The sequence below is a fragment of the Festucalex cinctus genome, chromosome 4, assembly GCF_051991245.1.
Source record: "Festucalex cinctus isolate MCC-2025b chromosome 4, RoL_Fcin_1.0, whole genome shotgun sequence".
NCBI classification, from domain to species: domain Eukaryota; kingdom Metazoa; phylum Chordata; class Actinopteri; order Syngnathiformes; family Syngnathidae; genus Festucalex; species Festucalex cinctus.
In genome coordinates, this window is record NC_135414.1 from 14496849 (window position 1) to 14568937 (window position 72089).

General features: G+C 38.8%; 1 protein-coding gene across 2 annotated transcripts; it reads right to left on the reverse strand.

Annotated features, from left to right (window-relative positions):
- Positions 1 to 6975: 6975 nt before the first annotated feature.
- mettl15 (methyltransferase 15, mitochondrial 12S rRNA N4-cytidine) lies at positions 6976 to 56494 on the reverse strand. 2 transcript variants are annotated; one of them, XM_077519095.1, is made up of 6 exons: positions 56352 to 56494; positions 54805 to 55053; positions 27699 to 27835; positions 18292 to 18483; positions 17348 to 17526; positions 6976 to 10479 (listed from the first exon to the last, which is right to left on the reverse strand). In XM_077519095.1, the coding sequence occupies exons 2-6, from the start codon at positions 55039 to 55041 to the stop codon at positions 10052 to 10054; spliced, it is 1173 nt and encodes a 390-aa protein (XP_077375221.1). In that variant the 5' UTR covers positions 55042 to 55053; positions 56352 to 56494; the 3' UTR covers positions 6976 to 10051. The 2 variants fall into 2 exon arrangements, with proteins under 2 accessions (XP_077375221.1, XP_077375222.1); XM_077519096.1 differs by lacking the exon at positions 56352 to 56494 and adding an exon at positions 55351 to 55483.
- Positions 56495 to 72089: the final 15595 nt, after the last annotated feature.

A 72089-nucleotide genomic window follows, 5' to 3' on the forward strand; every position in this document is an offset into this window, starting at 1 on the left:
TCTCCTGTTTTTCTAGTGAGTTATTTTTTTTTCCCCAATTTTTTTTCAATTTCAATTAATTTATTTCACTCTTTAAAGTAAAAGAAATGAAAGGGGACAGAAAGACGTAAAACCTAAGTCTGCCCCTGATCAACACACAAAAAAATAACAATCAACAAAAATGACAGTAAGTAGAAAAATTACTTTCTAAAGGTATTAATTGTACATGAAAAATAATGAAGTTACCAAATTCATTATGTACAAAATATGAACTTTTCACTGCTGAAATGGTTCAATGAGTCAAGTATTCCTTTAAGCCTTAAAGGATACATCAAGTGGAAAAAATAGTAAGGTATTAATTGACCATGAAAAATAATGATGTTAACTTCATTCTGGACACAATATTGAAACATGAACAAACACAATTAAATGAATGAATGAAACATGAAACAGATTGCAACCTGTTTGTTAAATACGATGTTGAAGTTTAAATTAAATACATTATCATACAAATCTTACAGTGTACATGTAAAAGTTTACTGATTAGTATTTTGTAAATTTGAGTTAGGAAAATCGTAAAACTAGGCAAAGATTCGTATCGGAATTAATCGGTATCAAATCAAATTGTGACCTAAAATCAGGAAAAAGAGACTCATTTAGTGATAGCAAATTTCTACCATCATATTTACGTAGCATCTAGTAACACTACTGTAGATATTTGTGGGAATCCCTATTAGTGTGAAACTTGGCTTTGTCAAGATTTGTTCAGCAGACCAAAAAAAGCAGGTGCTTTAAAGGGAAGTCAACCTTCAACATTTCTTGACAATAACATTTAATATGTGACCTTCGCTACCCTAAACATGACTTTAAGATTAATATTACATTTGTAGAGTATGAGCAGCCATCCCAGGGGGCGGCCATTTTACCACTTGCTGTCGAGTGAAGATGACATCACAGTTGCTCAGGCGTCAGGCAACGGCCAATCACAGCTCACCTATCTTCTGAAGCCTTCTGATACTGGAAAAAACAACAAAAAAAAACTGCTGGAGTTTGCTGCTTAAGCCATATTCCACTAACTTGCAATATTATAATACAGCATTTAGACTAGTGGGGCTGCATAGAACATATTTTCAATAATTTTTGGGTTGGTTGACTTCCTCTTTAATGCTCTGTGGCTATTTTACTAGCCAATGTTGCGTCTCCTCCAGCTTGATTCCCTTGGAAGAGAGCTGACATCAGGTCAGGTCGCATACAGCATCTGACACAGCAAGCGCCACTCGACTGGTGAAGAGGCGGCGATCAGCTTAATCTCCAGGATACAATAAACACTGAACACATTTTGTCAGCTTATGTGTGGTCGTTTTCAATGTAGGAATTAATAAAGTGAATGTCTTTTAATCCCTCAACATGAGCGATTAGTGAAAGTCACCCCTTGTAAACGCATCATTAGCCAATTATCAAACATTGGTGGTCTCCGTTAATGGTTGGATCTTCTTCCCATGATACCTCAATCACGCAAAATTACTCCAATAGGTTTGACCTGGGTGATTTTTCCTTGACAACAGTTGCAGCAGACAGAAGCCGAATAAGGGGAAAGAAGTGAAGATGTTAATAGAAAGCGCCTTTCTGTGTCAGCCTGTTCTCTAACACTGTGAAATTCATACATTCTTCAGGTTGTCAAGAAGAAGCCACAGTCTCTTCTCCTCACACAGAAAGTTAATAGTCACAGTCCCTGACTCGCTTCTTTGTCAGAAACGGCGAAATAACAAAAACCTGCAGTCAGGTGTAAATGAATATTCGTTTCCCGAGGGGAAGATTTATTGTTTCATGCTCGAGGTTACAGCCTATTCTTCTTGCATTTCCCCCCCTGACTTGTTGAAGTATTCGTTCGCCTTGTAGAATTCGCCTCACAACTTAGTTTATTCTGCAGTTGGCTCGCAAGCTAACTTGCTCAAAGTTAGCTTGGATTAGCTAGTAGCATAGAGTATGTTGTCAGCGTTTGTCACGAGGGTGGCCAATCGTCCTGATTTAGGCAGGACAGTCCTAATTTTCAGTGATGTGTCCTGCGTCTTGTGCAATGCTAAGCAGGGCGCCACTTTGTCTTCCTTTTTAAAGAAAATGAACTGCGGTTGAGTTTATGTGACCCAACATCAGCCCCAACACCCCACGTTTGTCACAACTGGTCTGTGATTGGCCAAGAGTGGCTTCAGTTAAAATCTCGTATGTCATTGGTTCAATAAATGTAAACAAAGCTCCACGTGACGATCTGACTGTCATTTCCTTGCCGCCTTCTTTGACAGCAGCACTAGCAAGGGGGAAAAAAAAAAAAGAAAAAAGAAAAGGCAGTGCTAGCAAAAATGCCAAAACGCCGGACATCTTTAAATATTGAATGGATAAAAAAGCCCAATTTTCTTTCACAGTATCCTGCACGCTTTGCCGGTGTGATGTGGAGCAGTCATAGAATGTCACGCGGGGACGCAGAAGCATAAAAGCAAGAGGCGAGCAGCAGGTGCGTGCGTCATCATTGCAGACATGTTTTCCTTATTTGCTTTTCAAAATAAGTTGTGTTTCGTGGCACGTTTCACTGTTACAGAAGCATGTCACTGCTTAGTGGTTCAAACTAGTGTTGTTCCGTTACAGTTTTTTGGCTCCCGATACCGTTATCCAGCTTTGCATTATCGGCCGATACCGATACCATACCGATACTTAAGGTTTTTTTTCCTCAACATGAAAAAGCTGTCCTACCATTGGTTCAGAGCATTCAAGGGCCAATAGGATATCTTAGATCGGCATGCAGTGAACATTTCACATATAAGTGAATGTCGTGCATGAGCAAGACACAAGATGCTGCATCCAAAATCCTATATTAGCGTTGGAATTAATGGTATCGGCATGTTACTTGTGAGTAGTCACCAATACCGATACCACTGCCGATACCAGTATCGGTATCGGAACAACACTAGTTCAAACACATGGTACTCTAAAATAAATAAAATGTCAAAAAGAGGTTTGACTTTTTATTGATATTTTTTTTACAATTTAGTTCCACAAACATGATCTATAAACCAATGCAAAACTTTATTGTTGATGAAAATACATTGTGAGTCTGATGTATTAAGTTTTTAAAATATGTCCTCCTTTTTGACCTGATGGAAATGGCCGCCCTATCTGTCACATTAATCACATTCGATATTGTGTCAAACATTCTGATTTCATGATCATTAAAAAGATCAATTTGAAGTGACACAGTCACAGTTATTCAACTCATGTCTCTCATGTTGCGTTTATGTCGGTCGCGGTGCTTGTCAGTTGCATTGGCCAATAAAAGTTTGCCTTGCACTAAAATATCTCCCAATGTTTATTTTGAAGACATGATGTCTTCATAGTTATGTTAGCTCTGTTTGTATCCAGCACTTAAAGCTCCAAACAGAATCCAGAAGAGGACAAGTTGTTTCAAGTGCTTCGAGCAGATAGAAGGATGAAATTTTCCTTGGTCACACGACCAACAAGTGTATGTTTTCTGCTTCTTTGCGTGACAGTGGCTCTAAAGTAAATTCCATTTTCCCAAGAGTAAGAAAGATTTCAAGGTTGCCTTTGTATTGCCATTCAGAATGACAATGTTAATATAACATGTATTACCACCAACACGACACTCCAGGAACTCACTCAGCGTTAGTATACATTTTGCACAGATTCAGCCAATGGGACGCTCAGGGCTGTCGAACCCTTCGATGCCCCTCGAGTGCCATCGTCACAGTTTGGTTCAGCTGAGGAGGGGAAGTGACTGGGGAGTTGGATCTCATCATGAGCACTGGGGGAGACCCCCGCTCTTACATTTGAAGTGTCAACCTCAACAACAACAAGCTGTTGAAACAGTTGAGACAAATTGTGCACTCAATCAGCAGGTACGCATGGCGATTTGAATTGGTGCAAATTTATTGTACTGCTTCATTACTCAAACAAGAAAGCACATCTCAGCTTGTGTTTATATTCTCTGCTGCTGTGTATCAGTGGAAGAAGACACCACGGCTTTTATTACAGTAGGAGAGACAAATAGAGTTTACCTGTATATATTTGTACAAACAACAATTTTCAAAAAAAATTTTTTTTTTTTAACCAGACATTTTCAATTTCTGGTGAAATTGTGTGTGAAGGCTAAAATGTTGAACGAAAAATTATTTTAAAGTGTAATCATGTAAAATGGTGTGGAATGATTTTTGAAAAATATGGAACAGTATGGAAATATATGGAATGATGTGAAATGATATTGGATGAAATGAATAATTTTACGAAGGTGTCATTGGGAAAGAATGCGGATTTTTTGTGGGAACTGTATGCAGGAAAAAAAATGTTGGATTTTGCTAAATTGAAATTTTTGCTATGTGAATTGAATCATCTGAATGTTTTGAATTTTAAATAAAAGTGTCATTGGGAATAAATAATGATAAATATGAATAATAATAATGAATAAAAAAGAGAGCAATGATGATGTTGAATCGGTAAGACTGCCGAATGAACAATTCTGAGCTCTCTCTTAAAAAATAAATAAATTAATTAAATTAAATAAAAAAAATAAATAAATAAAAAAAAACAATGAATAATGAATGTTTGTGGGCATTTTAATGTAAAATTGTGGCAAGAAAATCATTCTCAACGTACACTGAATGAGCCGAATAATTTCAATTTCGAATTGAAATGATATGATCGTGCAATGTTAAATATGCCATTGGGAATTAATGATAAAACTTGAGAGGGAAAGTCAGCCTTCACACAATTTTTAAATAAAGCATAATAATGTAAACTCTTGATATTAGAAGTTGCTAAGTTTTATCATCAATTAATCATGTTCGGTCATCTTCAACCTTTTTCATTAAAGACAGCACATTAAAAAAATGCATTACAGTGATTAGGTTGTTTGACAAGAGACTAGGAGTCAAAAAAGCAATAAGTCTAAGCAAATAGCATAAATGTAACCAGGTTTTAAAGTTTTAAACAGAAGTTGCATGCCAATTGTAAGATTAGTGATTCCGACGCAGCGCTTGTCAAATGAGAAAGCTGATCATTTGTTTGCTGAATTGAAGAGGCGATTCAAATATCCGAATACAAATTGCTATTTAGAATCATACATACATACTTACACTTATCCTCATTCGGGCCTTTCCCAGATGACAACCCGCATACTCAGATTAATAAGTCAATTAGATAAACAATACAAGTCAGTAAAAGACTTGAAATGGCTCGTGATATTTCTAGATAGAGAGAACAGCAAATACAGTAGTCAAATGCAGCCTATGTTATTCAGCAGTCTTTCTCACAAGCACTTTAAGTGACATACAGAAGAAGCATGAAAAAACATTTTCGAAGTCCATTTTCTGTGACCAAATCTGAAAGTGAAAACTGAATGCTGTCGTTTTGCCATCAATACAAGCCTAAGTTGTGTCCAGTTAGCTGCTAAGAGTTAAAGCATTCTTGTATATGCACTGCAGTATGTGCCGTATTAAATTCGTTGTTTTTGTTTTTAACCCATATTCAAAAGTCCACCACAGCGCTGGAAAAATAAATACAAAATCTTCTGTGATTTTGAGGTCTGAAGGTTGGCAAGTGTACAGTTGTACTACTTATTGTCTTCTGTTCTCCTGCCATCAGACTAAAAGTAATCCACAGTATCAACAGTGTGCTTCAAATGTGTGTAAATAAAAGCACTGGGGCCTCGCAGAGGACTACAGTAAACACAGGCTTTTGTATGACTAGTTTGAGTGAAGACATTCATCCTGTGTTTGCTTAGCAGCAGGTGAGGTGCTGCTCAGCACGTCGACTTGCAACTTCAGACAAGTGATTCGATAACAGAGGCTATTAGTTACATACCTGCTTGTCAATTTATGGATCAATCCAAGCTTGCAATAACATCATTGTCCTGCAGCGTTTTTTACTGTTGTCTCAGGTTACAGTTTCCATGGCGATTCAGAAGTTGCAGTCTTTGATAACATAAATGTTATTGTCTTGTGCTCACTTCCTGCATTGAGGAACAATTTCGCAATCTTTATTTCTTCCTTGAACAAGTCTATTCTTAATTACCGAGCATGGATTAATACATTTTCTGGTGGTGGACAACTAATATGTAGATACAGTATGTAAGCTATTAGCTGCCATATAGAAACAGATTTATACTGCAAGTTGCTCCCTGGCCATGTTCTTTTGAGCAAGTTATTTTCCTGAACCGTTATGTTAGGGAACAGCCTCTGACTGTGATTTCCACTGAAGGACCACAAATGGGCTATAATGGAATGACACAGCATTAAGGTGTCTACAAAATCCTAGAACAAGAAAAGTCACAGAAAGCCCACAAACATCACAAAGACAAACTTTATACTCGTATAGTACTAACGCAACATTAAATACTTAATAGAACACTATATTGTGCAAGAAATAAAGAGTTTTCTAAAATAATTAAAAGGAAAATCATAATTTAAAAATGTTTATTTGCCAAATGTATAGTGAAAAAAAAGCTATTTTTAACCTGGATTTAAAAGCATTTACATTCGGGGCTGACTTCAATTCTGGCAGCTTATTCCATTTATGTGCAGCATAACAGCTAAATGCAGCGTCACCATGTTTACTTTGAACTCTGTGTTCCACTAATTGACCCAAGTCTGCAGATCTCAAAGCACTACTGGGTTCATATTCAATCAGTATTTTTTTAAGGTAGTCAGGAACCAAACCATTCAGTGATTTATTAACCAGTATCAGAATTTTGAAATCTAATCTACAGCTGAATAGGAGCCAGTGTAAAGCCTTAAGGACTGGAGTGGTGTGTTCTGATCTCTTTGTTTTGGTCAGAACTCCAGCTGCAGCGTTCTGGACGCGCTGCAATTGTCTGATGTTCTTTTGAGTCCAGTCAGAAGACCGTTACAGTAATCGAGTCTGCTGGAGATTGACACAATACAGTGACACAATTCGTTAACTGAATTGCTGTCATTTATTTGGGGACATTGATACAGTTGTGTCATCTGCATAACCATGATAGTCAACATTGGTGTTCTGAAGCATTTGGCGCAAACACAACATCCAGACTGAACAAAAGGGGTCTAAGGACTGACCCTTGAGGGACACCACGGCCATTCGATCAGATTCTAAATGTCTAATGGTCACATAGTTGCTGCTTTCCTCCAAGTCGCCTAAACTACTGTATTTCAAGGACTGTTCCATTTAACCCCACCCAGTTTCCAGCCTGTTCAACAGCAGTAATTTCACTCATATTTACAAATCAATTTTATTCAACCTGGTTACCTTCAGTTTACAGTATTTTTAACAGTTTACATGACATATTTTTTTTCTATTTTATTCTATAAGTCAATAATACCTGATAATACAGTTCACTATTACATGCACCAGGTAAAAATAATTGTGTAACCAACGGACACAGGAATAGCATTGATGGAAAATGCTCAGTTAGTTAATAGTAAAAATCCAAAGGTGTGAGAATGCTCAAGAACAACCTTCCAGCTCATTCAGCAGCACATTTAACACTTGCGTCATTCAGTATTTAGTGGCATTACTTATCTATGAGGCATGGTTTGGGTTTCACTTGAGCACTTAAGATAAATACAGACGTCAATACAGGGAGTGCAAAAGTAGGTAAACAAGTAGTATCACATCAGAAGTTAACATGATTAATGTTAAAAAATATATGAAAATAATTTTTGTATGTTCTTTCTTTCCCTCCCTCTATTATAACGTCCCTCCGTATATATGTAACTGGCACTGGCAAAAGGGTACAAATATGTCAACTGAGATACTCACATATTCTAATTCTGCATTTATTTCTGTTTGAAATGATATATAATACATGGATGTGCCTCAAAAAGTTGACAGGAAGATCAATGTTGCAAGGTTGAAATCCCTTGTTTTGAAAAAAAATGCATTGCAAGTTTTGCATATACATCTTTCAAAGATCCATGCGTGACAGCGAGTGGGTGTGTACCAAACATGACGTGGACAGGTTGTGAATCCGTAGCAGTAATACGTCACATCAACACCGTTTTACTGCCTTTTGACTTTGATCGGATATTGCATACAATCAGCAAACTGCATATGACAAGTGTAAACCGTCAGACTTATTTTGCTCTGTTATGCATAAAATTTGGGTGGAAAATTGGATTTTGATGGCATGTGACCTTTAAAGAATGCAATACAGGCACTTTTCCTAACTTTTTTTGAAATTCGAACAACCTTTCTTACCAAGTACTTCTGGCTCATCTCACTTGGATGGGAAAGTTCTGAAGCAAAAACCAGAATTCAAAGCAGTCCAATGGGTAAAGATTTGTGCACCCCAGACAGGATACATATCTTATTACCCTGCTCATCTAAAAAATATAATATACATATTTTTATTGTATATCCATCCATTACTATCACATTAATTTATTTATTTAGATTTTTGTGTTATCAAGGGTAAGTTGACAGCATTATCTGCAGCATGACGGCAGATTTTAGGAATGATAAAATGAAGTGCTGTATTTTGATGATATAGAATTAATTACATGTAAATATCTTATATGTGACCAATGAGATAATGATTCATACAGCTAACTATTAACAGCCAAAATATGATTAATCTTTGCTCCGTTTGTGTGGACGAGAGAAGGAATGTCTTTCGGCCTTCGTCAATTCTTAGAGGGATACTTGACTCAGAAGATAAAGTAAAAAGATATTTTGTCCATAATTAATGTGATAACTGCATTATTTTTCATGAACAATTAATACATTTAAAGATGAATTTTGCCACTTGCTGTCGACTGAAGATGACAATGAGGAAACAAGTAAGGACCAATCCTGGCTCAGTTTGCTGACCAAACCCAGAAAAATAGGTGAGCCGTGATTGGCCATTACCTAACTTCCTCAGCACAGGTGATGTCATCTTCAGTCAACAGCAAGTAGAAAAATGTGTATTTAAAGGTATTAATTGTACATGACAAATAAAGAAGATACCAAATTCATTGTGGGCAAAAAAAATACACTTTCTAACTGCTGAAAACGGCAATGAGTCAAGCATCCGTTTAAAGACAATGACTGAATGGATATTTTTCTGTTTGGTGAATTTACAAGGTTTATAATCGAAGGAAAAACGTGAGCAGCTATATTTATTTAACACAAACAGATACAGGTGCTAAAAGGCTCAGTAAACTTAAAATCTCAGGAAGTCAAGTTGGTTGTTTTTGTGCTTTGGAAAAATAAAATAAAAAAGCAAAATACATAAAAAGAAAATCAATATTTAAGATTTAAATTTATATTCCAGAAAAATGGGGAGTCAGACATTTCCTTTGGAAAAGTGCATTGGTTGCACAAAGTCAAATTGATGAACTGACTTCCCTGCTTGTGTGGGTGACTGACTGGCGACCGGTCCAGGGTATAGACATTGCTTCTCGTCCAAAGTCAGCTAGGATAGGCTGCAACTTACAATGAAGTCCTTCCATACAACCCGTCCTTTGTCTCGATGATCTTAATTTATATTATTTATTTAAGAAATTTGACATCAAACTGCCCCATGATCCAAGTGTTTTTGTTTCATTATCCTGGCCCAATAATTGTTTATGTATGGCATCCAATTACATTGCAAAATAGCTACCAGCACATCAGCTACTGTATTTTAATTTATTTATTTACGGTGGTGCAAAAAAAAAAAAAAGCAAAATCAAACAAACAAAAAACCACTTATCACAACAGCAAATCAAAAATCACAAAAACAACTAAACAAAAAGATGATCACACTGGTTGCCAGCCAATCACAGGGCACACAGAGACAAACAACAATCCACACTTACAAGCACACCTAGGGACAATTTGGAGTGCCCAATTAACCTGCCATGCAAGTCTTTCGGAAAGTGGGAGGAGACCGGCGTACCCGGAGGGACGACTTCATTGAACATCTTCACTCTTCATGTTTGACGACGTTATTTCGTGACCATCAAAGAAATTTTGATTCTGTTGTGTGGTGAAAAAATATGTTCAGGTCTCATAATGTCATTCAAATAAATATGTTAAGTATTATAACAAGTACAAAACAAAAACACGATTAACACCTGAATGCTACCCGAAGTTTTGCAGAGCGTGCTCGAGCGTTCTCTTTGACATCAGCCTTTTGCGGCGTGACCACTTTTTTTTGCAAACGATACCAATAAGAACTTGCTCCATCCTTGTTTGTCTCTGACTTGTCCTTCTTTGTGCCTTGCTTCTCCAGGCCAAAGTGATACTTCTCAAAATGAGACAAATCATCCCCCTGAAGGAAGCGTTTGACCAGTCTGTCTTCTAGAGAGTGAAACGTGATGACGCAGAGACGTCCTCCAGATCTCAGTGCTGTCTGGGCAGCGCGTAAACCAGCATGAAGTTGGTTCAACTCATCATTCACAAAGATGCGCAGAGCCTGAAACGTCTTGGTGGCCACATGCGCAGGTCGGTTGAGTTTGTCCTTTCGAGCATAGAGAGCAGCCGCAGGAAACGATCCTAGACACGGACACAGAACATATTGTAATGTCTGCAGTTTTTCGGTGTTTATGAAAAACAAACAACAGCTTCTTTCCATTTAATAGTGTGCCTAAACCTTGGACTCAAATTATTGTTTACCACATTTCTTTGAGTTGAGTTGGGTATGTCTTGGTCGTTCTAATTTTCTGGAAAGTAGCACAACCTTAGCACAATGAGTGGAAACATGAGGAGCCAAGCCACCTCAACCTGTGAGAAGCTCCTCACCTGCCTCTCTAGAGGTTAGTCAAGTCACTCTGCAGCAAAAACTCATTTCTGATGCTTGTACCCATGACCTTGTATTTTCTGTTGGTTCCCAAAGCTCATGAGCAGAGATGAGTGTGGTAGATGATGGCAAACCGGCGTGACATTGTGACAGCAACTTTTCTTTTTAAAGATGTTGCCGCAATTCACCTGTTGATCCCCTTCGTCTGTCGTTCCCTCACTTGTGAACGTCTTTCAGATACTTAAAAACTCCACCTGTGGCATGACTTCGTCTCAGCCGATCCTCCATTTTCCATCCTGGTAGCTTCGTCCACATCTGAAAAGCCTTCCAGTAAACAGTGACGGTTGATGAAGCCCATCAAGACCATCTCATCCCTAGGCCACCAAACTGGACTCCCTCCATGCCCTGATTCAATCTAATCTCTCCATAAAGACAATGAGCAGAACCAGCAACAGAGGGAAACCTTGGTGGAGTTCAATGTCCTCCAAGAACAAATCAGACTTAAGAGTGCCAGTCAAAAAAAAAAAAAAATGCAATAAAATTTGAGCATTCTAATTTTACAATAACCATACTGACCAAATGACCAGCAGTAGTGAGTCCCGGATCCTGTACTCCTAGCACCCTCCACAGAACAATACAAGGCACGTGATAGAATGTCTTTCAAATGCACAAAGCACATGTGGACTGGCTGGGCAATTTCCCATACACATTCTAGTAGAGTTAATAGTATAATATGCCCTGGAATATAACTTTTCCAGATAGTTGACGAAGGTGGTACCTCTACCATTCAAGCACACGTTCTGCACCCCCCCCCCCCCCCCCAACACACCCCCGAACACCCCATCCCCAACCCCAATCCAAAGTACTGTCCCCAAAATCAACATAAATCCAGAAAGATAAGAGTCCAAAGACAGTCTGATTCATTGAAGGCCCTTATGAAGACGGCAGTTCAGTTAAATAAATACTTGGCTGTGGGAAATGGCACTTGTACAGCGCTAATATATTTATATCATGAATGCAGCATGAGTCAACAATTGACGGCAACAAAAATGAGACTATTGAATATGTACAGGCCACTGTATGCAGGGAAGTGAGAGAAGAGCAGCAGGAGTGAGCTGCGGGTCCATTCAGGCCACCAGAGCCCCAACGCAGAGCAGATGGACGGCGGACATGGTGTTGACTGACGAATGTGTCACTAAAATACTTAAGGCAAAGGAACCAAATGTTTCTAAGTCATGAACACCATGTTCATATTTCAAATGTTTTTGTTGTCTGGCTGTTCAGACTCAGCTGTCAGCACGTGTAACCCGCCTATTCAGTACTTTGGGCAAACGTTAGTTTGCAGTCGATAATAGGAACATTTTTGATACATTCATATTTCTACTAAAAATGACAGTGAGCCGTGCTAAATTGCACATGAAATAGATAGAATTAAAGACGAGAGAAGATGGTTTATGAAAACTACATTTTCCAGTATGTACACCTCTCTAACCAAAAGCCCAAGGAAGATTTAGCCAGTCGTTGTCGATATACATCCGGTATCGGGATTTAGGCCCTTGTGTCGGAGTTGGATACCGATTCCAATAGATTGATGGGACGATGGGCGACCGGTGGGTGTGGGATAGGCGCATACAAGAGTAATATCTTGGTCGGCAAATGAGATTTAGGTACCCTGGGGGCGGACACCCAAGGCCACCGACTCCCCATTTTAGTTTTTTTTTGCCTATTTTGTAGTGTTGTTCCAATACCGTTTTTTGGCTCCCGATACCGATACCCAGCTTTGCAGTATCGGCCGATACCGATACCATACCAATACTTAAGGTTTTTTCTCCTCAACATGAAAAAGCTGTCCTGCCATTGGTTCAGAGCGTTCAATGGCCAATAGGATATCTTAGATCAGCATGCAGTGAACATGTCACATACCAGTGGATGTCGTGCACAAGCAAGACACAAGATGCTGCATCCAAAATTCTATATTAGCGTTGGAATTAATGGTATCGGCATGTTACTTGTGAGTAGTCACCGATACCGATACCACTGTTTTAATGCAGTATCGGCACCTCTGCCGATACCAGTATTGGTATCGGAACAACACTACTATTTTGTGTCTTTAACTTGATTTGTGTACAGCACTTTGACCGTTTTTTTTTTTTTTTTTTTTTTTTTTTTTTTTTTAAGTGCTTTATCAATAAATTCTGAAGAAATATTAAAGATTGGAAAGACGAATAGCATTGTGCCTATTGGCTGGCAGCTGTTTTTGGTTGTAAGCAGAATGTTACATCAAGTATGGCGCACAGAGTGAAAACTCTCACTCTTATTTTAACAGATGAAAACTGTAAAGTTTCACACAACACATGCCTAGCCTCACGATAGCTGACCAAACATCTCTACAATCCATGTGTGTAAGGATCCCTGGCATTGATTGATGACTCTGCTACTAATACAGTTAGTTGCATGTTTTGACTTTGGAACCAATATTTGGTCCTATCGGTTTTGCGTTTCCAAACCTAGTCACAAATATTTGAAAATTGACCACATATGAAGTACATTTGGACAGTTCACATGGTCGAGCAATACTAAGCCACAACCACCACACATAAAATATCAAAACAATTTCATACTGTCATGTGACACGCTGCAAAATTGGTGAGTTGGAAACAAAAATATATTACTCAGTTCGGAACCTTTAGACTCACCTGTTTTCAGATGTACCGGTCCTGCTGACACATTTGCAGCTGATCTTTTTTAGGTCGGACCAAAAAGGCGTTGTTTAGGGCGGGATGAAACCAATAGTACCAATGGTGGAGTGGAAACAAACAAAAAAAACAACAACAAAAGAATGGACGCTGCAATTAATTCTGTTCTCGCAGAATTACTCGTCTCCTTGTTGAATTTGAACAACGAGAGGCGTTTCATGCATTTTTATCTGGTTCGTGCTTTCAGTCCTGCTTTAAGACGGAAGACGACATTTTCATCCGTTGCCTTGATTGGCCAAAACAAACGCGCACAGATGCCGCATCGTCCAATCAGCTCCAAGTATTGTAAGTCCCTCTTTTCCTGAACGGATCTGCCGAGTGAAGTTCCAGATTGATAATGTGAATGACTCCCTTGAGTGAATCACAATTCTTAATCTGGCTTGTGAGGTTAAACCACTCACCCCCGACAATATATATATATATTTTTTTTTAAGGGATTGTTTGGTTGCGTTGACTTCCATTTGTTAGTTCCGACCGAGTTTCTGTCTTTTTTCCGTTCTTCTTATTTTTATCTCATAGTGTTGTTATCTACTCAGTGTAGTATGTGCCTGTCAAATGAAACATTTTGGGTTTCAATTTATGTTTGAACACATATTTTGGGTTGTGGGGTAAAAGTTTACACCATTTTAATATAAAGGCCTATATAAGACCTTTAAGAGAAACTGCAATCAATAGAGAAGTGAGTGATGTGGCATTTCTCCCCTCCTGCACTAAACAGCCTAAGGTGTGAGTCACACTGCAATCAATACAATGCCTGCACAGAGAGACCAAGCCCAAGTCTCGCCTCCCCAAGCCATGTGCTCTCTCTCACCCGCTATCTAATTCATCTTTCAAAGGTCCAAAAGACAGATCCATGGAGAGCTTACCACGTGGACAAAAACAACCACAATAAGTACAGTATACATTGCACAACCAACCGTCCCTCCACCACAAACACAAATGTACATACTGGATAGTATATTGCTGTTGTTTCTCATTTACCTTTTACATATAAACTGATGTTGTGGTGTCGAGCAATACAAGAGTGAATCCATTACACAACAACTGTAGAACATCAACAGCCTGGTGCCGGAACTTCGGTGTAAGAGACAGCACAGCGTAAGCAAAAAAATAAATAAATCAAATTTGGGATCTCGCTCAGACATGAGTCACGGGGAGCTCCTTTAGAGCCAGGCATGGGCCAATGGGGCCAAAAAGGCAACATGGGTCCCTCTTCCCATTGGCTCATCACGTGTGGGAGGGTCCAACAAGGTCTGGTGCAGTGTGAGCTGGGTGATGGTTGAAGGTAGGGGACCTTAGTGTTCCGATCCCAGGCTAGATAAGTTGGCTCTAGAGATTTAGATTGTCACCTTATCTGCAGGGAATGAGCCTTAGCTAGTGTGTGAGGTCGAGAAGTTCTGACTAGATATAGTCAGGCTTGCCTCTACACTTAGCTTCAGCTCTGCTATGAGTGCTCTCAAGAGGGGTTGGTCCCTCGCAATTTTACCCCTCAGCTTGGCATCCGTATGTTGGGGTTCACTCTGGTGGACAAGAGTGTAGTCTCCCTCCCAAATTCAGGTGGGGGTATGGGTCCTGACATTCCATTTCAGGGTACCCATCCTTTTAAAAATCATTGGAGGTGGTGCTAGAGAGCTCTCCTACTGGGGACTCCATCATTGTTCAGTGGGTAACAACCATCAGACATGGGCTTGATCACAAAGAACAGTCCATTTGGTCAGAACATGAGCAGTATTCTGCTACTGGACTTCTGTGCTCATCACGCATTGTTAATACAAATACATAAACTATGTTCAATCATAAAGGTATCCACATGTGTAGTGTGCAACAGAACACCCTAGGCTGCTGTTCAATGATCAAGTTTGTGGTTGTGTCATCGCACTTGCAGCTGCATGTCTTAGGAATTCGGTGAAGGGAGTGTTTCGAGCTGTCAACCGATCAGCACCTGGTTGTGTGTTCGCTCCGATAGTGGGGGAAAAGCCTGTTTGACCTGGCAGGCCCAAATGTATTGTGAGACTCTGCTGGAAACATGACAGAATCCCCTGTTAGTAGAACTTTCCTTCTCCCACCTCCAGCAGAGGTTCACCAACATCCCGGGGCAGAGGGGGGACATAGAGTCCAAGTGGATATTTTCCAGGACTCCAACCCCAAACCTGTGAGAGGACACCAGCTGAAGACCGACTTGTATTGGGCTTTTATGACCTGTGAGAGCAAGAAGGCAGCTGGTGTGTAGTGGCTGGCCAAGCAGAATGCAACTTTGCTGGTGATTGAGGCAAAAAAATTGAGCTTGAGTTTGGTGAGGCCAATGAGAACTTCCAGATGGCTTTGAGAAATTTCTGGTCAACCCTGCGGTGTCTCAGGAGCGTCAAGCAGTGCATCTTCATCACTGTGTATAATGCAATGGGGCAATAATGACCTTGACTTGGGATGTTGTGAATTGTCCGTCCATTTTATGAACCGCTTACTCCTCACAAGGGTCGCAGGGGGTGTTGGAGCCTATCTCAGCTGGCTCAATTTATTTTATACTTCTTGGCCACCGTACATCTCTACAAAAATTATATAACATACAAATTAAAACACCTTGTAAACAACAATTATTCACACGCAGGTTCACAAATATGAGCACTTCAAGTAACCAAGCATGCATGATTTTGGAATGTGGGAGAAAAGTGGAATATGCAAGGAAATCTCACATGAGTAATGCAAACTCCACAAAGAAATGGCCAAGCTCTCAAACAGTGAATCTTGACCGTTAGGCAGATGTGCGAGGTACATGTGCCATCATACAGCTTCGAATTTGTCAATGTGACATTTTATTTACGAGTGCAAGGTCGCACCACATCCACAACTTTTATCCCCACGTTATGCCAAACGTGTTTTAGAAGGCTGAAAACGTGATGTGCTTGTAAATACTGATTTGAAAATCGTTACATACGTTTAGTGTACTTTGCACTTGAAATGTATACATTTATTTTGTTGAATCCAATCTTTGTTGTTGCCATTTTTTTCTGTTTCTACACTTGTTATGTAGTTTCTATGGACACTAATCAAACTGCATTTCCAAACACGTGACTGAGGAAACTGCTGGACATTGTGAAGGCAAAACTATCAGGCTAATTGAAAATGTGCGTCGTGATACATAGCTTATATCATCAATCAGTATTCTTTGTATTAATTTTAACTGAAGAAAACAACTTGAAATGTTTTCTAAAGCCAAAGGTAATTGCAATAAAATGAAAGAAAGGAAACAAACTCAGCATGAGTAGCCGGGAGAACAAGTCTGAATTTCATGTTGTTTATACATCTCACAGTTGAATTGGGTGCAGGTGCACAAGCCAAATTTCATAAATGTGTTATTTCCCCTCAAATGACATATTTTTCTTGTCAGCATTTATGGCACAATTGGTCACAGAGCCCCGGTGCTACTTGCTTCAATAAAGGCCTATTTGGATTGTTTCGAATAAGCAGAGGCAGTGATTTGCTGTTGCTCTTCAAAAGAGATCAGACGGCTGCTCTTACCCACACCTGTTCTCCCAGGGTGACGCTGACGCACATGCTGCTCTGTGCTATAACTATTGACTACATTTTTACTCATTCAGCACCTCAAATCTTGGAGGCATCTAAACAACAACAACAACAAAACAGATGGTCAATCCTATGCTGTGCTGTGTGCACTTGTTGATGTTATGATGTTTCTGCATACATGCAAGCAAGGAGATGAGGGGGAAAGACAATTGAGTGAGTTACTAAGATCATTGCTCAGGGATTCTGACATTTCCGACTGGGAAAAGGGCTTTGAACTCAACTTGTGGTTTATTCCGTTACAGCCTTCAGAAAATTGTAGGAATTAATCAGGTTAATGTCTCACTACCTGCTACCACACTTGCAAGCTGCTGCGTCCGGGTGATGGGCTGGACACGGCGTGCCTCCACAATGGCTGAAGCTATTTTCCTGGCGTGTCTCTCCTCACCATATGCAGTGAGGATAGAAGCAAGAGCCCGTTGATCTAAGGTATTCACCACGTCAGCAGCACAGGGCATGTCGGAGAACCTACGCACAAAGGGAAAACCAATTAAAGTTGGCGACGTCACGTCCTTGCTGACAGCATTGAATCCTGCTAAGGTGTAAGATACAGCCGAAAACCTTTATGACTGATCGTCATCATGACAAGGATTTGTGAAGAATCAAAATGATGAATTGTGATGAGTTTATGTTTGGTGGGTGAAAGGCAGGTGTATTTGTATTTGTATTTATGTATTTATACGTAAAATGATTATTTACAATAAATGTATATGATAGATGAGCATGGTAGTAATAACTGGTACCAACATGAATGGCTCTATTTGAAGCGTATTCAGACTTCATTGAAGTTTAACATTTTACTGTTGGATGATTTTTTATTTTTTATTTTTTTTAATATTAACATTGATAGTTAGGTGGAGACAATTGGTTTGATGATTTAAAAAAAAAAAAAATATATATATATATATATATATATATATATATATATATATATATACACACACACACACATGTATACATTTACATATATACATATTTATCTTACTTTCCGATCTATATTTTACATTTAATATATGGAAGAAATTCTGTTGCTTAATCAGTATCAGGTTAACAGTCATTTAATCATTGCAGCGTTGTTTTTAAACAAATTCCCTTTTGTGTAAATCTGAATTAGGCTTATGGGTCCAGATCTCTTCTGAATGTGTTACTTTTTTTTTTGTTTTATTTTTGTCCAAAATATTCACTTTGTATATGTCTGGATACAAATTTTGTTAAATAATGAAAAGATTTCACCTTTCTCCATCCATTCTCATGTCCAAGGGCCCATCCTTGCTGAGCGAGAAGCCTCGTTCTGCATGATCCATCTGCATGGAAGAACAGCCAGCATCCAACAGGACAGCATCAATACTGCCCGCTTTAACGTCGATGCTTGAAAGCAGGGCTTCAAGATCGCTGAATCGTCCAAGTAATGGTTTTACTCGGCCTCTAGAGAAAGAAGGTCATCATCAGGTAATTGTACATTTGCATATGTTTTTTTTGCAACATGACGGCAGCCGAAAATTTACCACAAAACACAGTGAAGTTTGTTTTTATTACCATGATCAAACATCTTAGACAATCATCTCAAAGTCTCATGAGACAGAAAACTCCCCGGAAATTACGTGTACTATGGCGCCGCCGCCAGGTTTTCGTTTTATGCAGTGGTGAGAGGAAGAGTGCGTTGTTTTTATAGCGTGTCAAGAGTCTATGTGTACAGTGTATGGAATCTCTTCCACTTGCGATAATTTTCAAGTCGCCATCCGGGTGCATGGTACCATAAACCAAATTTGCCCAACGCTATTTTTGGTCGCCATTGGCAAGCTGGCAAACACTAAAGCTCAGCCCTGATGAGTTAATGCTACAACTGATACCTTTCGTTTTGTGAAATATTACTGTGATGCATTTTAAAATCATATAAAGGAACAAGTATTTACTGCAAGTACCAACTAGCGATGGATATTTTGATTCTGTTATATTGATATACCAATAATAATGAATATCAATTGGGTGCATCGATACTAATGCACTCCGAGAGCTCACGTTCAGAAATTCTGAAATTTGTTTAAATGTGCTGTTTGGTTATTTAGAGTGCCACACTCTGAGGGTGCCCGAAGCACATCCTGGCCACTCTGACTGGGGTCACGACAGGGAGTCAAATAGGCCAAGATGGAAGCCGTCCAAGCATGATGTGGTTTGTGGGTTGACTGGGGATTTGAATGGATTTGACAACAAAACGTTTATAAATTCAAAAAAGGGAGCACACTCTGCCTCAGAACACTCACAGTCTTAATCTGAATGCTATGTAGAGATTGGAGTTAAGGACAAGGAGTAAAAATAAGGTTTCCGTTTTGATATAGCACTTTCGTTAAATGTCAGTATGGCAGCATAACAAAACTCTTAAAAACGTCTAAATCAGGTAACTTTTGTCTTCACTTCATAGTGTGTCTTGGATGTGCATCTTGCAGTTGTCTGTGTGTCATAATTTCTATTTTTTGTTGGTCCAATCAGATATCAGCTTCCATGTGTTGCTATATCAGTGTATTTCTACTCCAAATTAAAGGGCCCGTACATTAAGCAAAGTGTGTATCTCGGCGCAGTGCATTATGGGTAGGACGGCTAATAGTCGCCTACCAAACTTTTCTTGAAAATCAGTGGGAAACAATGGAAGAAGCAATGATTTGGACCATTTTGACCGCTGGAAAGTTGACGATTTATTTATTTATTTTTATTTTTTTAATTTAATCTATTTTTAACATGGATAGCATGTCGTTTACTGATTTTCCCCTGCTGGGACTCTAGTTAAGTGCTAATATTTGGCTGAATGTGTGCAATTTACTGGGAGTCGGCACCAAGGAGGAGCGATAAGGGGCCTGAGGAAGAGACAGGTAGGATCTTTCTTCATTGAGGGGGATCAAGGGGCTGGAAGCAGGTTCTAAATGACCGGTTGCAGTCACCTAGCGTAGTGGCTCACATACCGCACCTAGCGTAGTGGCTCAAGCTGATTGGACGATGCGACATTCGACACGTTTGTTTTAACCAATCACGGCCAAGGGTGAAAATTTCAAAATGTCATATCCGTTCATGTCGAAGGGGGGAAAGGCACGAACATCTTACTAGCTAGAAATGCACGAAGTGCCCCTCGCTGTTCAACATTCAACAAGGAAACGGTGAGTCATGCGAGAACAGAATTAATTGCAGCATCCATTAGTCCATGTTAGGTTTGTTTGTTAGCCCCTGCGTCGGCGCTGGCTTCCTGGTTTCGTCACAGTTGCATATCCCGCCCCCAAACACAATGTCTCTCTGTGATTGGTCCGAACCACGAAACGGTGGTTATCTGCGGGAGCGGTACAAGATGTATTCTCCAGAGTTTGTGAACTCACAAATACCGTGAGAATTCATCTTGCGAGAGCAAGGTTAACGCCATAAACACCCCACCAGTAAAGATGGAAACCTCCCGCTAGGATCAGTTGTAAACTCATTCGTCAGTGTACTAACACTAAACACGTTAAGACTGGTGCACAGTATAGTATTATTACACCACTACACTTCAGAGACACAGAGACATGCAGTACCATTTATAACTGTATTTGAATTCATGTTTAAAGTTTTGCACATCTTCTAAAATGAATGTATAGTACTGCAACACAGTGTTCTGGTCTTTCTGTGCCACAGTCTATTTATTTAGTATTAAGACTCCACAAGCTGTTAGTTACTTGCTGAGCCTAGATTTAATAGGGAAGAAAAACGTAGCGGCGCCCACTTTCCATTTTTCTGCTCTTGTACATTTCAAAAATGAACATGATATTCTTTGGAAGCCTTGTATCTGCTTCACCTATTCTATTAGGACTTTCCAATAACTGACAAAGCAAAGACATGTACACTCAGTCACTTCCTCGTGCAAGCATGGTGAGATCCTCCAGCCACACTCATGAAAAATTCATGTGACCTTTTAACATTGTGTGATCAAAGATGATGGCACAAGAAAGCAACAGGAGTAACCATCTTTATACTTAAAAAAAATAATAATAATCCTCTGCATCTTTTTCTACCAATTTACCAGCGGTTATCACAGTACTGACCAATATTAATTCAAACCATCAAAACTTCCAGAATAAAAGTCTCAATGTTCAGTTCTCATAACCAAGCAGTTGCCTTTAGGAATAATGACTACTGCTGCCAATGGTATGGAGGGAAATTACTTCTTACGCATACGCTGAAGGTACATAATAGTCGGGATCGGTGCGGTGTGTATTTACGTCATTTGTCTATGCGACGCACCGATGTCTGGGCCGAAGCCACAGGGGGTAGGCGTCTCACATTTGGCCGACGTCGGATTGGTGTATCTCGGCCTTTATGGCCAAAGCCAGGAATGAGGTTGGGAGTACAGGACCAGACCCAAGACCATTGGGATAGAGACTGGTATCATAGATAAAGCACGAAATTTTTACTTCATGCTCCATAGACACATAACACACAAATATTATTACTAACTCACCAGCAGTTCAGTTGGTTTTATTAAATGTGTGAAGGAGTGTGGTTCTACAAGCACACCTGTTCCATATGTAAACTAACACAACTCTATATCGAATAGAGTATTTTAAAAACAAACGTACCTGAAACAAAGTGCAGCACATAAATACAACTAAAACATCTAGGACATAAAACTAACAGAACAACTGCCTACAATACGTGGCTAATCTGTTCCCAGTGCCAGACTGTTGTCTGATATTTGGTATTCCAGATCAGATACTACTGAAATACATCCCCCCCAAGGAGCTGTAGAAGGACATCGGAACATCTAAATGTACCGTGAAATGTTTGATCTTCTACTTTTTCGCCTCGTGCTCCCACTTGCATGTGGGTGCTCTGGTATCCACCTTTATCCTCCAGCCTATTCTGTTGTGGACATTCTCTTCTTTATTTTTTTCCAGAACAGCCTAGCTTCTCTCTTTTTTTTTTTTCCTTAGTGCACCCATATGCACGCTTAAATAAATTTTCTTCTTTATAAACATATTTTCAGCAGGGGCAATTTCTGGTTTAATGTTTTGTTTTTTTTTTTGTTTTTTTTTTAAGTTTTCTTACATTGTCTTGGAATATAAAATCACACATATCTACTATACTATAATTAAATATGCAGTGGTCGCGTCAATGAAATTTGAGCTTCCGTTATCGTCAATCCGTCAATAAAACAAGTTATATTGCATTGTAAACCATCATTCATCATTCCCTCAGGAAAAAGGCCGTCCCCGCCATGGTATCCATCATTGACGAACCTTCCGTCAATATTGAAGGAATGCCCACCAGCTTTCACGGACTGTTGGACCTTCCGTCGGGAATACCCTTTTTTTTTTTTTTTTTTGCAGTGCGTCAAATGGAGATCACTAATTGGCTATTTAGCTAGTAAATGCAAATTATTCCACCAGATGTTACAATGTGATACAATGCAGCCTGTGATAATTGGCAGCATGTTTATTCATAACAAGATTGTGATGCCTATTTCCAACTCTGCATGGCAGACAGGACAGAAGTAGGCGTGTCTGTCATTGGCGAATTACATTGACAGACGAAAACCCCCTTTCGTCAAAGCTTAAGTTTGTCACGTTTTTTTTAAAGTTTCCAGTCAATCGTCAACAAAATGGGTGCTCGTCATGGACGGATTGACAGAATGCCCACCTCTGCAAATATGTGCGTACTTAAGGTGAAAGTTACTAGCAAGATTTGAATGTAGCCTCACTCAGAAATGGATGCTTTGATCACTTCGCTGATACTTGGCTAATTGGAGCAATTAGAAAGCTATAAGCTAAGCATTTACGGTAACTTCATGTCATCCCAACAGACAGCAACTATATTTTGAAGAGAATGAGCCTTAGCAGCCGGAAGTTAACATCCCACTGGACCCCAAACACACAAATTGTGAGTCCATTATTTTTCTACGATTTAAATTTAAACTCTTAACTCCCACATAAAGGTGATAATCCATCCATCCATTTTCGTAACCACTTGCTCCTCACAAGGGTCACGGGGGAGCTGGAGCCTATCCCAGCTAGCTTCGGGCAGTAGGCAGGGTACACCCTGAACTGGTTTGCAGCCAATCGCAGGGCACACAGAGACTAACAACCATGCACACGTACAAGCACACCTGGGGACAATTCCGAGCGCCCAATTAAAGGTAATAATACTAATTTTAAAAAAGGGCTATCATCTACATCATGCTTTGAAAATGTTGATAAGAACCTAAAAATATGCAAAACAGTTGCATAACAATTTTAAATATTTATTTCTTTATGTGTGTTAGACACAGAGTTGGATACATAAATGCCTTATGTAAGGTCTTGTATTATTAAAAAGGACAAGTTCTAGTGGTGTATGTGTTAAGGTCCAAGTGTGGACTCGTAATTACTTCAGAGTCCTGAACTATTTATGGTTGCAGCATCGACCAGTATTTTTATGGTGGCATCTTACAGGATCAACTTGAGTGGAAAATGTTCTTCAAATATATCATACTAAAACACACAAATTTAAAGTTACTGCACCATCAAGTATTTAATTGATATGGATTGTATTTCAGAGGCTCATAACAAGCCATCACTGCACTATATAATCTGAGGACAATGGTGTTCAAAATACTGCTGCTCCTCACAAATCATGCCAGAAATACTCCCCTGTGTTGACCTGCTCAGTTCCGTTACCTGCGTCACTGAAGCCCGAGACAAGATGCTGATTGATTGCTTTCAGCAGGGGACCAGTGATGAAAATATCTTCAATCCAATGAAGGAAATAGCAGAGAAGGTTATAAACATAGAACACGCAGATAGAGACTCAAGTGCTTGTTCATATTTGTGCTACCTCAGTTCATACCTCAGTTCAGCTAAAAAATGTTCGAAAATTTATCTGTGGCCAGTCTGTGCAATAGACTAAGAGCAACAATCAAAACTCGCTCGCATGCACGCACACACTGTACACAATAGCAATGAATAGAGTGCAGTAATTTGAGGACAATTACAGGACTTAAATATTTGAGTTTTAGCTGTGCTTTTCTGTGGAATCTTTGTTTTTCCTGTTTAGATCACTAATCACTTATCAATCTGAAAAAGGTTTTCCAATTATTTTCTCTGCTAAGAAAGTTTCAAGAAAACTTAAAACGTGATAATTTTACTGTTAAAAAAAAAAAGTGCGAGTCAGAGGGCAGATGAATTAATTCGGATAAAGGTGCATTAGGTAAAGTTTCTGTCAGGCAAGAGAACTCTTATTAAAAAGCCACTGATGAGCAACAAATATATATTTGGTGTCTCTGTCCCAAGAACCTATCTATGCAGGATCTTTAGGAAGCTTGCAGTCAGGTGTGGGCATAATTATTGGATCCCTGGTCATGTTGCAGTGGACGAACCTCCCACCATGTTGTGAGACAGGATTCTTGTTTGGCCTATCCACTAAAAAGTAGCCCACCATTTTTTGGTGACTGAGAGACAGTATTGAAAAGCACAACTTGCTGCAGACAAGTATATTCTGCTAGGGAACTTTATTAATGATAACATGGGCAATGACAGTGAAAAGAACCCCTCAATCTCAAGTAGCTTTGATGCAGTAGATGTTTGGTGTATTTACACTGATTTAAATGGAGGTCAGTAGCCGGGTTTACATGGAGACTTTTTTTTTTGTCATTCCGATTGAAATCATTCAATCAATCTCAAGGCTCATTTTTAGAAGTGTGGTAGGTACCACACAACAAATAAGCCTTGAAGGTTTTCTCTTCTGGTATGACTTCTTTAGTCCATCAACCTGGAGAGGCTTCTTCAGGTCTTCAAGAGTTACAGAAGGGTTTGCTCTCGCTTCCCTGAGTAGTTTCCTCTTGCCTTTTGCCGGGATGTTGGAGGGACGCACTGTTCTTTGGAGGTTCACGGGGGACCATGGTGCTTCCACTTGCGGGCCAGTGAGGCAACAGTACTTATTTGGAACAAGGAGTGAGCCTACAATGAAATGCCTACCTTTGTCAATCTCTATGTTGCTCTAAAATAGTAATTCGTAAAGTGATACAAGACTTAGAACTCATTTTCCAGTATTGGATTAGGCATTGTGTACAAAGAATAAAAGTGCAAATATCTCTGGCACCTTATTCCCTGAATTTTCTTTTAAACAGATTCAGTATCAAAATAAGAACACACTGTGGAGAACGCCATTATCCTGGTCACGTGATTGTGGTGACGTATCCCGTGCGTAAACGAAAGCCGGCTTCGGTCATTTCAATGGGAGTTCGCTGATATAATGGGAAAGAAAATGACCCTCTTCGATCCCAAATACTGCGCCAATTCGGTTCAGAGTAAAATCTTCAGCACGTCCGGTATCATGTCATTCCGTGTGGGGGTGGGCCCATAGGGGGTGGCCGCTCCTAATGTGGGCTAAAGCGTGCTTTGCACACGACGTGTATCTCAGCTATGCAGAGTAAAAGTCACCCGGATGTTTACCATCCACTCCGACTCGCTGACGGCTGGATCTGCCAGTTTCATCCAGCTTTCGGTTGGAAACTAATCTTTGGCGAGTCCTCCGTGGCTGTACTGCTTTTGAAGGAGAGCTTTTTTACTGAAAGGCGTAATTCCATCTTTGATGTCCGCCGTGCGACTCAAAAATTCCTCGTGAGTTCTTTGCTGTCACTGGCAGCCATGTCATTCACTGTGTATTTTATGTACGCGATAAGTCACGATAAAAAATATTCATAAAAAATACTACAAAATCATAATCGCTCAACATAAATTGACATTTTTTTCAGGGAAGAGTTGAAATGAACCATTTCACAGAATAACTGGTTAGTTTTTCACAAGTCTTGTGTTCCTTTAACCATTGAGTGGCCGCGAGCGTCATCCAGGGGGCTGTAAAGTAATGTCAGTTTTGCAATTCTGGGTCACAAGGCCTGCGGAAGCTTTGTACACATGTAGCAGGGTATTTTTAAAACCAATATTCCCCACCCCACTGTGTAGAAAAAAAATCTGCCCAGACTGCCTCTAACCTTGCCAGCACGCTGAATTTTTGCGGTATTTGTTCACAAATACTACGAGAATCAGTTCGCATCAACCTTTTTTTTAGGTCGGACCGATCAGGCGTTGCTAAGGGCACGACGTGCAGCTGTGACGAAACCAGTAAGCGCTGGCACCGAGGGAAACGAACAAACCCTCTTCGAGAACACTCTTCGGGAAGAAGAGAGCGTATCGCGGATCACTCCAAACGAATGTCGTGGGAGAGGGAATAGCTACAGCACGCGTCGTCTCGCTATTGAGTTACAACGGTCTCAACGGTTTCATGTATCTTTCTGCCAATCACGCTCATTTACAATAGTTCAATCACCCCAAATCAGAAACAAAATAGATCCCCACAAATACATGTCAATGTGAAAATAAATCCTCTTACAGACGAATGGACGATGCAATTAATTCTGTTCTCGCAGAATTTCAGTTTCCTTTTTGAATGTTGAACAGCGAGAGACGGGTCGTACATTTTTATCTTGTAGAGATGTTCGTGCATGAAGTATAACATAAAACTGTTTTTCTGAGAAAAGGGGTGTCACATTTAACATTTACCGTGGGCAAAACCAAAGCACACCAAGCACACACCGGAGCCTGCCAATAAGATGTGTACAAGAGACGGAAAGAAAAATAAAATGCTGAATATAATTCATGTAAGAGGTTACTTTCACAAACAAGCCGTGCTTGCACTTTCTTTGGAAATAGATTTTTCTTGGGCTTTACAAGAGGTTTAGTCACACTGGTGCTTTGTGATTTGCATTGAGGTTATGCTTTCCTGAAAACATGAGAGCAAATACAGAAGTGGAGAGAAAATCCTCCAGCCCTGGTGGACGATGCACTGCGTAGGCTGCAAGGGCCTTTTACTCAGGCTTCCAATAATATTGGTTAATTGCAAGATTTCTCTAGCTTCTCTCAACTTGCATCATGAGTAGGCGTCGAAGAGTTTACAGCGGGGGTATATTGCTGCTGACAGAACAGTGTTTGGAAACTCTCTCCTAATTGTCATTCCCTGCTCACAGGCACATTTTTCTTGCAGATTCCCTTGAGAGAGGTTTCCCCAGAATCTACGTAAAAGGATTCCTTCCCACGCCATGGTCTTCGGAACATCTCATTTTCATCCTCCCTCAGCTTGCTCATGAGCACGCATTCTTCCTGTCACCGTGGCATTGTGTCTCCCTGTACTCTCACTTTCATCCTTTCAATGTTTTTTTTTTTCTTTTTACTCAAACACCCCCCCTCTCCGATCTTATAGATCCACCAAGGGAAGTAAAATCTCCCTCACACTGTGCAGTCGTGGGCCCATACTCTGACAAATGACATGCTCAGCCCACCAGCTCTGCGTGGGGAGGAAAAGGCTGTAAGTTAAGAAGGGAAATGGACTTGATTGGACGAAGTAACTCAGTAACCAATGAGGTGCATCTGATTGGACTCGGGCAAGTAGTGAGACACACAGTAAAAATTGCAATAATATATCACACCTACATATGTTTGTAGAAATGACCACGAACCAAACACTGCTCAAAAAGGTGAAGCTGTCCAGTCTCAAGTTAAAAGGGTAAAACATTAACCACCATCCTGTATAAACATTTGTCTAGACAGTTAGGAACATAGGCTTTGGCTTGTGGTTAGCTGTAATAAATCACTTACTGGTTTTCCTTTTCTAACTCTTGCGCCAGGGAAATTGCCGTGGGATCCCGGTCCAAGGCCAGGATTGTAACATCAGAAACCGCTTTAAGTATTGCTTGGGTATGACCACCGCCACCAAATGTCATGTCAAGGACCACCTACATGAGAGAACATGGAAAAAATTCATTACATGCTACACATATACAAAACGAAATGTCTTTTTATCACAGGATTTGTATTTCATGCAAATGTTTCATTTATGGTGCATATCTGAGGTCATATGTTATCTACTAGACATTATAAAAACTTCAAGTAATTAAATGTAAGTGCAATTTACAGAAGGTTGTTGACTTTTCTTGGGAAGTCAACTTGAAGTGAAGTATGTGCCCAGCTTTTTGTCAGCCCACAAACACCTGCCACTGTCCTGTTAGTAGGCGTAAGCCATGCCTTAAACTTGATTTAATGGAAGAGACCAGCGTGACTTCACATTAAGTTGGTCAAGTAAAGGAAGCTTTTAGGTCTTGTGTCCGACTTAATATATATATATGTATATATATATATATATATATATATATATATATATATATATATATATATATATATATATATATATATATATATATATATATATATATATATTTGTGCGTCTTAAACATGATTTACAACATCTCCAGGTATTGTTGATACGGTATGTGGTTCTGAAAAAACTTGGTGCACTCACAAAAATAAAATATAAGTGGTGGTGAAATGAGCCATGAACACATTCCTCTTCCATAACTTGTTGAAAAATCTCTGGTGCAGCTCTCAAAACCGCAACAGGTTAAACAACAATAACAATATTGGTACCCTCCTATTAAATAAAAGTTCAGAAGCTAAAACTGATGAGAATAAAATTTGCCAAAAATATTGACAAGCCACAAAGATGGAAGAATATCCTTTGCACATTGATATTGAGAGGGAACTGATGATTTTTGCTCACATCAGTTCTATGACTGCAGACATTAAAATGAAACATTCCCAAGAACAGAACACTGTACTGATATGAAACATTAAGGAGGATCAGAATGTTCTGTGGGTGTTTTTACAGCATCCGGCACAGGTTGTCTCTGTCTCACATCGACAAATGCACAAATCTCATTTGGAATTACAAAAGTCATTTGATTGGAAGGATTGCCTCAGAGGTTGTGTAACAAAATATTAAGTCACTTTACCACAGGCCAGTTTCATCAGTTTGCTTTGAAAATTAATTCTGTAGGGTCACAAAAATAAAGCAATGTCTGATTGTCATTAGCTACCAACGATATATTTTATATGTACGATATATATTTTCTCATTTTCACTTCTTCAGTCACCATTTTCAAGGGACCAAATGGCCCTGCTCGTTTCACATTGATATGTAAATTGTACAAAACTTCCTCTGTTGTACCGGAATGAATTATTAACTGAATTCTTCTTCTTCTTCTTCTTCTTATTGGCTCTCAAACACATTCCACATTAAAAACAAGATTCAAAGAAAAACTACGCAGGATTAAAACAAATAACTAATTTACACAGGGCTTGGTGAGTATATGATCAAGAATCGTGGCATTATTGTGAACAGCTGTTAGCATATTTACTCAATCAGATGCAGCGGTAATATGCATAACAGCACACCACTTAGAATCAACCTTATCCTGCTCCATTTTCATTTGCAAGTTGAAGAAGTAATCATTAAGTAAAAGTAAGTAAAGAATGACTAAACCTACAGCTAAATGCACAGTTGATGGGCAACCATGACTTGGCTATTTTGACAAGAGAAGTTCCGCACCATCGTTTTGTGGTGGTATGTCCAAAGCAACGTGGAGTAAATGAAGCCATTGTGCAAGGTATGTTCTTATAAAACACAAAAATCCTATTGATTCATTTGATCAAGTATAAGTAAATGATGTGGAAATCATGAAAATACGAGTGGTGTTTACACAGCTTGCCGACGTAGCATGAGCAGTTTGGCTGCTACTAAGTAGCCGTGCAGCCACCGGACTAAAGCAGCAATCAACCGTGTCATCTTTTGATCATGCAAGTAGCAATGATTTAGCACCATGTAAGATCCTGACTCAAAAGTTATGTTTACATTTTAGGGTATATTCAGTATTCCTGTGGGGTCAATTTTTAGTAGTGCACTGTGTTATTTTATATTGTTCTATGTTTGTTGTATAACTGCTGTGCCCTGGTTTGGTGCATGTATGTTGGGGTGTATGTACCCCAGTGCATCAGAGGGTAGCCTTCCATTTCCATCGGGTGGGGTGATTGGTCCCCGTGTGGTTTGTGCATAGGTACTAAACACCAGCTCAGAGTATTGGATACTTAAATGCTTAAATGCCATGAGAATGTTCTGTTATTTAGCATTTAGCAAATCTCACGTTGATGAGGAGTTCTATCAGGCCATGGAGGATAATTGCTGGACGGCTTCAAGGAAATTCTGGTTCACAAGCCAGTCTCTTAGAAGGGAGAAGCAGTACACCATCAACATTGTGTTTAGTAGGATTAGGGCTCAAGAAGTTGTGAGTGGCTGGTGGAAGACTTCGAAGACCTCCCAAATTTCGCCGACACGTCTTTATGAGTAAAAGGAGTCTGGTGACTGAGGTGGCTCCTCTATCCTGGGGTTGAGGTCACTGAGGTGGTTAAAAAAGCTTATGTGTGACAGAATCCCAAAGGTGGAGGTGATTGTAATTTTCGTCCTGGTCATGCTAGCGTGTGCATGCGAGTTCACCTAACCTACATATGCATTGTGGACTTTAAGAGTGTATTCCAACGTGTCCCTCAGAGAGTCCTGGGGTGTGGTCCAACATTATGGGGTACCCCCATACAGACTATTCAGTCCATCTGCAACTGGCATCAGAGTTTGGTGTGCACTGCTGAGAGTTTGATTCTGCCGAGGCTCGCCTGTGTCACGCTTTGATGATTCTGTTAACTTTTATGAACAGAGTTTCGAATGGTCTAGTTTTTTTTTTAACCTCAGTGTTAGGTTGTTACTTTTTGCAGATGAAGAGGTTTAGTGTCAAGTCAAGTTTCACTGGGGCATTTTGCAGTACAGTGTGAATCAGACGTGATGAGAATCAGCGCCTCAAAATCTGAGACCCATGGTCTGGGCTGAGTTCTTACATCGAGTCGAGGAGTCCAAGCATCTTGGGTTCAAATTTGTGCTGCCGTTTCAAGGTGAAGAAGGAGCTGAGCCATAGTGAAGCTTTCACTTTACTGGTCAGTCTACCTTACTATCCCCACCTCTGGTCACGGATGGTCACCTCTGAATCGTGATCAAAAATATGTCTCCCTTAAAGATGAGGTGAGGAGCTCAGTCATAAAGTGAGGGGCTCATATTTAAGCTATTGCTCCTCCGCATCAAGAGGAACCAGATGAGGTGACTCAGGTATCTGATGGAGGATGCCTCCTGGATGCCTTGCAGTTATGGTGTTCTGGGTGTGTTCCACTAGGAGGTGGCCCTGTGCATAACCCAGGACATGCTAGAGAGTCATTTTTGTTTTTTTGTTGTTTTTTTTAGCTGCCCTGGGAATGCTTCAGAATCCCCCCTGGAAAAGCTGAACAAAGGGTTGAGAAAAGAGAAATCTGAACTTCCCTGTTTAAGGATGTTGTCCGTGGTACCGAACCCCGGATAAGGAGTTTTTTTTATGGTTTTCCTTTAAAACTACAAACTGTGACTTAAAGATCATTTAAAAAGGAGATTCAATTCAATGAATGGATATTTCTCCTCTAGACATGCTCTTTTGTTTGCAGACAAATGTTTTTACAGCATAACCAACATGACACTATAAAGATGATGTCTCATGACCGAACAATTCATGTCAACTGTCAGACACCTGAAGACAAAACTATTTTGAAAGAAAAATTCAGACATCAAAACTCTCTCTAGTTTCCTCTACTACAAATACATGCTACAAAAGAAATAGGAAAACATAGTTGTCTGCTTAATTGACTGATAATGTCACATTATAACTGACAAGGAAATGCTATCCATTCCTCACAAAAACATTAAACATGTCAATCGATAGTGACGTGGAAGGTGGGCTGTGTGCGTGAATGTGTGAGGAAAGAAATGATCAATGGCGGTTCCCTCTCCTTTTCAGCGCACAGCAGCAGACGGGGAGGGGGTGTGGGCTAGTGGGATGAGTCACACGCATAATGAACTTGCCTGTTGTGCTATTCAATACAAAAAAAGGAAAAGGAAAAGCAAAGAAGATTGGCTTTTATAAAACCAGATGACATACCATAATGTGCCTATGAGACAAACTAGTTCATGACTGAAGTGTGCAGTACTTGTCACAACAATGTTTTTTATAGCTCATGAGTAAGACATGTCCAAAAGAACAAATGTAACTTCTGTTTAGTTTACTTATGCAAGTGAAGAAAAGCATGCAGTTTGTATGGGGTTGTTTTCATTACTGATAAATGTGGATTCACATAGAAGCCATAATTGCACTGATTCGGTAAACATTTTTGATATTGTTTGACCCTATTTAACACATGCAGCAACACGCACACACTTAATGTTTACAAGGCCATTTATTTTACTTGCTTCATCCTGGTCAAGCCATCAGATGGGCAGACCATGTCTGGCCTTTGTGTTGATGACTGACACCAAACTTTGGAGTGAGTCATTCACATTAGTATTTCATTGGGTGGGTGCCGCTCAAGCCAATCTCCCCTTAGAAAGTTAAATATTGGAAGTACACCGTCGGTGTCATATTTTCCCAACATTTTGGATGATATACAGGTTCTTAATCACGCTGATTGTAATGAGTATTTTCTTCTTGATAATTGTGTGTGTGATATCTACCTTTCCCAGCAGAGGGAACAGGAGAGTTACAGTATGCGAGTGGTGCAGTGAGGCTGCAAGGTGGTATATTGCAGGATACTTCAGTAGTCACCTCACAGCATCATTAAAGGGATTGTTCCTTCCCTAATTGCAAATGCCAAATTCGGGGTTTGAACGCAATTCAAACTGTGATGTGTGCAAAGTCTAAATTGTTCAACCTCCAAAAAAAAAATTTTTTCACATAGGAAATAATGTAAATGCAACTAATCCGTTCCCCAAGCTCCAAAAAACAGAAATTTCTTATTTTAATTTCTATTTATGTAAATAACATGTAGACCCTGTGCAGTATTTAAACAATAAAAAATATTTGCCATTTTTGTTGTGGTGTGATTGCATCAGTGGAAGAAAAATGCTATGTTAATGCATGCTTTAGACCGGTTCATACAAGTCCACAACTTTCATGGACCGCAAACTCAGCTTTGGGTGTTTGCCGGACAGGAAATTGGGCGTCTCGCATTAAGGTAAATCCGTTATATTAAAAAAAATAACAGTTTCAAACTGTTTTTTTGGGGGAGGAAAGCTAGCTATCTACATAGCAAGACATGAGTCGGACAGTTAAGACAAAAAAAAAAAAAGAGCTCTGAATAAATTAAACATGACAAAATAAACTATTTAAACACAAAATGTACTCCATGGTAGGAGAGCGGCAAAGGCCATGGTAGAAGTCCCAGAAATAATGTCCAAAAAGCATATCGATGTGACAACAGGCAAGCGTGGCTATCGTTTACAAATAGGACTCTCTCTATACACGGTTGTTCTCGCGTGAACTCAACTCTCCAGTGTGAACCCCCGTGATCTTGTGGTCTGGCCGGTGCAGATTTCCAGACACGCAACACAGGCGGTGCGGGCTGTGCGGCCGCCATACGGACAGCACACCGCGTCCGCTCAGCAGTCATTGTGAATTGGGCGTTAGCATCTTGACATGCGTCAAGAATCCATCGTAAACAGACTTCACTTTTCGAAATAAAACATATTAAAAGCCTCGGCTAATCAATTACCGGAAGTACAATTTTTTTTGTTTGTTTGTTTGTTTTTTCAACTGTGCTGCTGCTGCGGCCGGTCCAAAGTGGCTCACGGCCTGGTACTGGTCCGCGGCCTGGTGGTTGGGGACCTCTGCTTTAGTTCAGTGCTGATGTTACATTGGGCTTATTGTTGGACTACTAAGGGGTCCTTGTGCGCTGTTTAGCATCTGGCACATTGTTGAACAGCTAAGGTGGGTCCTTGTGCCATATTTACGGAAGTAGTCGCGGTAGTTACAACGGCGTGATAATCTCTTTCCTAAATCCACTGTGGTTTGTAGTACTGTATGTTTTTCTTTGCTGCCACTGATACTGCTGTCTTTCTTTGGGCTCATGTCTATGAAAATTGTCATGGAAAAATCAAAATGCACTTGTGAATGTACGGAGCATGTCCGTGAGTATTCATGCTCTGACTGGAAATGAGCAGCACTTCATCTCCACTACTGCGACGTGAGCATTCGGCATCGCTCGGCTACCCGTTCAAGATACTTTTGGCTTTGCTTGCTTTGGTTGGGTGTTCAAACTCCGAGAATGAGGTCAAACTCCGAAGCATTTTTTACTCAGATTTTTTTGGTCGAAGTCCGATTTGTACGTGTTCCGAGACGTTCAAATCCCGAGGTTCCACTGTATTTAACAGATTCTCACTTTGTATGTTACATCAAAAACAGCAATAATAACGTATATGAAGAAAATGAATGGGGAACATATACATTTGTGGCAAAGTGTGGTTTATGGTAACCCATATGGTTATGGGGGAAAGAGGCCAGATTGCAGGCCGCCGTATGGTTGCATTCATTAAGGGGAGCAGGAACCTGAGAGAAGCCAGAGTACTCACCTAAATCCTACCTGTGACTCCCAAGCCCAGGTCAGTTACAGTGAGGGATCTAAAATGTCATTGAGAGGAGTTTTTACAGATCTTGTTACACTAACGGACAGACCATTAGGGAGACAGAGACACAGGTGCAGGATCGCTTTTCTTGTCGCGTCCGTTGCCATGGCAAGAGTAAAGCTAACCGGTTTACATTTCTTCTTCTGGTTTAGAGAGTTCACGGTGAGACAAATGTACAGGAACCGGTTTATGGCACAACTTGTGTTTTGAACTACTATTACTTGGGTAGATTTACAGTAACATAGCGAAACAATAAATGATAAAACTTATTCTGGAGATAATATCACTCAAAACAACTGTTTCTCAAATTCTATCACCAGTTACATTCGACAGTCGTTAAAATAAATTAATTTGTGTAACTTTTAATAATTTGTTTTAATGCAACACTGATATGAACGTTTTCTCTCTCATGCAAATGCTGCATACGGGCAAGATTCATTAGTTGCCAGCACAGATACATTGATTTTAATGTTGCAGTTTTTTTCCTCTGAACAATATTTGGGAGAATGCCTTTATTTGCATTAGTCTTACAGGTAGGAGGCAGCATTGAGGAAAAGGGAACACCAAAACAGATGGCTCGTTGAGTAGATAAACTGATAAAGACATGACAGCTTTCTACAATTAGTCTGTGAGGCTTATGTGCATAGTAATCAGTAATGTCTCAGATGCCTACCTACAGCTACATGAAAATTAAACATTCTGCTTGTGTGTCAAAATGAGCTAAAGTGTGAGTGAACAATACAGGAAACACAAACACTGACAGAACAGTTTTCCAAAAGGCAACCCGTATATTTCAATATTCTTTCTTTTGTCAGAGGAATGTAAGAGTTACAACAAATACTATTCAGCAATGTTTCTGACTAAAGTAGGTATTTGAGCTAGAAAAACTATTTCTTCTTTAACTGTCTCCATGAATTCCAGAAAGACCACAAAAATTGAATCTAGATATCGATGTTTTGTTTCCTATTTTGAAAGAAAAGTCTATTTGAGCCCTTGACTTAAGTTAAGGCCAGGGTAGACCGGCTAGGTCCGCTCAGCAGATCTAGGGGGCGCCAAAAATCAGGTGAAAATTCTCCTTCAGTACAATTACAGTTGTATTCCAACAATAATTCTTCAAAAGAAAAAAAGACATTGCGTGATCACTGAATAAAACCAAGTTCAACCGGACCAACGAAAGATGCACGTTTTTGTACCAGTAATATATGTATACATAACAGTCCCCACAAAAAAATATGGGAAAAGCATTTTTATACTGAAACACATAGGAAACAGTCACATAATTCCTAAGAATTGTTTCAACATACAAATGGTTGCAATGACATCCTACTGTGCAACCTGTTAAACAAAAAAAACACCATCACTACATATTCGTGACTTTTACCAGCATATGAAGCAAATACAAATGTAGAAGACACATTATAGAAAAGGCCACGGAATGCAACAAACGTGTCAAAAGAATAACTTTGTTTTACAGCAAATAAGAAATAAGGTCAAATGTGATGCAGAGCATCTATTCAAAATGATTATGCGCTTCATTGGTGCAAACTATGTTAAGATTTCTCTTAAGTGTGACATGACAGTCCATACAGTGTGCCAGGGAAACAATGCAAACTATATAAAGCTCAAGAGAAGACAGAGTGAAAAGAGGGGCGGAATCATCTAACTATATTCACAAAATGTAAAGAAGCATCAGGAAAAATGGCTTTCCCTCCTGAAGGTGAATTTCATGGCACTAAAGGAAGACAAAGGAAGAACAGGGCCAAGTCCATTAGGGAGAGCAAAGACGAGTCAAGCTAAATGAAGGTTTCATGGTGGAAGACTTAGTAATAGGGAAAACACATCTAGAGGCATTTAGGAAGATGCATCCAGTCGTTTGAAGACTGGAGTGACAATGCAGTCTGAAATGAAAGGAACTAGGGAATGAAATGGGGGTAGTGAAGGCGGCTTCAGGGAGGGGGCGGCGACTTGACAGGGGTGCTTCTTCGTGCTGCTCCCATATGGTCAGATTTTTACTCAACTTGCCCTAGGTCTCATTAGCATGAACAGTTTATGAGTATTTTTAGTACTTAGTATGATGTGTTATTTTATTTTAATATAGTGTATTGTGGTGGTCACAGCAATGTAGTGGCTGAGATAGTATAGTTTTTGTATAGTTTCTTTTATATTACTATACTGAAATAAATTCACACTATAACTACAGTATATTAATACTATTTTAATTAGACGTTTCACAGTATATAAAAAATTGGATAGTAGGACATTTTTATGACCATTTGGCAGGTGGAATGATTTTTAGGGATATGTGACTGTTTCCTAGGTGTTTCAGTATAAATATTAGGGCTGGGAATCTTTGACTGTCTCACGATTCGATTCGATTACGATTTTTGGGTCTACGATTTGATTCAGAAACGATTTTCGATTCAAAATTATTTGATTGACAAATGATTTCTGCTTCAATTTACAGATATGCACAACATTGTCATGATGTACTCCAGTCTGCTTTGCAAGACAAAATGACAAATAGGGACATTAAAGTGTCTTTTATTTGTTTAAACATTTAGTAATTTTGTATTGTAAGTGCCTTTTTCCACAAAAACAGCACGTGGGCTACAACTGCCTTTTCCCCTTCTTCTTCATTTCTAATTTAAATAAAATCGATTTTTGGATATTAATCTCGATTCGATTCGATTAATAAATGAGAATCTCGATTCTTTCATGAATTGATTTTTTGGCACACCCCTAATAAATATGCTTTCCCCATATTTGTTTAGTGTGGATTGCTTAGTACTGGTCCAAAAACATACATCATTGGTTGGTCTGGTCAAAAAGATAACAAAATGACAACAATATCACAAGGTTTTTGTCCTATGGGTCAGTACCCAAACATGGCCAGGGTGGCGACGGCCCTTTTAGTTTTAGCATTATAATTGTGGGCATCTACAGCAGAGTAGGACTGTTAATCCTGGGTTATAATGGACTGTGTAGTTGACAAAGTATATTTAATGGGGTTCCAATCAAAAATAGGCTGACTAGTAGAAGACTATGCTTGGATTAAAGTAAATTCATACACAACATGAACATATATGAAGCACACTGTGCAATACCGCAAACAAAAACAGAAAGCGTTTAGTACATACACCTGTTTAATAATCAGTTTAAAAGTATAGCAGGAGACACGATGGAAAGAAACAATGACAAGGAAACCACCATTACTGGGTGAGGTGAATAGTGTCATGTAATGTCAAGCAGACATGCTCTTCCCAACTAAATTAGTCAGGAAACAGAGTAAGCAATGAGTGGGAGCAGTCTAGCTGAGAATAACAGCACTTTCGGGTGAAGCTGTTAATACAGATTGTGTTGGTCACACAGATAAGGTCAATGTCTCACATTTCTTTAAGGCATTCCCCATGGATGCTAAATTACATGCACTTTCAACAGAAGGGTATACACGGGGCTGCAAAAATGATTCATTTTGCAGACATAATGTGGTCCCCAAAAAGGCAATTAATTCGTCAGATTAACATTGCAATTACAAGCAGGCCTCCACACAGCCTCATGGACATGCCCTAATAATAAATATGATATTGTCACATTACTGTACTAAAATAACGGCTTAAATAACGCTTTCATATAGGGATGCACGATAATGCTATTTTCAACCGATACCGATAAACCAATAATTTAGAAGTGTAGATGTTGATAACTGATAAGTAAGCCAATAATTGTTTGCAAAATTAACTTGAATGAAAATATACTTTTGAGTCCTACTAAAAGTCTGACAAATACAATGAAACATTGTATAAACTTTTCACAATGTTTCAATGGATGTCAAGCACCATGAAGCTTAATTTTATTGATATGAGCCACAACCACAACAGATGGATCAACGTGGCATGTGTATAATTATTGCTGGATTTATTTATTATCTCGTGTATCTGTATGAAATGAAATTGCCGATAATTAGCGGCCACCGATATTATTGTGCATCCCTACTTTCATATTCTTTCAGAAAACACTTAAAACTAAACCTGATTATTACATTCATTAATAATAATATGTATATTTTTAATTTAATCTTTACGGAACCAAGTTGGTCCCATTGAGATTAAGAACCTCTTTTTCAAGCGAGACCTCGTCAAGGCAGGCAGCAGCAAAAAAATAATAATAATAATAAAAATTAATTAAAAAAAATAAAAATACAAAGAGAGACAAGTAGCAAGCACAGCATTTTGTATTAAACCACCAATAAATTGTTGAAACAGCCAAGCTAAAACATCGACATTCTCTGGAAGCTCTTTCCACGTCTTTCAATTGAGATAAAAACATTTAAGGACACAGTTCCTTGAGCTTTACGTTGCAGCAACAAGACACATTAAAAGAACAACACAAGTTCTTACAGGGCACAATACATACAATGTAAAAATAAGAGACTTGTCAATCAATGATGCCGAAGTATTTGTAGCAAACCTCAATTATGTTTCCATCAAAATAAAAAAAAAAACAGGAACTTTTTGTTGTTTGTTTGGGGTGCCTGGGTCCCTGTATCCCATTTTAATAGATTTGCCTCTCCAGGACACAGCAGTTGAATCTCATCTCCATATTAAGAAGCCAAACAAGAGCAATTTGTCATAAGATGGCCATACTTGAGGACATAAATGTGATATGTTCACAAATCAGAACTTGACACTTGGTAGAAAGTGGAGGAAAACATTTTTGCTCCTGAAATATAATTATCTTGATTCTCCAGTGTTATGAAGAGAAATCCTGTTACTATTTTAGCTGTAAATTTAGTGAGTCTTTGCATATCTAGAAAACTTTATTAGCACAAAGAGTGGTAGTCGCCATTAACACCACCCAACCCAGGACATGTCATGTCATGTTATTTTTAATATTTTAGTTACTGTATGTTTAGTCCAACACAACAACACACAGGTGTAATAATGGCATGATGTCAGTTTTAACATCATCGTCATGAGTTCAAATGTTCAACAAACTGATGAAAGAAAATAAAAATGCCTCTTTCCATTACTACTGTAGATGGCAAACCATATAGGATTGTACCTCATTCCACCAAATCCATAGGAAATTTCATCTACCATTCTACTGGAGGCAATTCCCAACAGACTGTCACAATCTCATTTGAGAGTGTAGTAATTCACATAGCTGATGTACATTCAGATAGAGTGGGATCAATTCTTGCTGAATAAACTCTTTACCTTCGCCCTATGATTGATTGGCAACCTGTCCAGTGTGTCTGCCTTTCACTCAAAGTTAGCAGGAAAAGGCTCCAGCCCACAATTTGACCTTGAAAAGGACAAAGCAGCCCTCGCTTTGCAATGCCCTGCGTGTATTTACCATACGTCACCGATGTGCGCATTTCAGTGACGTCAGGCTTTAAGTTACATGGTGTGCACCAAGTCCACTCACGTACGCATTGGCAGACTTTTGTTTGTGTGTTTGTTTGTTTTTAAATCCACATATGAACAAGGCAGATCTGATCTTGTTCTACATACATTCCCGTGATGCATATTTGAACAGGGCAACCTGGAAGCAAAAATCCTGATTGGTTCCCTTGAACCATGCACACTAAATGATGTCTGAAATTCTGAAATAGTTTTTAACAGTGATGCATATTAAGAGTTGCAATCCAAACATCATTATTCCAAATTGAGGAGAAAGTTCAAAATAATGCAGGTGGACCTCACACAAACACCAATTGAGCATGTGTTGCAGGAATGAGTCATCCCAATCCAGCTATCCACAGGGTATGTATCTGATTAGCATACCCACGCTCACACCAGGAATAACTGTAAATATTGCAAATAGACCAACAGAAATACTATCAACTCAAGATTGACAATGACTACCTTTGCTATTGTTACGCAGATCAATGTTGAATGCATACAGTTTCAGAATCCTGGTTTGAGTGATTGCTGCAATATGACTCTAAAGGAGTCTCCTCTTATTCAGTTGCTATGCAGTTTCAGGTTGTGTCCATCAATAGAAAATACACTTTCAATTAAACACACACTCATCATGCAACATTAAATACAAATATTTGCACTTCTGCAATAATTCACTTCTTTGATCTGAACTAATGCTTGTCCATAAGTATCAAAGGTTGATAATAGAATGCATAGATTACAAAATCCTTAGATTAATCAAATTAACTATTGTGAAAAATTAATGCATCCCACAACAAGCCTCCATGACTTATGGATAGCTACATGTCTTAGACTTAGACTTAGACTTGACTTTATTGATCCCTTTGGGATGGCTCCCTCTGGGAAATTTACATGTCCAGCAGCAATGAGAACAGATTATAAAATAAAAAATAATTCAATCAGTCAATAAATAAGGTTATTACACCAGAGATTGAATTAATAATAACAATAATAATAATAATAAAATTAAAAATAAGAATTCAATCAATCAATAAATTGTCGTGATTAGAACATAATTCACCCACGGAACCTTGGGATGAAGGAGGAGTTGGATGGGATGAAAGGATGAAAGGATGAAAGGATAAAAGAACAAAATGTTGGTCGGTCTGTGAGCCTCGCGCAGAGTGAGTTGTTGTTGCTGTTAAACGCTGAGAAGCTGATGTCAATAAATCGCCGGTCTTTGGCTCCGGACTTCAACACTCTGCCTCTGACTCCCGTCACTACTCGCTACAAAATAAGGTTATTACACCAGAGATTGAATTATTATTATTATTATTATTATTATTATTATTATTATTATTATTATTATTATTATTATTATTATTATTATTATTATTATTAATAATAATAATAATAATAATAAGAAGAAGAAGAAGAAGAAGAAGAAGAAGAAGAAGAAGAAGAATAAGAAGAAGAAGAGGAAGAAGAAGAAGAAGAAGAAGAAGAAGAATGTTCCCAAATTTTGATAAGATATTTTTTGTAGAATATGCGCTTAACTCATAACATGAAAGTAAGGTTGATAATAGAATGCATAGATTACAAAATCGTTAGTTTAATCAAATTAACTACGGCGAAAAATGAATGCATCCCACTAGGGGTGTTAAAAAAAATCGATTCGGCGATATATCGCGATACTACATCGCGCGATTCTCGAATCGATTCAATAATCGGCAGAATCGATTTTTTTTTTTTTTTTTTTTTTTTTTTTAGGATTCACACCTTGAGCATGGAAGAATGTTATATGAACGGCACATTAAGCCTTAATATTTTTATTTTAATGCTGTTCAAATGTGAAACAGATTGCAAACTGTTTGTGTACAGTGGCTCACGGTTATAAGCCTCAAGTTTTAGATAAATATATTCATACAAATCTTACAGTGTACATGTGTACATGTACAAATTTACTGATAGTATTTTCTAAATTTGAATGGAAAAAAATCGCAACAATCGACTTATAAATTCGTATCGGGATTAATCGGTATCGAATCGTGACCATTCGTATCGGGATTAATCGGTATCGAATCGAATCGTGACCTGTGAATCGTGATACGAATCGAATCGTCAGGTACTAGGCAATTCACACCCCTACATCCCACAACAAAAGTGACTAGTATTTTCTATGACGTCCATGACTTTTATGGATAACATGTCTGCTAGGCCTGGAATTAAGTTGTAGGTCTTTTTTTTTTTTTTTTTTTTTTTTTTAAAACAAAAAAACAAACCAAAAAAAAACAATAGCAAAGGAAGAAAATGTATGTTTCTCATGAAATACACACAACTCAAATGTTTGGAAAAACTAACTACATAATACGTCTTTTTAAATACATGGAAATATTGCGGAAAATATGAATTACTGCTAAAATGACTTTCTATCTTAAACTTGTCTGTATAGGGTTTTTTACATTTACTTTTTTAAATTTCTTTTTCTATAACAATAACAAAATGTGATGACTGCAATGTCTTTAAAAATGTTGGTTTTAGGTTCGCTTAAAACAAAATTGCTTCTTAATGTCCTTTACTGATTGTTTGAGTTGGTAGGTTAAGGGTTAAATTTATGAAAAATAGATATGAAACATCTATACTAGTCGTCTTTGTGATAATGTGATATTAGCGTTTCCCTCTCAGGGTGGAATTAAAAAGCCTCATAGCATGGGGGAAGAAGGATTTTTTTCAGCCTGTGAGTGAAGCAGGGCAGTGACAGCAGCCTGTCACTGAAGCTGCATCTCTGACCGGAGATCTCTGACCTGGATTGAATACTCTGGATTTTTCTATGACGGACAGAAAGTTTTTATTGACCACCTTTCTGTTTTCAAATCTGTGCCCACAACAGCCCATCTTCCTCCTTAGCTTATCCAGGAAAGTCTGAGACAACAGAACACCCCAGACCAAACCACCCCCACCCGCTGTCAAAGCTCACAATCGCGGTGTAAATCGAGGTGCTCCATTTAGTCTCCACTAACTTATTTTCATATCTTATTTCTTATCTGGAAAGATGATAACATTTATTTCAATTATTTCTGCAGAAGCTGTTCCAAGTTAACGCGGGAAAAATTTGTATTCTAACACCCTCGTATGTGGCCAAGGAGGACACAATCATTGTGTGTTTCACATGGCTTTATTCCTACAAGCAGTAACAGAATGCACACGCATTCACGAGTTAAAGGTTAAAGTATCACTGATAGTCACACTCACCCCCCAATCATAATGCTGAGTGTCAAGCAGGGAGGCAATATGGGTCCCATTTTTATAGTCTTTGGTATGACCCGACCGGGGATTGAATCCATGACCTCTCAGTCTCAGGGCGGACACTCTACCACTAGGCCATTGAGTTGGTTGTCATCAGCTACAACTCAAGCTCTGTCACACCAAAGCAGTTGCAGTATAAACACCCATGTTTGAAGACGGGCGACGATGATCTGCATCATCTGCATAACTGTCATTGTATTGTAATTACTGCACTACTGGTGAATTTATCTTTGTTTAATGACTCTCCGCATCCTTTGCATTGCTGTCACTGATGCTCTAATGGTGCCCTTACATAGGGTGACTAGATTTTAAAGATTAAAAACTTGGACACTACAATTTTGCTAAAAATCTAATATACAATAAATTCTTACCAGGAACTATTTATAAGAAATTTAATTGCTAAGTTAATCGGGTAACCGGTGGTTGAGTTATTACTTTAGCTAATGCTAAATGCTCTTGGTTGATAATGCCGTGCGGTTTCCCTCACGTTGGTCCCGCATTCTAACATTGTAAATATGCCGCCAGAAAAGCTCAGCTTGCTTGGGTCTGACTGGCGAATGCTTTATTAGGCTAATAGGTCTATATTTCCCAAGACTCTTAGACACCGACGCAAGAGGTACTTCTAATTCTGGTATGATGAAAACACACCTATTAGCGGATCAGAATAATAATGCAAACGTGAATGTGAAATAGGAAAGAATATGACAGTTAAATTCCATTTTAATTGGTTTATTATATAAATTGCTATGACAACTGTGTGATTGACATACACATGGTCCAAAAAATAGCTTGAAAATTGAGACACCGGGACGGGACCTGCGTAAACGTGGGACAAAACAATGGAGCTGGCAAAATCTCCTGGATCTTGAGCCACAAGGCTCAAAGTGTGACTGGGACCTCTGGTCACCCTACCTTTAAGTCAGATTCACACAGTAGGAGAATTAGCCAGATTTTAGCCCAGAATTTACCCTTCCGGCGATCGTAAAGATGTGCCACTATCCAAAAGATAATCTTAACAGATAATCCGGCCGTGTGTGGTCTGTTCAGACTGATCTCGGCAGCTCAGAAGATCGTTTGGGTCGCTCCGATGATCCGATCTAAAATCGGGGATATTCAAAATGTTGGATTGTTTTGGCCCGACTTCTCACTGTGTGTGGTGTGCCCGAAGGACAAATGAGCATGACAGTGACGTGCAGCCAACCAGAAAGCGAGGCTGTGAGGAAGACGGTGGGGAATCCAAAATCAAAGCAGTCATGGCGCAACAGAAAGTCTGTGCTTGCGCTATTTACACTCCTTTAAACACCGCCATTTCTTTTTATGTCATTTTTTTCTGTTAAAAACAAACCAGGAAGTATCATAACTGGTCCTCCATGTTTGTTTACACTGAAGTCAGATTTAATCTCGAGAGGTTTTGAGAGATTTTCCATCTACCAAGGAAACCATGTGAACCCATGTGAACCAAACACCATTACGTAAAGACTCTCTGTACTTCTGTGTTATCTTTGTTGGTCATAATTGCTTGTTACTGCAATACTCGTAGCTCATACAAGCTGAGACAAATTCCTTGGATGATATATATTTTTTTCAACATACTTAAAGATGATTCTGATTCTGACTCTGATTCTAAATGAAAGGACTAAAACAAACAACACTACAGGATAAAGCACCCACAAAGGAGTTGTCTTCTCAGGAAGGCTGAACAACCGTGTGCTCTGTAGGCTCGAGAAACCTTTTTGGATAATGAAGTACAGACTGTCTTCACAGCGCGCCCCCACCAACTATCCCACAACGACATGTTTTACTCATGACAATAATGAGGCAAGGAAGGATAAAGACTTATCTGACCACTGATAACCTCAGACTAAACTTGTAACTTTACGAGACCAAGACCTAATATCTGTCTGTCAATCAGCCCAGGTATCCCTGGCTAGAGTATTTCATTTCAAGAATCAATTATTTAGTAGCCTCTTCTTTCAATACTTAGGACATTCAAAAAGGAGTGTGAAAAGGAAATAAGGTAAAACCTTTGCAAGGGGGTGTGGTTTTCAAACTCAATATAGAATAAGAATGATTATTATGTTCAACAATTATATATAAACTGACTCTGACAAATGACGGCATAGACTCTCTCCTTTCTGCCTTGTCCCATTATTTTATAATCGATAGTAGACAAATATAGGTTGCACAAAATACAGCCATTACTCCCATGGACTCTCAAACTTTTTTTATTTCATACAAAATGAGGCAATTATGTAATCTACTGGTGGTTATGCATCAGTAAAGTTATTTCCAAGTTCGCATTTACAGTGGCGCATACTCAGACTCTCCCTCATATAGCCCCGTTGGGGAAAAAAATGCAATTGACGAGTATATTTGTCAATGGCAGTGAATGTTAAACTATACTATTGGTCGATCCCTGGTTTGTTATTTTTATGTAATATTAACCAATTTAAAATTGCAAAAATACCTTGAGGACAAACATATTGACATTCTTGAATGTTCAAAATGTCTGAAAAGTGCAAAACTCAGCCAATTTCCTCATTCTGCAGAGGCTACGCGGCAAAATTATCGCCTATTTTTAAACTCCAGATGTTTGTTTTTTTTAAGACAATAACGAATTGACAGAAATAGTAAGGTTAGATACATTGAAGTAGGCTTGTTTTGTTTAAATCGCTTTAAAGCTTCGTTGCAGAAGGACCCTCGTGAGTCATGGAAGTATAGTCTCCGTGCAGATGACTATCCAAACAGGGTTAGTTGGATCATCATTCTATTTATTGCATCACCTCACCTTTGAGAAAGTGTTTGGGAAGAAGACATAACACAGACGTTTGCATTTGTTGAAAAGGCTTTTTGCACGGTGGGGGCTTCGGCATGACCGCTGACTTTGATGTGCACGACTGGTGCTGGCGACGTGTTTGTACCATTTGAATCAATGACAGTGTCACAAATTAGCTATTTTTAGCATCTTAACTCATTGACTGCCATTGACGTCTATAGACGTCAAACTATTCATTTGAACTGGGCTGGCATTGAATGAGTTAAATAAGCGACTGAACATTCTTGGGTGATGATGTGTTCATATGAATGTTTTATGGTATATGATAGCATTAAAAGGTATAATGCAACTTACTGGGGAACTCAAACAAGACAGAAGATTTTTGATCGAGTGATAAGTTGCCATTAAATTCCGAGGATTCCGCCCAAAATCAACAACAGGTCATTTTAATCCTATCCACTATTAAAGGAAATGACACTATGATGATTAAGCCTATGAGCTCATGATCTCATATTTTGTTGTACAGTTTTCCCTCGTTTTCCGCTGGGGTTAGGTTCCAAAAAATACCCGCAATAAATGAAATCTGCGAAGTAGTTAGCTTTATGTTTTACAACTCTTATAAATGTTTTAAGGCTCTAAAATCCCCTACCACACAATTTAGACACTTTTCTCATTGAGGCATTTACATGTTCTCACATTTCTCTCTTGTTCAAACATTGATAATGTTCAAACCTTCATAAATTTTATAAAATGTGTATATTACTGCAAAAAAATATGCAAAATTGCACTTAAAAAAAAATCCGCGATACAGCGAGACCGCGAAAAGTGAACCGCGTTATAGCGAGGGAAGACTGTATTGTTGTATATTTTAGTATTTTATCTATCTTTTACATTTCAGGTTGACTGGTGTCATTCACACGATGGTGCACCAAAAATGACATATGGGAAATGACACATTTTACCTAGCAGTGAGCGGAGTTGGCCTGTTGTCTCCCATTTGTATTTTCCTTTTCTGGTGTTAAAAAAAAAAATCATACATTAATACCTCTTCTAAAGAATCCCCACCCCCCCCCCCCCCCCCCATCAGCTGTCCATCACAACAGAATAAAAATGTGACGTTTAGGTTGTTGTAATGCATAATTCCTACCTAGGATGCGACAGAAGCTCAAGCTACGCAGTGCAACTTTAACTTCATTTGTTTAACAACCTTTAAAAACAAACTGTAATTTTGAAATAATTTCTGTACAGGCAGAAATTTTGGTTCAACGACCATAAGCTCCGGCTGGCTCATGTTTAAAGGCAGCTTTCTATAGACTGCAAGATTAAATTTGGATCAGGGCTCAATGAGGATCAATACAGAGTATGTACACCAAAGTTTTATTGTTAGCCACACATTATTGTTTTTAGCTGTGTGTATTAGGTGGTTATCCTGTTGGACAACTCATCACCTGTGACGGAGACCAAGCTTTCTAACACCGGTAGCACATTTCACTACATTTCATGTATTCATATATTTGATTGACAGATTCAATCTGTGCTGGATGCAGCAAAGCGGCACTTGGACATAAATGGGTTTGCTCCATGCTTCACAATAGCAGAGATGGGGACTCATAAGAGACTTAAGTCACTATTTTTTGAGACTTTTAACTTGACTGAGACTCATCCACTAAAGACTCCAGACTTGCCTTGGACTTTTGTTTTGGGACTCGTGATTCGTTAACGTTACGAGTCTCTAAGGTTCGGCTTTCTCTCATTTCTCTGCTCCTGCAAATGCCTGTTTGCGTGTGTGTGTCTCAGGTCTCAGTTTGTACGTTTTTTCTCTCTCTCCCCCCACCACCCCCCAACACCTTTCCGTGTGCCAGAGCAACATCCAATGTTAATGACATAGAGCAGACAAACGCGACAACAACACACAATCACCAGCGTGGCAAACTCGGAACAATAGGCTGCTGTAGCGCTGCCGTTTGTTAGAGCAATCACCGAAAATGCTGTTTCACTTATCTAAATGATTTAAATGCAATTGTTACGTCGTTACTTTTTTGGTCTTTTTTTTTTTTTTTTCCGTCAGTAAACAAAGAACTTATGTGATTTAGCAAAAAGGTAAAATTTTGTCTGTATTTATTTTCCTTTCTTTACAAGAAGAGTACTACCAGCGATTCTGCACCTGTGTATAAGTCGATATAAAAGTCTACCGGCCATGTTCAAATGCCGGATTTTTGGGATATGAAAGTGAGACCAAGATAAATCATTTAAAAACGTTTTCCACAATCAATGTGACTTCTGACCTGTACAGTTCAAATAAAATAAAATAAAAAAAAATAAAAATAAAATAAAAAATTTAAAAAAAAGAAAAAAAAACTCTTTTCGAAAGGGGAAAGTAAAAATAAACAAGGAAGGAGGAATGAGTAATGACGATTAAAATGCCATTTGGCTTGAAAAGTGACAGATTGACGATGACTGACCTGACTGTTGACAATTGCCGACTGACGGACATTCAAAATTCATTGATGTGCACACCTCTGGCCCAAGTGTGTTTTTGCTAAATGTAGCCAAGCCAAGCTTGGATGGGTTTTTTTGTTTTGTTTTTTTTGATAACGTATCCATCCAGCCACCCTGCTCCCTGACCCAGACATAATTATGGAGAAATGGAAGATTGTTGTCGTATGTACAAAACTTGCCAGAAATTTCTGCAGCTCATTCAATGTTGCCATCTGTCTCTGACCAATTTCTTCTCATCAATTTTGAAAGGACACACCATTTTCGTAATGTCACCGTGCCATATTTTCTCCTCTTGATGATGACCGTCTTCAATGTGTTCCATCGTATAGTTAATGCACTGGAAAGTGTTTTGTTCCCTTCTCCTGGCTGATACATTTGAACAATGAGATCTCACTGATGTTATTCAAGCGCTGTAAACCATGTTTTGCCGTGCTGTAAGATGTGACAAGAAAAAGGTCAATAAAATTACATTACATCAGCCAAACTTTATTTGGGGCTAATCCGAGGCCTTTTAATGCTGCTATTTAATATGAAAATGAATGTGACTACTCCTTTCTAAACATCCTAGACTTAGACTTAGACTTGACTTTATTGATCCCTTTGGGATGGCTCCCTCTGGGAAATTTACATGTCCAGCAGCAATGAGAACAGATAATACGTTATAAGACAGTGAGCATAACTTTGCAACCACATTATCTCAGTTTATTTTTACTTCCACTCTTGAATAGGGATGTAACAAAATCCAAACATCACAATGCGATATTATCACGATATGAAGGCCATGATACGATAATTATCACAATATTGTGGGGATGTTGGCGATACAAAAAAGGTCACAATATTGTAAAAAAAATTAAAAAATTAAAAAAAAAAGCTCATACTAAAAAAACAAAAAAACAAAACAATACTGTGCTTTTGTACATTGCAGCAATGCATATAAACAATCTCTAATAACACTTAACATTGAGGCACTTACTTGCTGATGTACTAACAAATTGAGTTCCTCCACATATTGACGGTTCAAAAGCATATTACGTGCCTCTTCATCTGACGATTAGCATGGATTTTAAAGATATAAGGACCAAAACATGCCTTGTGAAAATTAAACTGCACTAAAAACAACTAGCCACCGGAGGGTGCTAGAACTGCACAAATGTAAATCAACTTGTGGCCGGTTTAATATCTCAATATCACGATATTGCCGGTATCGTTACGTCCCTACTCTTGAAAAGTGTTTTTGTTTTTTGTTTTTTTGCATTAAAGTCTTTAATAAATGTTTGCGTATGACATTCAGAATATTTGTTCATGTCAAAACATTGGGGTGATTATTTTTTTTTTTTTTAATTATTTAAGTAATTACGGTAACTGATTAGAAAAAGAGGATGAACGTATGCAGTGGATCAAAAAATGTTGACGACATAACATTAAAGGGATACTTCTCTTATTTAGCCTATTATAGCAATAAAAAGTTAATATATTGTCTATAATTAATTTGATACTTTCATTATCATAATTTGATACTTTTATTATAATATTTCATTCATTTTAGTGTACAATTACTACCTTTAAAAACACATTTTGCAACTTGCTGCCGACTGAAAATGACATCACAGGGGCTCAGGTAACCAATCACAGCCAATCACATTTATTATAGGCAAAATGTTAAGGTTTGCCTTTCAAAAATGGTTAAATAAGTGAAGTATCCCTTTAAATGAGGTGTTCTTCAAATTTGTGGGCATTTTTTTTTTTTTTTTTTTTTTTTTTATAAAAAGCCTTTCTAATAATCAAAATTCTAAGACGTGATTAATCTGAGTAAAAAATGTAATCATTTGACAGCTCTACAACAAATCACAGGAAAAGAAAAATGTATGTAAAAGGTGGTAGATCACAAGTGGTACTCGGATCTACAAATGTCCTTGGTTGCTTGAAAAGGTGGTGAGCCAGTCAATTCCATAATGTATGATCAGTTGAGTACATTTGAAACTATGTACATAGTTTAGAAAAACAAAAACTCCAAAAATTAACGACACATGTGCGTTTGCAGTCACGATCAAGGCGGCAGTCACAGCAAGTCACGATGCCATTTACAGTTTGATTACACAGTTTACTACAACTACACTTTAACTACCGTAATAAGCAATTACATACAGGTGACTATTCAGGCTATCATTCTCATTGTCCACACTGATGTCTCATGGCACCCATCAGATAGCAATGAAAGGCTTTACTACAGGATTAACTTATTATTGAGAGTATAATATAACCGCAGCTGTTTGTAACAGTGATGTCCGAATTCAAATGTCTCATCTCGTTCTCTCTCCAACTGACACTAGCAGCGTTACAGAGCAACACTTTAGTCATGTTAATGTAACATGGGAGCCCATAATATCATCTATAGAACAGCAATATTATACTTGATAAGTGTTGTCAATGAATGAATGAACATCTGCGGTCAAGCAGCAATTCTGAATGTATCAAATGAGTGAGGTGTACAGCCTGTACTGTGCAGCAAAACAAAATCTATCAGACTGTTTTAATAACATCTGATTGGCAAACGGTCTTGGGACAGTTGGCAAATGGGCGGACAGCGGAGGAGTTTAGAGGTGCTAAAGTTCAGGCAGGAGCGACGCAGCACTCTGTGTCGTGCCAACAGCAATACAGTGGCGAGATTCCTCACTAATTCATTGACCCGTGGTCCTTACCAGTCGTTAGTATGCATTTTATAGATACGTATTTATATATAGATTATTTATATCTATATATAGATATTACATTGCAATTTTCTTTTTATCTTTTTTTTTTTTTGGGGGGGGGGGGGGGTGTCAGCACATCTCCTGTGCTTTGCCACAACAGAAGTCTTTTGACTCATGCCCATCTGCGCTAATCATACATACATTTAACGAAAGCAAAGATACAGTATAATCACCCTCTCTCTCAAAGAAAACCAACATTCATATATACTGGATGACTGAATGGTCAGTTTTGTCATGTTTATTATTTTGCTTGTCGTTTGCTGTGATGTACTGTGTCATACTAAGAAACAGTTCCAATACAGGGGGATCTTGCAGTCACCACCATAACAAATTATTAAATGGGCAAGATGAGGGTTTAAAAGTTAGATTTTGGTATTCTGAACTCTTGTACAAATGTTAATCAATGTAATAGCAAAACGATAAAACACCCACATGTAAAAACAAGTTAACTACTGCAGTGACAAATTAAGTACAGTTAAAATAAATCACTGTTACAATGACTATTACTGGTAACCATTAGTTACTGTAGGTGACACCTAGCACTAGCAGCTGGTGTTAGCAATCAATTACACTGCCTAGACTTCACTATTTTTAGCCATCACATTTTCGCTGCAATAACAATAAACCTTTGTCTATCCATTTTTTATACCACTTTATAAACTAGCTTCAAGTAACAAAAAATAACCAAAATGGAAATTGAAAAACATTTTAGTTAACAAACTAAAATAAAACTAAGTGTATTTATTTTTAAATTGCTGTACATCCCTATAGAAGAAGACCAGATAGTTGTTTGAGAACTGTAGTTGTGTCTTTAAAAAAATACTCATTTACTTTTTTAAATCTACCTTGCACTCGACATTAGAGATGTAACGATAAGGGCAATATCGTGATATCGTGATATTAAAATTGCCATAATATAGTCATCGCCATGTTCACAATATTTAAAAGGAACCTAATTTGCTTGTGAAGTGATCAATGTGTGCTTGCATTAGCAAGTAAGTGCTTCAATATTGTTATTAGAGATTGTAGGTGGTTTATATGCATTGCTGTTATGTAAAAAAGCACAATATTGTGCTTTTTTTAGTATGAGTTGTTTTTTTTGTTTGTTTGTTGTTTTTACAATATTGTGATCTTTTTTAAATATCACCAACCCCCCACAATATCGTGATAATTATCGTACCGTGACCTTCATATTGTGATAATATCGTATCGTGATGTTTGGATAACGTTACATCCTACTCGACATACACCATATATTAAAAAAAACTAAAACTCATATTAAAACTAATAAAGTCAACTAAACAAAGCATTTTAAAAACCTAATAAAAACTAACACTTGCTCTAAAGAAATAAAATAAAAACTAACTAATGACAAATCTCAAATTATTATAACACTAGTCAACAGTCAGTCACAGGGAACATTTGAGCAATTATTCACACTTGCATTGACTATAGGAGACTTAGAATCTTCAGTTAAGCTACCAAGGCATGTGTTTGGAATGTAGGAGTAGGCAAGAGTACCCGGGGAAAACCCACACAAGGACGCCAACACCACCATGCAGGAACTATGAGACAGACTTGCTAACAACCACCCCATCGAGATGCCCACTCATAACGATATTGAATTAAAATGTGTTGTGTCATTCATAAAAACGGTCTTTATTTTTCTGTTTTTAATTAATTTGCCAGGGTTTTTTTTATGCTAAGCAAAGGTCAACTTTAATAGTTAGTTAGTGTTTTTTTTTTCGTTTGTTTTTTATAAAGATGACACTGCATTCAGTCACAAAAAAAGGTCTTTCATATGCTGCCCTTCTGACTTTTAAAAATGAATCAAAAAATTGTATATTTTACAAATTGCACCTTTTTGTCTTGAAGTGAAATGATAAAGAAAATGAGAATAAAAAACATTAATATATTAATAGGTGCCCTGACAAACCAATATTGTGCAGAAAAGAAATGTAAACGTACTAAGAGTTGTGCTTTTGGTAGCAAAGAAAATGATCACAGTTCCCTGGTTGAAATCAAAACCTTATGACAAAATACAATGAAGAGACAGATTTTTATTTATTTTTTAAAGTGTAGATTATGGAAAGGACTACTACAAGACTGCAATTGAAACTAAATCAATTTGAGAAAAGATGGAACCTATTCCACAAATTATATTTGATGTCTAAACACCACCTCTTTATTTTACTTTTTATTTCATTTTATCATCTTTACTGGTTTATTTTTTATGGGGATGTGAGTTTTATATTTCTGGTGTTATTGCATGGTGTTTGATTTATGTTAAGAGATGCTAACATAAGGTGTATAAAGTGGCTGTATTCTTACTGCAATAAGGCCTGAATCGGATTGGACTATTCAAGAATCTGTTTCTGTATATAAATTGAATTGTTATGAGACCTAAATACTGAGAGCTGTAAATCTCTTTGTTAAATTGTGTGTAATAAATAAACAGTTTAAAAAAAAAAAAAAAAAAAAAAAAAAAGGAAATGTAAAAGTACATGTGTTCAATCATGCTGCTGTCACAACACAACCATTAAAAGCAACAACACAATTTCTAGTCAATTTGTTCTTGAATTCAAATATCATGCATGCTGTACTTTCCTCGATTCCTAAGCTGGATAATTCCAGTAGCGATAGACTGATATGGGGCATTTTGACAAATATCGGTATCTTCCTTTTTTTAAACAAAAAATAATAATAAAAAAAAAAAAAATCTGACAGCCAATAAAAGTTCAATCTAAAACCATTTTAATCTCAGGGTACTATGTATTTAAATTTTCAGTTAACTTTATAAGAGATGCTTCTGACCCTGGGATCCTTCTGAACCTTTTGTTTTTGTTCAACATTAAAACAAAGTAATGTGAAAGTTAAAAATTTCAGGGGTTTTTTTACATTTTATGGGACAATATTTCCTGTATTAAACTATAGAGAGCTTACTTGTTTAAGTTTTCACTTAACTTTTAAAGACAAACTGATTACTTTGCAGGGAGCTCCCTGAACATTTTGCTAGCAAGGATTGTCTATTTTCTAAGATTTAAAAAAAACTTTTGAAAAGTCTGAAAAATTGTTTTATAAACACCCTTTAAGACATTGCAAAGTCTACATTGGTATTTGTATTTTAAAAAATGTGGATGCCAATATCTTCCCCCCTTTTTAATGAAAATGAATAATTGCTCCAAATATCGGTTATCGGCTTTCTTGACTACTCATAATCGGCATTGGTATCAGTCCTGAAAAAAAACATATTGGTCTATCTCTAAATTCCAGAGCTGGGCACTTCGGGTAATCGGCAATTCCCGTCTTTGACAATGCCCACTTGCGGCAAGTACAAAATGACACAAAGCCTCAGACAAATCCATGGACTGTGCACCGAATGATGCACGTTTACGTCAATCATGGTGAGAACATATTTCTCATTCTGTATATTCTTGTGAGCCTTTGCATCATGAAGCATTCGCCCGATATTTGGAAGCATGCGCCGACAGGTGGGCATCATCAACGATAGGGATTGACGATTAACGGAAGTGCCCAGCTCTGCATAATACACAACCGTTTCCGTCATTATTTGACTGGAAATTAATTTAGAATACTATGAAGTGGTAACGAAATAGAAAAATAAACTTACTTGACCTGGCTGGATGTCCAAGTGTTGAAGCACCTCTTTGAGCATCACAGGCATGTGAGGAGTCTTTTCAGTTGAAACACAATTCAGTTCTTCTGATTTACACAACGAACCAGGACCAGAAAAGGCACAAAGGCCCACTGTCTGAGAGTGCAAATTTAAATTCCATAATTTCTGCACAGTCAAACTTGTGTTCTGAAGCAGTCGGCAAGAGTGAGTGGGAATACGGAAAATCACCATCCTTAATTTGACCTGTGGAGAAGACAAGGGGAAGGATGAGTAATCCGTTATACAATATATAATTTATACATTATCCGATTTTTTATTTTTTTTTTTGTATGGAAAACATAAATCAATAGTACAATCACAATAAAAGTAACATACAAGTAGTGAAGTGCAGGGCTGATATTTTGGACAGCAATCTTAGATGACAGTTGGACAAAGTTAAAATATTTTCAAAATACTTTTTTGCTTGAATGTTTCTAGATAAATGAAATTTACGATACATCCAAAGATAACCAAAGATTGATCCCTGCCACGGAAGCATACATGGTATCTTCAGGGGAAGTCAGCGCCAGTCTGGCGCCGCCAGACCAGGCAGATGCTGGAAACACAAGCTGGGTTGATTCTTGACGCAATCATTTACAATTAACAATGGCCAACAGACATGAAAATGTTTATTTCCCACGCTGTAGCAGCACAATACACAACTGCAATAAAATCTTTATTATTATTCTTTGCCAGTTAATCAATCATGTTGGCATGCTACATGACACAAAACTGCCTAGAACAAGCACCTAAGTGAGTCACATTGTAATAAAAAAAAAAAAGAGAGAGAGAGAGAGAGAGAGAGAAGAAGAAGAGAGCATTCAGGTGTATCCTGGCAACAAGATAAACTGGAAATCTGAGTATTACTGATTTAGGATTCCAATTAACCCGATACATGTAAAGCAGCTGCCGGGTATGATGAGCACTTTGGTAAAGCTGACGCTCATTGCAGCAACAGTTAGTGAATGTCTCCAAATATATGCACTGAATTTCAAAGGACAGAAGTGAGTGATCAACTGTCAGACTGTCCCCCCCAAAAAAGGCTGTTACAAATCAATTACAGCTATGTATAGTTCGTGTCCTATCAATTAGTGCCTCTCAAAATGAATGAGAATGTTTAAGCAAAGGGAGATGTGACATTTAAGGCAAAAAAGGTTTACTGGTTGTGATCATATTCAGGCAAGTTGGCTCACATGATTGCTCAAAAACAGCATGCAAATAAATAAATAAATAAATAAAAAATCTAACGTTTGTATGAATAATCGGGTGTAAATCGTGCGTGCTAGAAATTACAGCATCAAAATCAAAGTTCCTGAATGAGCAATGGAAAAATCCGCTCACTACAGCTGGCTGTCAACACGTGTGTTTATAAGCGATTCAAGTGTAGCTTCAACACAACCCTGAATACTGCTATCGGCGTTCGATGCTTGCTACGTGATTATACTGGATGACAGCTCACTGTAAACGCGTCTTCAATCAGTAGCAAAGATAAGCGAACTTACTTAAACTTAATCAGATTGACGTGTCCACGTAGTGTATGAAGTTGTTAACATTTTAGCAGGCGAGTAGGTCACCTTAACCGGAAGAAGCTAACACGTAGCTCCACCCACCAACAGCAGCACGTTCCAATCACGTTTGGAGACGCGCCACCTAATCTGCATACACACAGGAAGCGTGGTTGCTTTTCAAAATATTGGCGCTCTTTAGGTAGCGTCGGTACTACGACTTGCTGTTATTTTACCTCATAATAGACGACAACGATTATAAGATCAAATCCTTTCATTGCCAACTGCCCACGTTTACACTGTTTAAATCTGGTATTTTACTATAGCGTCACCTGTTTTGCTGTTCAAAATTCCCCTTCCTTCCTTCTGTGAGGCATTGTGCGTGTGAACATTAAAAGTGAAAAACTCAATGGCATCTGAATTGAAATGGTCAACTTATTTTTGCCGTGACATTGGCAACTCGCCACCTAAATTTTATTTGGACAATTCATAGTTTACGGATTGTGTTCTCTGAATGCAGACGAATAAATAAAAACAATACATGGAAAAATATTAAATGGTTAGCTTATTTGATGACGATGGGCCTCGAGTAATACATTTTGTACATGCAAAATACATTTTGCACTTATAATGGAAATTAAAGATGTCCTGAAGTGGAAACAGGTATTTTAGTGTATTAAATTGAATTTGTTTATTTTCTAGTTTGCATTTCTTATAACCTAATTCGCCATGTTTGATTTGAACAAAAAGGATGGGAATGTTACAATTTAAAATAACAATATTATCTACAGTTCACTGTTGCACTGTAACTGTTGATACATTTTCTTTATGTAAATTGCCCTTTACAGAGTTAATGTGGTTGGTAAATTATTAATTCAAATTACAAAGTAATAAGTAAGAGTAAAGTAAGAGTTTCACGTGTCTTTATATGATTCTTGCCCTTACTTTCTGCCAAACACATGGCCAAAAAGTTCTTTGTCAAATGACCTCACTTTTCACTGATGATACGTTCAAAGCCCCTCCCGCATTAGGTGAGTATCCGCGTAGTAGAGGTAGACTTTTTTTTTTTTTTCTCTCTCTAAGCCATTACAAACCCCCCACTCGGATCCCACTCTGTTACATTTAATAAATTTAACTTTTAAAATGCAAAATGTAGAAAAAATTATTATGTGAGCGGTTGTGTGCTCTGCACTATGGCAGCACATGAGAACGCTGACACGTCGGCTTAATAACTTTGTTCAAGTTTATGTTTTTAAATCATAAAATAGCTTTCCTTAACCAGAAACCGAGTTCCAAATGTCACAAATGAAAATCCGCAATAGAGTGAATTCGCAATAACCGAACCACGAAGTAGCAGGGGAACACTGTAGTGTGTATGCGTCGGATCCACTCCACCCCCGCACCCGGAAAAAAAGCTCAGGTGAACACATTACATATTAGTTAATGTCGCACACAAGCAAGAGACAAGATGCTGAATCCAAAGTCCTGTATTAGCGTCGGAGATAATGGCAGAATGCAGGGTAGCTATTTACAATGACCATGTTGGTGCTTGATTGCAGAGGATGCATCTTCTGTTTTGACATTTCCTTGATGAAAGATGCAGGCTCTTCATTTTGGGGGAAAAAAAAGTTTTTGGTCCACTTCTGATCAAAATCGCTGAGGACTAGTACCTCAGCGGAATAGGACGTCACTCTATCACAGTCAAAAATCCTGTCATTTGGTCTGTATGCTTATTAATGAGGTTATTGGCATTTTGTTTTTTTCTTTTCATGTTTTAGTTTTTGCCTATGGCGCAACTGGAGCAGGAAAAACGCATAGCATGTTACGAACACCAAACGAACTCGGAGTCATGTACCGCACAATGGACGACCTTTTCAAACGCAAGGACGATGACAAGGAGGAGAAAGCGTTTTCTGTGGCTGTCTCCTATCTTCAGGTTATTTATTTTTTATTTTTTTTTGGTCATTCTTTGTTCCGTAATCCTGTAGTAAACTGTAAATATTATCCAATTAATATTGTATTAATATTATTGATTATCTTTGTGTTGGATCAAATTGAAATGCTTGCTTGTACTCTAGGAAAACAATGACCAAGATTTTTGCCTATTTTCTGACATGTTACGGACCAAACCAGTAACTGAATCATAATTGTGACTGAAAAAAATAGATAGAGTGGTCAATAATTTCGATTGAGAAATTTCCCCCCAAATATACCCTACTTAAGGTCTCTATGATCATTTCCCAGCAGCCAAAAACTTAAAATTGTAGTTGGAAGTGTATGAAAATAAGTAATATTGCACCATATTAGTATGAATGCCACTTCCTCTAGGTCACATGGCATGTTCAAGTTATTTAAATTGTCAAAAAGAGCAGATTTTACCATGAAATATACTATAGAAATTCAAGTGCTATAAATGTCATTAAATTCTTGACATTGATGCCCTTACACTGTTATATATTTTTCCAGCTGTATTTGCAACAGCAGGAGAAGGCTGCTCTCCTTAATCCCAATGAGCCTAATTGACCAGGAAGGCTCAGAAAGAACCAGTGCTACCAATGCCAAAGGGCTCACTCATCACACTGGGAAATATTACAAGTATAAATGATGCCAATAATCCCAAGGTGAGTTAAATGATCTATTTTGAATGAATGGACCGCTTGTTGCCAATTTAACATAACAGGAACTAGTGTTTCATATTCCATACATCAAGCCAATCAGTGGAAAGCAGGATTTCATGCATAGAATCTTCGACAAGGCAAGGCAACATTATTTATTACTTACACAAGATAAATTTTTACTCTTGAGTGAGTGTGTATCAGGCACAATGCTTGTAATTATATACAGTACATCCTTGTTGTAATTTTTTTTTTTGTCAGTGGCCAAAATAATTGTATGACGTCTTTTGAAGTAGACTTTTCTGTAAGCAATGGGGAATCTCATCTCTTCCCAACATTCTATTTCTGGAAGAGATGAGGGGGCTGGGCAAAGTCCACATTTTCATCATTTTTCATTTTGATCATGTTTTCACCCGCGCATGTTGCTTTGTTGTCTGTCCGTCTGTCAGAAGGATTACACAAAAACTACTTGACCCTGAGAAAAATTGAATTTTGTGGAAAGCTGCTTTGACCCGAGTATGAACCCATTACATGTCGGTGTACATATGGGCCAAAGGGCAGACCGCAGTATTTCAGCAAGGCAAAGTGTTCTTCCCATGTACAGTGGGCACCCGCTATTCATGGGGGATAGGAGGGACTGGCCCGGCCTGTGAATAGTGAAGATCCACGTAAATAATAATAATATTCTAAATTATTTTTATTTATTTATATTTTTTTTTGGGGGGGGGGGGGGGGGGGGTGTTTGTTTTTTAATCTAGTTGAAAAAAGAAAAAAAAAGGGTGGGGGGAGGTTTTACACAGAAAATGGGCTTGGTACCAATAAATAAATAAATACATACATAAATAAAAGGTAAAAAAAAACAAAAAACAAACTGCGAATAAATAAATCTGCGGGTGCCAAAGAGCTACTGTATGCATGAATGTGTGTTTTTTGTTTTTGGGTGGGGGGGGTGTTTGTTTTTTAATCTCCCCAAAAAGTTTTAAAAAAATAAATAAAAAATAAATAAAAAAAAGGTGGGGGGAGGTTTTACACAAAAAAAATGGGCTTGGTGGCAATAAATAAATCAATGAATGAATAATATATATATATATATATATATATATATATATATATATATATATATATATATATATATATATATATATATATATATATATATATATATATATATATATATATATATATATATATATATATATATATATGCGAATAAATACATAAATACATCTGCGGATGCCAAACAGCTACTGTATGCATGAATGTGCTTTTTTTTTTTTTTTTTTTTTTTTTAATTTACAATAGCACCATTCTCAATAGGGGCAGCACAGTGAACTTGAAATTAAGTGGTTATCATATCATGACCTGGTGCAGCCTTGCTATTTGGTTTGCATGATCTCCATTCACTCGGTGGTCCTGCCAGAACCGGCGCTGGCCCTGATTGATTTAGAAGAATACGAAACAAAATGCATGCAGTATTTAAAAATAATGTGGTTGCTACCAAAATTGATACATTTTCTAACAGCATTAAATATGACATGATAGTGTTCTGCATGGCTGTCAGAATGTTATTCTGTGTGAATTACACCCTTGTCCATCGTCTCATTAAGACATAATGTCTGAAAGTATAGTTGATATTAGTGTTACAATTGGCTCTCCTTTCAATTGAGATCTCTCTCTCTATTTAAGAAACTTGTCTGTTTTTTATTTTTATTTTGAAGTCATCACTTCATGGGAAAGAAAAGTAATGAAGTCGAAGAAATGTGATTTAACGTTAAACGGCATTTTGCATAAATCATGTTTTGCCAGTAACGTCACTCATTATGTTGCTTATGTGCTGCACATATACATTTATGGCCTAACTAAAGCTAAATTCATCAGTTTGTGCTTTTTTGCCTGCTTTTATAATTGAAAATTCCTCTTGTTGTAAAGTTAAATACTGATGAACAAAGTATTGTAAAACAATTAATTTTTTTCTTTGTTCTTGTAAGTGGAGGGGTTTCTGTGCTTCAATGATCCTCGGCTTTATGTTCCTGGCACCAATGGCAAATGGGTCCGAGGTGAGGGATCAGACAAAGTATGGTTCACAGACTCCCTCTAATGATGAACATATATGCACATAGTTTTCCCTTGCCTGGATGCGGGTAACCCGTGCCCCCATCTAAAGCCAGTTGGGGCTCATTGATGAGCCGGGCCCTTACCAAGGGCTCACCACCTGTGGGAGAGGCCAAGGAGCCGGGTGCAGTGTGAGCTGTGTGACGGCCAAAGGCAGGGAGGTTTCCTTTGCGGAATGATCCCCAGCTACAGAAACTGACCTTTTGACCTCCTGCAAACTTGCCTTCTCGTAATTTTGCTTCATTTATAGTAGGGTGTCCACTCCTTTTCCTCTGAGGGCCATATACAGAAAAATAGAAATCTGCACTTTGATTTTTTTTCAAGTTATTTATTAACACATTCATTGCCAGACCAGCAAAAAATGCATCATTTGGCGTCTTTTTCCGTCAATGGCAGTGAATGAGTTAAACATGGTAAAAATCAATGAAGCAATTATAAATTGTTCATATAATGTCCAGTTACTTAGTGAAAACTGCTAACAGTCACAAGGCAAATAGTGACCCCTGTGTGCCACTATAATAGATATGCCTCTCCACTGAGCAGCAGCTGAATCCCAACTTGACATTCTGAACCCCAACAAGAACAATCGGTAATCAACTGACCACACTTAAGAACCATTAAATTTATGTGATGGTTTCACAAATTGGACCTTGACACTAAGCAACAAGTGGATGAAACTATTTTTATTTCTGGAACTGAATTATTAGCTGCAAATTTGTGTCTTCGCGTAGCTAGATATGTTTAATCCACCCTCTTTTTTTTTTTTTTTTTTTTTTTTAAACAGCATTGAAAAATTATTTTGAATATTTGCCGCGGGCTGCCAAAAAATGTATGGCGGGCCGCAAATGTCCCCCGGGCCGTAGTTTGGACACCCCTGATTTATAGTACTTATCTTATTTTATAAGCATTTCATACAGTTCAGTAGTTCACCGTATAATTTCATGCAGGGAGATAGCGGCATACTGTCACGTACATTGTGTTACGTGGAGTTATGTTGTATACTAGTTGTCTACTAAGCCAGATTGATAATTGTGATTCACTCAAGGGAGTTCTTCACATTATCAATCTGGGACTTCACTGGCAGACCCGTTCTCGAAAAGAGAGACTTGCTGTACAATACTTGGAGCTGATTGGACAATGTGGCATCTTTGCACATCTGATTTGACCAATCAAGGCAACGGATGAAAATGTCGTCTTCCGTCTCGTCTTAATGGGGGAGAGGAAACGCACATCATCTTGACCAGATAAAAATCCACGAAGTGCCTCTCGCTGTTCAAATTCAACAAGGAAACGGTGAGTAATTCTACGAGAACAGAATTAACCGCAGCGTCCATTCGTTTGTTTGGATTGTTTGTTTTTTTTCACCTGTGTCGTTACTGCATTTGCTATATATCAAAATTAGTACAGTATATCAAGTACCATATTCAGACTGGAATGATTGTCAGCTTCTTGTCACTGTACATATTAATCCAAACATCCTTCATCATATCATTCATTTCAGTTATTTCTATTTGTTTTAGAGCAAGAAGGTTCATATACCATACAGAGTAGGGATGTAACGATATCCAAACATCACGATACGATATTGTCACGATATGAAGGCCACGATACGATAATTGTGCTTTTGTACATTACAGAAATGGATGTCAACCACCTACAATCTCTAATTACAATGTTGAGGCACTTACTTGCTAATGCAAGCACACATTGATCGCTTCACAAGCAAATTAGGTTCCCCTCCGTCTGACAAATAGCATAATTTTCAACATAAAAGGCCAAAACATCCTAATGAAAATTAAATTGCACTCATAAACTAGCCACTAGAGGGTGCTACAACTGCACAATTGGAAATAAACCTGATTTTTTTTTTAACAAATGTGTTCCTTTTAAATATCGTGAACATGACGATGACGATATTGTGGCAGTTTTAATATCACGATATCACGATATTGCCCTTATCGTGACATCCCTAATACAGAGGGCAGCAAACATACTTGGACACTCAAGGATTTATTTGATTATTTGTATTTCATCACAAATAATTACCTACAAAGTTAACGTCTTAGTTGTGAGGTCCACATATAAATATCCGGAAATAATGACCTCTTATCACATATTCATCTCACTTTATTGTTCCAGTATTTTGGAGGGTAGTCTTTTTGTTATCATGATCATGCATGGGACTAATTGATCAGGTTTGAAACCACAGACTGTGAAGTGTTTCTTTCATCAATCAATCCATCAGAAGACCTCTGATGTATTTAAATGTCATCTTTAGGGCCTACAGTGGCATCTGTCAGGGTATTTGGGCTGGGGGCGGAGGACACAGAAAAGCTGAATGAGTCTCACTCCCACGCATTTCATTCACTGGGATTAGAATTCACAACTTGCACAGTGAGAGGCTCTGAATAGAGCATGCACGCTTCTCACACTATTAAAAATTCAGCAGTCTAGCAAGGCCACAACATCTCCTACGTCACTAGAGTTTCATTGAAGAGTGCAGTCACATTTCAGCAACAGCTCTCCAGTTTTATTTACTTGCATATAGATCGATCTCTTCCTCAAATAAGATCACCTTTCTCTCAAGATTTTAAGTTCAATGTAATCTTGGTACACATTCAAACATTTAAACCAAATTCTTCCCTTTTGCCTTTAAGAATTGATAAAGTCAGTTACTTTTCTCTCTCTTTAGGGTGTCAGAATCTCTGCAGCAGGTCTTCTCCAACCGTGCCCAAATCAGGAGAGAGCAGCTGGATCTGGAGAGACAACTGAAGGAGAATGAGCTGCGCCAGCGCTACAGTGAGCAGGACAACCTGCAGGTCCAATACATCTCTGCCAACGAAAAGACTGAGAAGGTAGCGGATGCTTACACTGCTTTCCAGATTCCATCATCCCTGCAGGAAAACAGCTGCTGAATCATCATTTTACTTCGCTGCTCTCCATAGTCGTCTGGGCCTGTAATTTACACCACAACAGGACTGATTGAGTCCTGCTCCCCAGTCTTTGTCCCACCTCTACATACTGTAATGCAGAATCCAGCTAATTCTGCTGAAGCTGAAATTCAATCTGAATTTTGTCTTTTTTTGCTCTGAATTGTTGTTGCTATCTTATACCATTACTAGCAACCTTTATATACATGTAAAACATACAATGACTGGATGAAAGCAAGATTTTATGATCTTTTGTTGTTCTCATTTCCTGTCCTTCCCATTGTCATTGTCCTATAGGCTACTTGTAAACATGAGCGAAAGATTGCGATGCTATGCTCTCAGCAGGAGCATATTTGTAAACAGATGAAAGAAGCAGAAATGCGCTTTCAGAAATTGATGGCTGGCGTTACCGTGTCCAGAACAAGGTGAAATAATTGAAGTCAAATAATCAGACATCTGAGGTTAATACAACCTTAGTCATCTTCATTTGTCATTTAATTTTGTTCACAATAACACCATTTTACAGGTTTGTTTTTTGTTTTTTTTGACAAATTCAAGTCCAAGTGACTAATTTTGCTGGGCTGATCAGTAGAAGAATGATGTACTAATACTACATGACCAAGTCTGTAACTTAGTAGGATGCAATAGATTAGTTAATAGACAGATGAGCATGTTATAAAAGGGCAACTCATCAATATAGGATGGATCCTTAAAACTCAATGCTTGGTGTTTTTTGTTTATTTTTGAAGGTAGGCCGTGTCTCGACTGGTGTCGTGACTGTCTTTGTTTTCTTCCCATCTGTTCTCCCAGTAATTAACCGTGCTCATTTTATTTCTCCAGCTCACTCGTGGATCACTGAAGAGAATAAATCAATACACTTTACTCGTCCCTCAGACAGCAGCCAGTTACCTAAAACCATGTCCATGTTTTTTTTCTTCATTATCCTTACTTCCAAGAACTGACCCAGAACTATGACGCACTCACCAGTCAAATGTTCTCGCTGCTGTTGTTTCGTAGTTTTCTTGCGTCAGAGTCACCAAACCCCCCCCCACTGCCTCCAATCCACAGCATACAGCCTTTCAAATCAAACAGAAAAAAAAATAACAATAGCATCTCAGACCAGCTATGGATAATTTGGCATGTCTTGAGTTTGAATCATTTCTGTCGTTTAGTTCATAGTAACCTAGTCTCACTCTCTTCTTAAGGTATTAGAAAAGGTTTGAGGAGCTTCAGGTGAATGATCTTGAACAACACATCAAGCAGATGGTCAAATTCACTGCGCTTCAGGATTAAGAAACCAAACGCATGCTAAAGTATGTTGGTACTATTTGTAATTAGCACATGGCTATCTATGTATTTGCTCTGTAACCCAAATCTAATTGTAACATTCTTTATTGAATTCTAGAATGGTGAATGTGTTGTTGCCAGCTTATGGTCGATACTATACTGCCATGTGTGGTACTGGGCTTGTTACAACCCAAGATGAGTTGAAAAACCATGAACTTAAGCAACTTGTGCTAAGAGAGAGAAACGTGGCTTGGGCAGACCAGGCAGGAGTCAACCAAGACGTACAAGGTTCATCTGCTGGAGAAACAACACAAGAGACCAAGGATTTCGGCGGCGAATTGGCACCTGTCCTGTCTTTCTCAAAACTGCTTTATCATGAGAGCAGCCCTTGTAGTACGTTTTTTGTCATGATTCTCATGAAAGGGCATAAAAGTTGATAGTCTGCATTGCTAAAATTGTGCTACGCCCCCGTATAGGTAATTATTTGACAGTCAGACATGAACTTATGAGTTGCATTTGAACCTGTTGTGTCATCCATAGAAATGTTTTTCGAGTACCACCTGGTTTGGAGTGGATTTCCTTGCAGTTATTGGAATGCTCTGCAAAAAAATTATTTACATTAATGAGAGCAGTGTAGTGGACTTTGTCCCTGCTTCCAATTTGAAAGATTTATTTACAGTACTTTGTATATGTGAGATGAAAGCTTAAAGGCACGGTCTTCTGTTTTCACTCAGGAAAATGCACTGCATAAATACAGAATGTATACACATGAACTCCTTCTCAGTCTACACCTCTGGGCTTCTGTTTTTGTGTGGTGGTGATTTTTTTCCTAAAGCCCCCCCCAGCCTGTATTTTGCCATTTTGTGTTTGTTTTGTCAACAGCGGGACGTTTTTGTGGACAGACAGTTGTTTACCCCTGCAGCCAATCGCAGAGCAGGGGGTGGCGGGGAGTGTCTCGCAGATGGGGCCGGGCAAATTTGTCGGCTGCATGACGTCACTCCCGCGGCAACTTGACAGCATGCACGGATTTTATTATTTTTTTTCACTCACTCACAAAAAATTTTTTTTACATTTTGTATTTGTTAGTGATGGGCAGAAAAGTAGCATGTTGTAGATATTGTTAAATGTAGTCACGAAACACCAGAATAAATGACTGATTTTACATTAGAATTTGGACTAAAGTCTTGCTAGCGCTGCATTCGTTACAGTGGAGAGTAACTATGAACAGCAAATGAATAAGTCAGAGAAAATAGAATCCACAACCCCACTCAATATTGTCTGAAAACCAGAAATGAATAAATACAGCAGTGCATATGTCAGCATCAAGAGCAGGGGCATAGATCAGAAGTATTAGTATATTAAATATTTGCAAGCTCAGCAATGGTTTTGGTTTGTTTTCATAATAGTGTTGCATTTTGATTTTAACTTCTTAAAGATGTATTGTAAATGTTTTCAAATTTACATTGTATCTCATTTTACAGCTTTGTTAAACAATCATACAACCTGATGATTCTCGCAATGTCTCATTCTGTAAATACCGCACAACTATTACTACATTGTTGTAAATTTTGAAATGTATTGCTAAGGCATTGTATTGAATAATTCAAAACGGAAATAAAAACTAGAAGAAGCAGTCGAAATTTCAAATATTTGTTTTTTTGTTTGTTTGTTTTTTTGATAAATACTAGTGGCACATTGTCGTTTTGGCTTTCCTGACAAAATCAAAATGTTCATGACAAAATATCCAAAATGTTCCTGATAGGGGTTGGCATCTCTGAATGTGCTTTATATACTTGAATGTTCGCTGCAGGCATTGGGCCAAATATGAGCACTATAATGTGAACACTGTGGGATTATTTTATAGAGTAAAGCAGTGTTTTATGGAGGACTAAATGTCCCAAAATTATTAAAATAAATAATCAACTAAATAAATTTGTCATAACTTTTTTTTCTAATTATTCCAATGTTAACTTTTCCAGAATTTATTCATATATTTATTTCAAATTCATCCATCCAGCCACTTTTAACGCTTGTCTTGGATCGGGTCTTGGGGTGTAAATGAAGGTATAGCTCTTTCCACTTCCTTGTTACAGTATACCCATGTAAGCACTTCACTAAAAATACTCTGATTGGCTGACCTAAATGATTCATTTGAATGCAGAAATATTTGCAATACAGAGCTAGGTCGGGTGGCGGCAAGAGAGCTTGCGTCGCCAGGCCTGGGTCAGAGGACGGCTACAGGACGCGCAGCGCCAGAACGGGAACGGGTGGCGACCGCAGGATGGGATGTGTGCTGCAGGAACAGTAATGGCTGCCGGCCACATGTTGTGCACTGCCAGAACAGGAACAGGACTTGCGACGCAGGGACATGAACGGGTGGCTGCCGTAGGGTGTGAGCCACAGGGTCAGGGAACTGCTGGAGAACATTCAGCGCTGGTGCCAGGTGGGACAGGGCACAGAACATGGTTGCGTGTGCACCCAGGATGTTTTACAGGTTTCGTAAAACGTCCCTCATAGCAGCCAGGGACACAGGTTCTTGGGGAGGCATTTCTCTGCAACAAAGCAGAGCGTGTCGCTTCTGCTAGCGATGGGTCCATTTTTGGTGGGATCGTCCTGTTCGGTGTTCAGCAGGGGGTTGAGGACCCAAATGCAGGAAGCAGGGAGGCGAGGCAGGTTTGCAGGATGTTAAAGGGATCGTTCGGATTTTTTAACATGAATCTCAATTTCATCCTCACCTCCAGTGTGTGAAATCAGCACTAACTTACCGCTGACAGCGTTCTGTGACACGAGTTCTGGTCCGGTGTTGGACGAGAGGAAAATAGTCCAGCAAGCTGGCTGGGGTCACGGAAATAAAAACAATTTGTGTTCAAAAGAGTGATACATTTGCATCATTAAACTCCTTTTCTGAAAAAAATCAGATGCCATTACCGCCAGCCACTACTTTTCTGTTCGTTCGTATCACTGCGCGTCGCCCTGTAGACAGCGAATTGACGCACTGCTGCCGGCAGCTGATCCTTCCGCTAGAAGTTGTTTGTCTTTTCGAAGGCCAACATGCAAGCTCGACCCAGGAAGGCCGAAGCCTGGACTCGATCTCATGTAGGTTACTCTGCACTACTCTAATCAGTCAGCCACCGTGCCGCCTCTTTCTACATTAGGCATTTTAAAAACAGAAAATATGGATTAAATTACACTCCACCTTTAAGACTATAATGATATATTAATTGAATTCTGTTGTGTTTTCATTTCCTTGTGTGGTCAATGCAGCATTAATTTCCCAAGCTTGCACGCATGCCGTTCAGGGACTTCAAAAGAGCGTATCAGTGAATTTCCACGCAATATAATCAGTGTAATATATACAGCTTTTATATAACTGTTAATCACTCCAGTTTCCATTATTGAGAACATGCAGCCACTGTTTCATCTCTCTAATGAAATCATAACTCTTTGCATCCTTCTCAATTATTCATTCACTGACTCACACTTGAATGTCTCAAACCAATCCTGTATATCCTAATTCCACTGTCACATTCTTATAGTATTCACATGATGGGTATAACAATGTAAATTATTCGCAGTGTCATCAACTACACTAAACATCCCTTCTTAACTTCAGTCTATTGAAGACTTTTCAGCATTCGACAAACTGCTCTGATGTCACACTGATCCTGCTTCGTCAGTCTCATATTCCTTCTTCAGCTCTTCTGATAGACACTGCTGCATAATAGCAGAAATAGCTCCTCCCTGCAATTTGCTAAGCCTATCAAATGTGGTCAGATATAGAGTGGGACGGACGGGTTTTAAAGGGGGGGATTGACGCTTTGCCTGGCTGGTTATTAATAGAAACATACACAAAAGTCGTCACTGAGGTGGTTCACAGAGGATTAAAACATGTCTACATTTGATGTCCTGATGTTTCGTACAGATTTGTTTGTAGTCTTTATTTGTTGTCCTGGTTTTCTCATCTGTATCTGTAAGCTTTCCTTTTATTTTCCCCTCCGTGAATGTTTACTTTTCCAGTTTACTTCACATCCCACTGTCAGTTTCTGCCTTTCTCTTTTACCCGCAAATGTTTTTGTTTTGTTTTTTTCTCAGCGTCTTGCGCTGAACACTCCCAATCCCTCTTGAGCTTCATTCATGAAAATGCAGATCCACAGCAGGGCAGGAAAAAACGTCAGCAGACGTAAATTCCCCAGCTCCGCCAACCAGAAAAGGCGCACTATAAAAAACATGCAGCGGCAACCAGGCGACCCTAATTCAGTGCTGCCTCCACCAGAAATAGCAACTCATGCATGTATTAATCCCCTACAAGCCAAAAATATGTGATTGAAGGAATTCTCCTTCCATTTATTGCAAGGAATAACTCCGCTGTCACACAAATGTGCTATTTATTGCTTATGCAATCACCTCACTCACAAAACTTTAAGATGCTCATATTTGATAAACGTAACATTTAAATAGAGAAAGAGTCATATGCATTTTGCACGTTCACTTTCTCTTTAGTGCCCTGCTGGTGTTTTCCCCTTGAGCTTAAACCTCTGCAGGAAAATGAGTGCATTGGTCTTCATCATATGATGCAGACACTGGGCTTTGACCCCATTTTCATCTGCAACTTGATAGCATTTTTATGGTGTTGATTTTATAGAGCCACTATTAAGTGACAGCATCATTAGTCGAGCATGTTTTGCAGTAAAGAATGAAAACATAAAATTAGTGCTATGCACGAATGGGTGGTAATTCGGACATTCGTATGAGGATGTGAGGAAAATGAAAAATTGAATCACAATTTGTTGACTCGGATCAGATGGTGTAACGTCATCAGAGCCAGTGTTGTGGTTACTGGGTCCACTTTCTATGACATTTACGGACTTAAACTTGGGAACGCCAGTTGACATATTTTAAAAGAGAACAACTATGGAGCCCCTGCACATGAAATCATACCTGATGTTCTTTTGACAATTATCTGAATCTTTTAATGGCACCCTGCAAATCTCCAATGACTTGTGTTTGTAAAGCAAACACAAATGTGTGCATTGATCTTGAGGCTATTTTTTTTTTTGTTAGTGGAAACGCCAACAGCGCAGCAAGTTGCCAAGCTGCGCAACACATTTGGAAATGCTACAGGGACTGATAATTGAACTGAATTGGCACAATTCAACATAGGCAACAAGTGAACATTTTTAAAGAAATGTCTTGAGTTTAAGGATGCAGGCTAATTGTTACTACAAAAACTGATTGGATTGGATTGGATTGGATTGGATTGGATTGGATTGGATTGGATTGGATTGAAATAGACTTTCCTTATGAGGGTTTGCTGGGAACGTCTGGCAGAAAGAGTTTCAACACCCACCTCTGGCAGAACCTCTCCCTTGTCCCCAGGAGAGGTGGAGGACATTGAGTCAGAGTGGACCATGTTCTGCGCCTCCATTGTCGAAACAGCTGATCGGAGCTGTGGCCGTAAGGTGGTCGGTGCCTGTCGTGGCGGCAATCCCGGAACCCGCTGATGAAACCAGTGGTAAGTGATGCCGTTAAGCCGAAGATGGAATCCTATCAGTACTTTTTGGCCTGCAGCACACCTGAGGCTGCTGACAGGTACCGGATGGCCAAGCGGATCGCAGCTTCGGTGGTCACTGAGGCAAAAACTCGGGTTTGGGAGGAGTTCGGCAAGACCATGGAAAACGATTTCCGGATGGCTGCATGGAAATTCTGGTCCACCATCCAGCGTCTCAGGAGAGGAAAGCAATGCACCATTAACACTGTGTATAGTGGAGGTGGGGTGCTGCTGACCTCGACTCGGGACGTTGTGAGTCGGTGGGGAGAATACTTCGAAGACCTCCCCAATTCCACCGACACGCCTTCCTTTGAGGAAGCAAAGTCTGGGGTCTCTGAGGTGGGCTCTCCTATCTCTGGGGGCGAAATCACTGAGGCGACTGGAAAGCTCCCTCTGTAAGGTCCTTGAGGGTTCATGGGAGTTCTCCCAACCAGTCTATATGTGTTTTGTGGACTTGGAGAAGGTGTTCAACCGTGTCCATCGTGAAGCCACCTGATACTGGATTTTTGATCCCTGTACGACCGCTGTCAGTTTGGTTCACATTGCCAGCAGTAAGTCGGATCCCTTTCCAGTGAGGGTTGGACTTTGCCAAGACTGCCTTTTTGTCACCGATTCTGTTCATAACTTTTCTGGACAGAATTTCTAGGCACAGCCGAGGTGCTGCATCTCTGCTTTTCGCAGATGTTGTGGTGCTGTTGGTGATCTCCAACTCTCACTGGAGCGGTTGGCAGCTGCGTGTGAAGCAGTTGGGATGAAAATCAGCACCTCCAAATCCGAGACCATGGTCCTCAGTCGGAAAAGGGTGGCTTTCCCTCTCCAGGTCAGGGATGAGATCCTGCCCCAAGTGGGGGAGTTCAAGTATCCTGGGGTCGTATTCATGAGTGACGGCAGGATAGAGCGGAAGATCGACAGGCGGATCGTTGCAGCCTCTGCAGTCATGCAGACTCTGTATCGGTCCGTTGTGGTGAAGAAGGAACTGAGCCGAACGTTGAAGCTCTCAATTTACTGGTCGATCCACATTCCTACCCTCACGTATGCTCATGAGCTGTGTGTCGTGACCAAAAGAACAAGATCCCAGATACTAGCGGCCGAAATGAGTTTCCTCCGCAGGGTGTCCGGGCTCTCCCTTAGAGAAGCTTGGTTATCCGGGAGCGACTCCTCCACATTGAGAGGAGCCAACTGAGGTGGCACGGGCATCTGGTTCAAATGCCTCCTCGCCTCCCTGGAGAGGTGTTCCAGGCAT

What these genes read in the sequence shown, in the direction of transcription:
- mettl15 (XM_077519095.1), bottom strand. Translation starts at nt 55,041, where the DNA reads ATGGTGATTTTCCGTATTCCCACTCACTCTTGCCGACTGCTTCAGAAC. An exon ending in TGGACATCCAGCCAGGTCAA is followed by an intron (nt 27,836 to 54,804) that starts GTAAGTTTATTT and finishes TCTCTCATGTAG; the next exon opens with GTGGTCCTTGACATGACATT. An exon ending in ATGAGAATGGATGGAGAAAG is followed by an intron (nt 17,527 to 18,291) that starts GTGAAATCTTTT and finishes CTTTGTGCGTAG; the next exon opens with GTTCTCCGACATGCCCTGTG.